Source organism: Cupressus sempervirens, chromosome 6, assembly GCF_028749045.1.
Source record: "Cupressus sempervirens isolate cs-2001-9-10 chromosome 6, ASM2874904v1, whole genome shotgun sequence".
Taxonomy (NCBI): Eukaryota; Viridiplantae; Streptophyta; class Pinopsida; order Cupressales; family Cupressaceae; genus Cupressus; species Cupressus sempervirens.
In genome coordinates this window covers 614,253,744-614,325,832 of record NC_143123.1, presented here as the reverse complement: position 1 = coordinate 614,325,832, position 72,089 = coordinate 614,253,744, and the positions used below count along the sequence as shown (strand labels likewise).

General features: G+C 35.3%; 2 protein-coding genes across 2 annotated transcripts; both read right to left on the bottom strand.

The window, feature by feature from the left end:
* Positions 1-37,603: 37,603 nt before the first annotated feature.
* On the bottom strand, positions 37,604-39,810 carry LOC149553741 (geraniol 8-hydroxylase-like). The gene is made up of 2 exons (XM_089789101.1): positions 38,841-39,810; positions 37,604-38,350 (listed from the first exon to the last, which is right to left on the bottom strand). Exons 1-2 carry the CDS (start codon positions 39,726-39,728, stop codon positions 37,718-37,720), a joined length of 1,521 nt encoding a protein of 506 aa, XP_089645227.1. The 5' UTR covers positions 39,729-39,810; the 3' UTR covers positions 37,604-37,717.
* Positions 39,811-67,101: 27,291 nt separating this feature from the next.
* LOC149553740 (geraniol 8-hydroxylase-like) lies at positions 67,102-69,259 on the bottom strand. Its single transcript, XM_089789100.1, has 2 exons — positions 68,339-69,259; positions 67,102-67,848 (listed from the first exon to the last, which is right to left on the bottom strand). The coding sequence occupies exons 1-2, from the start codon at positions 69,224-69,226 to the stop codon at positions 67,216-67,218; spliced, it is 1,521 nt and encodes a 506-aa protein (XP_089645226.1). The 5' UTR covers positions 69,227-69,259; the 3' UTR covers positions 67,102-67,215.
* Positions 69,260-72,089: the final 2,830 nt, after the last annotated feature.

Genomic DNA, 72,089 nt, shown 5'->3' with positions numbered 1-72,089 from the left:
TTAGAGCTGCAAGTTTAATGTTTAAAGTTTGAAGCCTGAAGTTTTTGAAGTTTTAAAATTTTAGGGTTATTTTAGGGTTTTCTGGTTGAAGCCGAATGCTCCCAATTTTGTAATAGTTTTGAATCTAAGTTCAATAGTAAGTAAGCAGGCATACTTGAATCCATTATTGTTCTTCTTCTATTCATTGCATTTTGGAAAGTTTATTTGAAAGTTTCAAGCTTTGGGTCTCTGGTTTTAATGGTGAAATCATTCACGTTGGAAGTCTGTCACTCGGTTTGCTCTTTAGCTTGAGTTTTTAATTTTGTAGTCATTACCGAGTTCAATCAGTGCCTTCATCTACTAGGCTCCCCTCTACAGTGTCTACTGAGTTCACTCGGTGTCTTCATCTACCGAGCTCCACTCTCCTATGGCTACCGAGTTCACTTGGTAATTGTTTTGTCTACCAAGTTCACTCGGTAATCACACCCTCTTTGGTTACCGAGTTGTGAGCTCTTCATTTACTGAGCTCACTCGGTATCCTTTGGTTACCGAGAAAAATTTATCACTCGGTAATAGTTGCTCCCGAGCAGTTTTTATGGTTAGGTTGTTTTTGTGATTAAAATTTTTAATATTTCTCACAATTTTAAGGGTTTTATTTCTGGGGCTTCAACTTTTTTATGAAGTTCTGCTCAAATTGCTAAACCTAAGCAACAGTAGGAAATGAGTCTCGTTTTCTAATTCTCTCTTTTAGGCCATCAAGGCGGATGAAACACCTATAATAGAGTATACTAAGAAGAAAATATCCATCCAAAAACTATATTAAATGGTAGGTCTCCCCACATAAATTGTGGTGGTTGGAACACGACATCGTATAGGAAGTAATCTGTTTGGCAATGGGAATACAAGTGGAATAAACATATGCATATTCTTAAAATTTTGAATTCCTTGTTTGGATGCACCAAGTCAGAATTGGAATAGGAATAAAGTTGGAATACGTATTCCAATTTTGGCCCAAAAATGAAGATTTGCTATTCCACCTAAATAGGTGGAATAGGAATACATATTCCTATTCCAATTTTTTTAATTTTAGAAAACATAAATTTTTGAGTCCGTGTATTTCGCATCAAATTCTGGGTGAACCAAACAAGAATAGGAATACATAACCCCATTTTCTAGTCGAGAACAAGTATTCTGGAATAGGTATTCCTATTCCCATTTTTATATTTTCGTAGCCAAATGGGCCCTAAATGGTGTTGGTAATAGTATAAAGTGAATATACGTGAAATCAATAAGAGAGTTTTAAATTTTGACGGCTAAGATGACTTCGATGGTCATCCAAGCGTCTCCTAATTTATGAACCATTGGATTGAAAATTCAGATCTTTCATTTCATATTTAAGGGAAGTCTTTTAGTGTAATAACTTTTTCTTTTCTTTATTTTCAATGTCGAACTTTCTGTTTTCTTTATTTTCACTAGCTTCCCAACTTGGCTCATCCCTATTCATAGAAATCTACTAAATTAGCATAATGTGTTATTCAAGCTTGACATCAATGACAACATAATGACTGGTATGACTCTTCACATTATCTCTCATATCTTCATCTTTATCAGTTGGGGCTAACAATGTATACGTTAATGTGTTCCTATGTAATCAATTATACATTGATGAAGCTTTAATAGGTTGACCTAATTAGGTGTTTGGATGTTTTCTTCTATCGTCCATGTTGCCTCTTCATTTGGGAGACCTTTCCATTTCACTAGGAACTCATTGTAAACCATGTTGTACCTATTTCTTTTGACTTCCTTGGTATCCAATATGCATTCAAGCTTCAATGATTCACTTGGAGGCAATATCTTAATCCAATCTTCAGATTTGGAATATTTGATGTGCCCTCTTATTTACCTACAATCATGCATTCTTTAAGATAATAGTGGTTGACAACCTTAAAAATTTGTGAGATAGCCACTCTAGGAGGGAGTTCTAACTCATACTTGCATTAGCCCCAAATTTGAGGACCACTCTACATGGCTCAATATTCTTCATCTACAACTTTTTTTTACTCTCCCTTGGGCAACCTTTCTTTCTTGAAGTGTGCCAAAACTCGTTCTCCTACCTTAAATTGAACATCCATTCTTCTAAAATCCACATGTTTCTTATACTTTTCACCACTCTTCTTGAGATTCTTCTAACATGTTCATTGATATCCTTCATGGCCTGTAATGCCCTACCCAGAGATCCTTGGAAACAAGGATGAAATACCAGCAAGATATTTTTTTTTAACACAAGTGTAAGTGCACATGACATCAACGTACACATCATAAAGATCATAATGGAAGATTGTCCAACAACACACCACCAATGATCTCCAAGCATCACCACTGACCAAAACATGAATAAGAAAACATAAGAGATCAACCAAGCTAAAAGACAAATGCTAACTCCTGAAAATTGGCTAAGTCTAAAATCTTGAAGCCCTGAAATTTCCTAGAATCCTTAGAGCCTATCTCAAATGAATTGTCACATTTATTAAAATATATCTTAAGTATAAGCAACTTATACTTAAATGATATATTTTAAACCCCAAAGGACTGACTACAGAAGACACACAACCGAATTCCAAAATGCAATACCAAGGGATTGAAGAACACCTAAGAGGGTGTTGGCTCCTGATTTAACAAAGTTTGAATAACCAAGTATGCAAGGCAAGAATGCATCTATGAGAAACTATCTCGAATAATGGACACAATTCACAAAGAACCTGGGCCAACTATAAGGCTACACTCCTTCTTCACTTCAAGCTGTGCAAAACCTAGGTGGGTGAACCTCTTAAGATTTGATTATGTGACCAGTACAATGAGCATAATCAGGATCTAGAATAATAGATGAAACCCCTAAATCTTCTATACTTAACCAATAAATCACAAGCATGAAATAGCTAATAGCATGACTCATGAAACTTGTAAGCTAAGTGAGGATTAGATTTTGAATAACTTTCAACATAAAGGGAAAAGATGATTTAATATGTTGATATCAGCAAGACATAGGTATTAACAACAAAACCTAATGATCCTATCTCTAATCAGTGCCTTATCTAGTGAAAAATTACATGAAATACAACCATACATCTTTTTGAAATCTTTGACATAACCCTTACATCAAGATCCCTGATCTATCTTTCACCTTGTGAATAGACATCTGCATCAAAATGAATCTCATAGTTGACCTATCCCATCATGAAATTTGCAAACCCCATGATACACATCAAGAAATTACATGGCTCTTTGTTCCATTAACAAGATACTTCAATCACATACATTCTTAAACAAAATGCAACCTAGTTTATGCTGTTTGTTCACAAACTAGAAAAGATTACAAATCCATGAACACAAGACAAGATTCAGACTGAAATTAAAACCCCTTGTTGTGTTTTATTCATTTTCCTTGAAAAAAAATACATAAAAGATGTATAAAAATGACTCACAAATCACCTAACAAATCCAAACCATCTATATTAAAACTACAACTACTGTTCACACAAGAAGAAATGCTGGGTGTGTGGCTTTCACAGCCTGAGTAGAGCTCCTAGAGTTGAAGATTGAAAACCAACCAACAACCTTTATAAAAGAGAAGAAGAAAGAATATATAGCAAGGAAGAAATTCTCGGATTTGATCAAAAGATGACAAGTGTCCCCTCATAATTCTTTCCCATGAAGCTTTATAACCTCTCTCTACCTTCTCTCATCAACTGCTAATCATATCCCTTCTATTTTGTCTTTCCAAATGTGAAATATCTCAGTAAAAGACAAAAATCTGATAACTAAACCCAGATATGTACCAATTGATCAATTTGAAGCCAAAACACAACAAAGACTCAAAAAAACTAGATACAAGAGTCACTGAACATGTTTAAGGTGTTTCACCGCTGAATTCTCTAACTGACAACTCAAAACACCTGATAAAACACACAAATCACTTTGAGAGACAAAACCTCCTGTAGCATGTACTAGTGACATCTTGTGCAAAAACCAACTTCATAATTGGATAGCTTGTCTTCTGTCGATTCCAATGGTATATTGGAGTCCATATTTTGGTGAAAAAATCTCCCAGTTATGCCCCTTTGAAAAAATAGGCTTCCACTTGCAGTTTTACATTTAAATGCAAAAAATATTTGAAAAAATTTAAAATTTCTAGAGTAATAATTATAGAAAGTCATTTTAATAATTTTCATTTTTCTCTATGGATGACCGCACATTTTGATATGAATAAAATATTAAAATTTAACATTTCATCTAAAAACCTCTATTCCTCACCGAGCCCACTGGGCGCCACTCGAGCTGCTATGTGGTAGCCCCTGATAGGCCGGCCTATGCCACATTACCCCTAGCTTGGACCCATCGAACATATCACTTGACACATGGAACCCTCTCATTTTCTCAACACCTACCACCTATTCACAACTAGCCCTATGTCATCATGCCACATCACTGTGCCACATCATTTGTCCACCTTAGTGCCATGTCAACTTGACACATGATTGCCACCTAGCTGGTCACTATGTCGCTATGCTTATCCAGTGAGAAACTTTTCTTGGTGACATAGAGACCACAGTTGGATTCGTCGCATGTGGCCATCTCGTTCCATAGAAATCCGTGCCACGTGTCGACTAGTGGTTTGTTTGGTCATCACCAACATCATCATCTTGGTCTATGTGTCTTTGTTCAAAATTTATTTTTTGGTTACCTCCAGCTGGCTTGCATCCACAGGTCCCACGATGCATAGCTTGCCTTATAAAAGGCGTTGTCTTAAAGACAACTTGTCGATTGTGTGTTTTTTTATTTAAACACTCTAAAGTACGCCTCCATGAAGAATGTGGGATTAAATTTTTTAACAAAAACCTCAACCCCTTCATCTTATGGCGCACCCATGAGCTCCTCTACCCATATATATCAGGCGACTTGTAAATGACGGCCTTATCAAAGAGAAGAGTACCCCAAGGACCTTTTGAGCCTTCTTTAACTTGATGTTCAATATCTTTTCAGAGTGCAAATTATACAACCTTGTCATAATTAAGCACTCCTGAAGTCTCAAAATACAAGGCATAGTTAGTTAATGTCAACCACCCATGCCAGCTTGTCTCTCCAATACGATGCACTACTCTTTCTGTCTTTGCAATACTACCAATGTGTAATAACCTTTCCTTTTCCCCAAGATCTAATGAAGTATTCGACTCACTCTTAAAGAACTTGATACCTTTGTGTAGTTGATTGAGATAGTTATGTATAGAGGAAAGGGAAGTCATCCTACCATAGAGGTTGTGAGAGTTTGGTATTGGAAATGAGCACTTACAACATCAGTAACTAGAGGCATCGCTAGAGCTAATCATACAAATGATGCCTCCCCCATGCTGCTCTATTTTTTTAGAACAAAGCCCCTATAAAAAAATTTACATTTGAAGTGCCATTTTATGCTTGAAAAACTCTGGGCACTACCCTGCATTGGACATCTCTTTGACTGGCGGCTTCCTCTGTGACACATGGAGCTTTCCTTTAGATTTTTTGTCACCTCCTCTATATACATGAGACCCTACTTTCATATTGAGCCCAAAATCACAAATGTAGAGAGACAGGCCCCAAAACATGCATTGAGCCATGTCTAACATTGTCTCAAGCCTACTGGTCTTTGCTTTTGAAAAAATCTCCCTCCTGCGCTAAAGACTACCTCTGCATTGGCATCCCTCTACTCTTGGCAGCTTTGAAAATTGTTGGTAATTACATTTTTCACTTAGAAAATATACGATTTGGCCTAATGGAGTGTGTGAAAAATTGATGTCTCCAATAGTTGGATAGGCCCTTGATATTCGACCTTCCTCTGCATTTAGAGGAGCAACTCCCTTGTAAGATAATTTTTTTAATTTTTCAACAAAGATGAATAGAACTTAGAAAATAAAAAGGAAACAATTGATAGCAAATGCACCACATGACTTCAATGTTTCCATAAAAACAATGTAAACTATTAATGAAAGCAATCAAGAACTACGCTTGAGAGCTATCACTGACCCAATGCTAATTCAGTGATTCACAAATACTCACACCATACCATGAAAATACTCATATCATGAATCAACACTTCAACAATTTAGATTTATAATTAGAAAGAGAACACCAAATCTACTTTCTTTTATTTCTTAGCACCAGGAATGTAATAAATGACTAATTTCAAGAATAACAATTGTACACACATTCAAAAAATTGCTTTATTATCAGAACATAAGTGTTCCCTATCTCCAAGTCCAAAAAGTTGCTTGTTACCTTGAGATTCATGAATTTATATGTCATTATAGCTTAACTAACTTTTTGGGTTCGTAACCACTCAAAATATTTGAGTTTAGAGTTTGGAATGCATTTGAAAACTGACTCTAACTTTGATTCATATGAATGAAAAATCTAGATCCTAACTCTAGTTACAATAAGTGACATGATCACTTTTACATGATAAGTAACATGATGACTAAAGATTTTGTGTAGAAAATAGAAGAGTTGATTTATGATAGGTTGCACGTTGCATCTCTTAGTACAAAGATTGTAGATTCTCCAATAACCAACCTCTTTAGAAATGTACTCTTTAATTGTATCATTATCATTATCCATTTTAATAGCATCTTACATAACCCTTTCATCAGGATCCTTTGGTCAACTTGGGTAACCTTTTACAATCTCCAAAATAATTCTGCATTGTCACCAAACAGAGATCCCCAAACAGAAATGTCAAGTTTCATTGGTATTTTGCTAATCAAACTTCGAGCCTCATTCAATTGCCTAGCACATCCAAGGAGATCAACCATGTAGCCATAACACTTCAATGCAATGTTTATTTGGTAATCCTGAGTCATGTGATCAAAATATTTACTTTCATCATCCACAAAGCCTCCATGATAGCATGTAGTCAGGATACCAAGAAAGGCGATATCATCTGGTCTCTCACCATGGCACTCCATTGCATCAAAAAGTTGGAGGGCATCATTTCCATAACCATGCATGGCATACCCTGCAAGCATCACATTCTAGACAACTATGTCACGAATATGCATTTTTTCAAACATCTTGCGTGCCTTGTCTACTCTCGCACATTTGGAATACATGTCTACAAGAGCATTGCCAACATATTTATCTTAGTGAAAACCAATCCTAATTATATGCTTGTGGACCTCCTCATCCCAGTGGAGAGATGCCAAATTTCCACAAGCTGGAAGGATACTAGCAAAAGTGTTTGAGTTTGACTCTATAATATTTAATTGCATATGTTGAAAAATTTCTAAAGCCTTTTCAAATTTCCCACTCTCTGCATAGCCTACAATCATTACATTCCAAGATACAACATTTATTAGATTATGAAGCTCCATTTCCATAGGGAGGACTGCCGAATTGGTACAAGCTGGAAGAATTCCATCAAAAGTTTCAGCATTTTCCTTCACAACTGATTTACCTACACCTTCTGATGGTTTATTTGCAATGCATGATGTCTGTCAACTTGGTAATGATCTTATAGTGGCAGATTTGAGTTGTTACATTGGTAATAATTTATTGATTCAAGTGATCACTTTATACACTGGTAACTTGCACATTCTCGAACACACCACTGCTCTGTATATTGTAGACGCATGTCACTTTAAATGAGACTACCATTTTTCCTTTGGACATTCAATCAAATAGTTGAATGCATCTCCATCTATTCAGAATCTTACATTCTGATTCTTACATTGCTGAGAGTTGGTGTTATACTTATCAAATTACACTTTCAACTAAGCAAACCAAGAATCAATGAAGATAACCATGCTATCAAAAAAAATTGAGTGTGATGCTCTATAAAATAGTTCACATGTGTTATTACTACTAATAGGGCATATGCACCGAGTTGTGGTGCCAAAAAGGTGACAAGTTTTTTTTTTTTTTTTTTTTTTTTGTATTTTCAATAGTGCGCACGCACTATAGCATGTATGCGCTATGGCTTGGGTAACCCGAGCTATATCACGTGTGCACTATTATCAAAACCAAAAAAGTATATATGATGGGCTGCACACCCGCATCCCATCATTTTCATCAGCATTTTTTGCTATTGCTATAGAGAGCACCGCGTACGCGAGTTAAAATCAACATTTTCACCATCCTTTGCCAAAATGCCTCCTTACTGATGAAATCCAAGACCACAAGTGCACCCACGATGACGCCGTAAGTGATATAAACTTAACTTTACATTGTTTGATATGTTTTTTATATTGTTTTGTAGGTTTTTTATATTGTTTTGTAGGGTTTTTACAAATTTTATTTAGATTTGTTTATTTATTTGGATTTCAATTGTTTTTTTATTAGGAAATGTCCATAATCAACTGGCAAATCCACAAGAACCTCAAAACTAAAACCCTCCTCAAGAAGAACAAATTCCACAACCCAAACCAATTGCAAGACCTCTGCCGAGCACACAAGAAAATATAATAAATGAAATAGAGAGAGGCAAAATTGAATTAGGAAGACTCATTGCTCAGTTGAAAGAATTCGGACAAACCAATCCAATGAGGGCTCAATTGACATCATCCCTTGAATCCATTAACACCCAGATAGCCTCAGTTAGTGGTCAGTTAGATACTTGGTGAGTTAAGAGGGATGACCAAAAAGATTTTATGCAAATAAATTGTCATATGAAGATGTTAAAAAAAAAGAAATACTAAAAGGTAGTATATGTGCATTATTTAGAAAACCTAGTAAGCAAAATACTGTTAGAGAGGGTACTAAATGATTCCCCATCCATTAGTGCATACACGATGCTATTAGAAATTATTTTTGGGATAGATGGTGGATGGTTTTTGATGCCCCTCCTTGCAATAATCATGAGGTCCCCATGTATTTTTTGAAGAAATTATATTGTGAGTTTGTCCTTGGGGAGATCCCTAATTATTTTTATATATTAGACTCCCAGGGTAGAGGTGGGGGGTCATCATTTGAGAGGCCGGGAGCATGTCATGACCCTAATGTAGTTAGGGCACTTGTGGTCAAGCCACAACACAAGCATGTGACTATTCCTTCAGTTGTGAAGGAAAATGTAGAGGCTAGCGCTCTAGGGACCATTAATGCTTTGATGCAGACCCTCATCCATTCTACGAGCCCATTAGTTGATGGGGAGACTTCTGTGCGTCGTGGTCACATGTGCACTTCATGCGGATCCCTATGCACATTTGACACTCATGTTAGAGATGGTGCGGATGATGGGCTTGTCAGCGATCAGTTCCTGAATGACACATTTGGCATTAACACACAGGTAATTACAATTATAATTTACTAATTTGATCACATGTCATATGTATAGTGAATGTTTAATTAATTAGCATTTATTGACATTGTTCAAAATTCAGGGTCAGAGTGTTGCTGGGCCTAGCAGCGATCCTCTAGGCCCATTTTTTGTCTCTTCCATGAGTCCAGAGGTATATATTGATTTAATCATTTTAATTAATACATAGATTTATTATGTAATCATATTAAGGATTGACAAAAAAATTTATGCATGTGCATCAGTTCTCCACAAGACCCTCAACCTTTACTACAGACTCAGAGCATAGACATCATACAAGCTTCACACAGGTACAATTGTTTCATGTTAATTTAATTCATTTGATTATATTTATTTCATGTTTCATGTTAGATGTAACGTGTATTGTATGACATGCAACTCATGATGTCGGACACACCTCCTCATTTGCGATAGTCTGTTGATAGTGGAGTGGCCCCAACTATGGCTAGCTCACATCCATTGACAGAGGTATGAAAGAATTTTCATCATTTTAGTTGTTGTTTATAATAGTTAGTCTCAAAATTTCTAATGTTATTTATAAGTGATTATATTTATTGAATTTTTCTAGGGTCTCATCACGCTTGATCATCCATGAGCATTCGAGGTGGACTTACAGAGTGACTATTTGATGGCGGTAAGAAAATAATTGATTTTGTGTGTACATATATTTTATTTCAACGTATAATAAATATTGATTCATATCTACTTTCTTTATATCAGTTGGAGTTGGAGAAGAGCCTCAACAAGAGGTCGAGTGAGCATGTTAGGAGGACCTCGTCATCTCCACCGTCTCCCTCCACATGACGGCAGAGGACGTCAAGAGACTTGTTTCCTTCCCCTCGTGGGAAGGAAAAGATATAGTTGATCTAGACATGCATATATATAGGCATCAGTGGACATATTCGATACACATTTGATGTATATGACATTCTATATTTGATGTATGACATTATTCGACTTATGACATTATTGGTTAATAAATGATATGTTTTTTCATATATGACATTATTGGTTATCATAATATATTATGTTTTTGTTAATGTACATGACATTATTGGTTATCATTTTATATTATATGTTTGTTCATGTATGACATTAAATTAGATATGTTCGTGTATGACATTAAATTAGATATGTGCATGTATGACATTAAATTAGATATGTTTATGTATGACATTAAATTCAATACCTAATCTATTCAAAACTTTGATAAAATATATTGATTAACAATAAACTTTATCACTGTTTAAGCATAAGTTAATCATTTGCAATATGTCATCGTCATATGATTTATGATCTTGTTCATGTTTAAAGTTTTCCTTCTCTATCATTTATTTATCAAGTTTAATTCAATACCTAATTAGTTTGAATTTTTGATACAATATTGATTGACAATAAACTATATCAATCAAGATCGATTATGACCTCCTAGCAATAAACTTTATTAGGAAATATTCGTGTACCTCTTGGCAATTGGTCACCTAAATTAGAACCTTGAGATTTATTAGGAACTCCATGAAAGAAATCAGTAGTTTGAAATTACTCTATCCAACAAAATTAGATCAAAATTTCTCTAAACATTTATGTTAAAAATAAGATAAAAATTTGATCACTAGTGGTCACAAAGTTTTTGTAGAAGAAAAAAACATTGTTACAAAAAGAATATAGACAAGAAGAAAAAATACAATTAGCTTGTTGAGCTTCAATACATAACCACCATTCTTTATCATCAATTAAAAAATGTCAGAGATAGTAGAGAAAAGATGGATTATTTGCAAAAAAAAGTAATTTTAAAAATCATAAATGTAACATAATCACTGATAGTTTTATGTGTTTTCATACATTAATGATTGTAGCATAATCACAAGTTCATTGGAATGTGTTGTTATTATTCTATAGTAACTAGATTAAGGTAAAAATAAAAGTTTAATAAATAGTTGTGATGTATAAGAAAGAGAGATATCTCACATGAGAGGGGGGCGAATCTAAGATGACACATAAGATACTTGTACGAGGGAGCTATACTTGTTAACGAATTTACAATGCATGTTATGGAAAATCATAGAGCATCTTTAAAAGGAAATAAAAGAGTATGACAAGTGGAAGGAACATGTTTTGTAGACTCATATTCAAATTTGGGTGTTGATTTTCTAATGAAGGATTCAAGCACTGCAATTTGGTAGTTTTGGCTCATGTTATCCTTGTATCTCACTCCATCTTGTATCTCACTCTCTCTTATTCCCCCTCCCCGTCTTTATATTTCTATTTTTTCTATATCTATGTAGCAATCTATCCTCTTCATCTCCCCCTCACTAATGCAAAGATGTTGAGCAAGAAGTGAGGTTTAAGCACTTTCTTCTTCCTAATCTACCAAACTAAACTTGTGGCCTTCCTAATATCTTACTCCTTTAGGATATCATTTTTTAGGCCTATCCAAAGTGATAGGGTCATTTGTGAACTCCTCCAAGGTGAGTACTTCTCCAATCAAGATCTTGCACCTTTTTGTTTTAGGGATACTAGCCCTCTTCCAAGCCAATAATGTTGGAAATGATTGAAAAGATCATGAGGGAGATTGTTGGAAATGATTGAAGAGATCATACAAAAAAAGTAATGGAACTAGTAAAGAATGTTCTCAATTATTGTTTTGTCATTGATGTCAAACTTGCTACTTGCAGGAATGAAAATTGCTTTAGTGATCCAAATACTATCAATTGGTTGATTGACAAGGAGGAGAAAATCAATAAGATGTAACTAGTACATGTAGAGAAAGGTTGAAGTTATGATGTTGTAATGAAGTACAAGGATCAGCTAAGCCATTGATGAAAAAGTGTATTGATGACATACTCTAAGACACAGAGAATGGGCACACTGAAACATATCAAAGATGTAAGGTTTTAGCTAAGTTATTTGTAAAGCCTAACTAAGTCTATTAGAGAGGGAGCCGAGCAAGCTAGTAAGTGCCGAACAGATTCCTAGTTGAAGTCGAGCAAGTGAACTTCAGATGCCAAGTGAACTTCAGTAAGTGCCGAGTGAACTTCAGTAAGTGATGAGTGAACATCAGTAAGTGCCGAGTGAACTTCAGATGCCGAGTGATCTTCAGGTGCCGAGCAGGATACAAGTGCTGAGTAACATAGAGGTGCTGAGCATTAGTAAACCAATAATGCCAAGTTGCTGCATTATTTCTAAGATCGAAGATTCGTCAGATCTAAGCCGAAAAGGTTGTTATCTAGAATTTTGTGAATTAAATAGAAGATAAGAGTGATGAGCTGGTGGCACAGAACACCATGTAGAACATTTTTGGAGAATACAACTGGACTCTAGATGAAGTTTCTAGATAAGAGCAAGATATGGGGTAGATACATTGTATCCTACCTAATCCATTTGAAACCCTAAAGTTGGAGAGGGAGAATCAAGCAGCAAAGGCAATCCAGATTTCTATTTAAGGAGTAAAAAGGTCACGAAGTAGAAGAGAGGAGGTCAAGCATGAAAGGATAAAGTGCTGAAGGAGGTGCTAAGGAGTAAGAGAGCATAGTTACTCTGCTTCAACAGATGACCACAGATATGGTTGCATTGGTATGATGAGTAAGAAGACTCAAGGAGATGAAGCTTGAGATGACAAGCTGTCAAAGCTGAAGTGATTAAAGCCAAGCAAAAGGACTGAACTGAAATGTGATTTGAAATCTGCAAAATATGTTGTAAGTTGTATCAGATCAAAAAGCTATTATTTTTACTCTTTAACAGTTGTAACAGATAGTTTAAATCCTATGGACTTAGGTTGGTTTAATAGCCATGTTATAAATCCTTTAATATGGTGACATTCCAAGTCAATGTTCTAAAGTCCTTTGACCAGGTCCATTCCTAACAGTATGGCGAAATCCTCTAACAAGGTCACATTTAACAGTGTGTTGTAAGCCTTTAACAGGGCATCACTTTAGAAGAGTGAAAATTAAGTAACATGTTACTGGTGGTTTTTCCCAAATTGGGTTTCCATGTAAATCACTGTGTCATGTGTTGATCTTGCATGTTTTATCCCTACATATTGATTTGCTATAATTTGCTAAAATGATTGATTTAAGTTTGGATGGATGAAAAGTTTATGGGCTCACTATAATTATAGAAAAAGTATTATTAGGGCATTTAGACCTTGAATAACTAATTCACCCCCCTCTCAGTTATTCTAAAGAATTCTAACAAATAACTGTAACTCTTCACCAATGGCTTCACCAACCCCAAGTTTCTATTGGGACACCTTCCTTATGTTGAATTGATTGAAATCAACTTTTGGTTTAACCCTCCAATTGTCATACAGTACAAAATGTTGACTATCATAGAGTTCCTTGTAGGTCTCCTAATTTGATTTTCTAGACTTAAATTCCTCTTAGGTTGAAATCTAACTATTCTATGGGTAGATTCAGACACCCTTTTGAAATTTATTTAAGACTCCAAAGCATAGATTCCCAATTCCATTCCTGTAGCACCTAACCCATGTAAAGTACATAGACCTAATAAGGTCACACTAGGTTTGGTTTTCAAAGTAATTACTAGATAATTGGTGCATGGCCTCAAACCTCCTCTACTCACCAATATTTATCATCTTCAAATTATGATGAAACACAATAATGTTTCCACTTTTTTCTATTATATATTCCCCCTTATGAAAATACTCATAGAACTAATAAACCCTTCATCTCCTTGCAACAATTCTCTACTTCATGTCTCTTCTTGACTCATATCTTAACTATAACACTTCTCTCCCTGAGTAGCATTCGCCAATAGTTCATTTCTCCCCCTTTGACTCATATCTTCTATTTTTTCATCACTACCTTTGATATAAGTCCATTCAATATTTTATCTTCATTAACAATTTATCAATGTTTTTAACTAAATTTCCAATGTTTTAAACTAAATTTCCCCTTTTTCTTAACATCTTTAAAGTTAGTCAATATTGATTATCCATTGTCACATAGGAATATATTTATATTTTGTAGAAAATATTTTATATCTACTCATACTCTTATCATCCCTAGTCATGACAAACAAGACAAAACAATGAGTTGCCTCTAGCAATTTGATGTTTTTAGTGGAGGATAGAGAGCTACAGAGTTGGTGACAATTTGGATGTGTAATGAATATTAAAAAATGAGTAAACAAGAAGCCATTAGACACATGACGTATAATGTGGTATTTTTATGCATTCATTGGGTTTCAATATTATGGCTTTTGTGAGAGCAATGTTATCATTACAAAGAGATTCACACCTTGAAGGTGAGTGCAATGTACCCTTCTCAAACATAATCAATTTGAGAATGATTAGGGTTTTTTGAGTTTTTTTGTAGACTAATTTGGTAGACAAGGAAGAACTCCAAATTGGAGAGGACAAGGTTGATTGAGAAATGATTTGTTCATGGACAATATCAACCTTGAATTTGCATAAGGTTACTATTTAAATTAAGTTTACTTTTCAGCACAAATTATTCCTAGACCTTTCTCGAAACTTGGATGGGGCTAAATAAAAATGCTAATAACTTTTTGTTGAAAGATATTGCCTAGATTTAATGTAATAAAATTTCTTGTTTTTGAAGTTGGCTTAAAAAGTTACAAGTCAATTTTGAAGGTCTTAAAGACTCCTAAACAATTCGAAAGTGTTTGTAATTAGTGTAGTGGAGAATGTTTGAGAATGCCTGAGAATGTTCGAGCATTGAAGGGGACATGATGAGGTTAGGGATAGGATTTATCTAGCCACCTGGAGCTAACATAGTAGACAGTTCGATCCCATGGCAAAAGGTGAGAGAGAATTGGCAGTTGGAAACTTTGTACTAGCCAATACTGCAAGTTTTAGCATCACCCGAGATGGCATTGTAAAATAAAAATGAAGTGTGACCGCCAAAAAGTGAGAGAGGTTATTGTAGGTCTCTGCAACACAGTCCTGTAGGAACTAGAATTGCATCCATACCTTCCACGAGCTGTGAGATATGCCCTGTCAAAGATTGCAACCCTATGGCATTTAGTGACCCTTAGGGACATTCTAGTTCGGCATGCCCGAGAACGTTCGAGGGGTGAAGGGGATAGGATGAGGTTGAGGATAGGGTTTACTTAGCCAACCAGAGCTAATGGAGCAAATAGTTTGATCCCACAATGAAAGGTGAGAGAGATTTGGCAGTTGGCAACTTTGTACTGGCCAATACTGCAAGTTTTAGCATCACCCAAGATGGCATCGTAAAATGAAAATAGAGTGTGATCTCCAAAAAGTGAGAGAGGTTATTGTAGGTCTCTACAACACGGTCCTATAGGAACTAGAATCACATCCATACCTCACACGAGCTCTGAGATATGCCCCATCAAAGATCACAACCCTATGGCATTTAGTGACCCTTAGGGACATTCTAGTTCGACATGCCTGAGAATGTTCGAGCACCGAAGAGGATAGAAAAAGGTTAGGGATAGGGTTTACCTAGCCACTCAAAGCTAATGGAGAAAATAGTTCGATCCCACGATGAAAGGTGAGAGAGATTTGGCAGTTGGAAACTTTGTATTGGCCAATATTGCAAGTTTTAGCATCACCCGAGATGGTGTCGTAAAATGAAAATAGAGTATGATCTCCAAAAAGTGAGAGAAGTTATTGTAGGTCTCTGCAAGACCATCCTGTAGGAACTAGAATTGCATCCATACCTCACACGAGCTCCAAGATATGCCTTGTCAAAGATCACAGCCCTATGGCATTTAGTGACCCTTAGGGACATTCCGATTCAGAGTGCTCGAGAACGTTCGAGCGCTGAAGGGGATAGGACGAGGTTAGGGATAGGGTATACCCTAGCACCCAGAGCTAATGAAGTAGATAGTTCGATCCCACGATGAAAGGTGAGAGATATTTGGCAGTTGGCAACTTTGTACTGGCCAATACTGCAAGTTTCAACATCACCCGAGATGACATCGTAAAATGAAAACAGAGTGTGATATCCAAAAAGTGAGAGAGGTTATTGTAGGTCTCTACAACATGGTCCTGTAGGAACTAGAATTGCATCCCTACCTCACATGAGCTCTGATATTTCACATTTTTGGGCTGTGTCTAGTTTAAAAATTCATTAAAAAAAAATACACATTATAAAATTACCGAAAAAATTTGGGATAAACTACATAGTGTTAAGTAACTTTTGACTAGAGCGATTAAAGAATTAAAAAAAAAAAAGATAAAATTTTAGGGGGGCCACACTTTGTACTGTGTTATGTTTTTTTGGAATAAACAGTACCACTTTTTGTGGCCCCCTTTTTTGAGGACCTAAAACTAAACCATTTTGAAAAAAAATTAGTAGTTTAGAAACTAGATTTAAAGGAATACGACTTTTTTTTGGTCATATCTTAAAATTTTGAGTGTAACTATCTTCAAATTCTTGTTGAAGTTCAAAATTTGCAAATTTCAGGAAAAATGTGTCCACTTATACCCCACTTTTGGCACCACAACTTGGTGCACTTACCCAATACCGGAATTATCACTATGAAACCACAAGCGTTTCATTCACAATATGCTTCATAAGACATAGGTGTACATAAAGGCTTTCTCTATTCCCTGCAGCGACTCTATTCCTGTTATTAGGATGGCAATGACATTTAGTCAAACACATCTCAGTCATTGTCATGCCTGTAGCTTTCAATGATTTAAGAATATCAAATAAAACGATTCATATGCTTTGTCTATGGTTCCATTAATGCTGCGGGTGCTTTTTTTTTTTTAATACAGAAGATCTTCAATTTTTGTTCTAAAGTGCTTAGTCAAAATCCACACATTCACATGGAAATGTGATCGGCTTGGTAATGAAATTGACTCCAAGTCAACTATTTTATGGAAGTATCATGGCATGAGCCGCCTCCCTTCTTAAGGTGTTGGTTGAAACAGATACACCTCCCTTCTTACCATGTGCAAGATGAATTTTCTCAAATGCTTGGAAGTTGCTCCTAAATTCCTTCCTCTGTGGGCTGCTCATGTGCTTTACCTTGCTTGGGAGTTGATGTACTAGAGATTTATCTTTACATTTGATCTGCTATGTGCAATATATTTGACCAATCACCCAAGTGAAAACCTCTATGCTTTTGAGCTTTCATGGAATAACTAACACTGTGGAAGTTTGGGTTAGGATTAGGTTAAAAAGTTGGAGTATGTAGTGAGAGAGTATTTTAGTACATGGATAGAGAGGGATTGTGTGGGAGAAGACAAACCCAAACCCGTACTTCTCTCTAAAAGTTTGAGTACGTAGAGAGAGGTAGTACTGGGAGAGAGAAAATTGTTTAAGAGAGAAAAGAAACTCAAACTCAAACCCCAAACTTCTTTCTAGAAGTTAGAGTACAGGGAGAGAGAAAATATTGAAATAGTGGAAAATAACTATTTTTTCCCCCTCTCTGTCTCTCCATTAATTAACTCAATTAAGTCTCTTTCTCATAAAATTATCCAAACAACTGCTAGTTCTATCTGGGGACAAGGAATGTGCAGGATGTTGAATGAACCTAGGGTTAAGAAAGAGTAATGCTTTATCACAAGGTCTATAGAGTCACCCAAAAAGGAGATAATTCCAGGAAAAAGAGACTAAGCAAAACAAAATTGGGAACACAACCAAATAGAAAAGAAAGGAAGGCACGACAAAAACCTCCTAACTAAGATATGTACAAGGTAGGTCTCCCTACTTCTAGTGACTCAAGGTATAATCATGCAAATCCATTCATTGGCTGGGGAAAATAAATACCATGGCGTGCTAACATGTGGGCACTTTTAGGTTGCTATGAACTGAAATGTAAGTTCACTCTTTGAATTCCAATTCTAAGATTCCTAACATGCTTCACATCACTTGATAAAGGAATGTATCAAAATGACCATGTCTCATCAAAAATTTCTAACTTCGGGGTCAACTTTGCTTCATGTTGTATATCACTGATGACTTCATTTGAAAGAGTTGAAGGATAAGGCTTTCAAATTTTTGAATGTATATATGATTCTTTTCTTTACTTGACAAGTCCTCTACTTGAAATTCTAGTGATTGGTCATCATGAATTCCTGAACTCTTTTCTGATATCAAACACTCTTTCCTTTCCACAGGGATGATTGTGTTTGTATTCTCTATGAAATTATTCCAATATGAATGCACATCCTTGTCACATTGGATCTTCCCATGATGCATTTCTTCCTCTTCTCCCATTAGATCACTCAAAGAAGAAACAATCATCTTTTCCATTTTGGTACGCACATCCAGTAATGAGTCTATCTGATCAGGAGAATTAAACATCAGTTGATATTGATGTAAGGGAAAATATTTTAAAAGAGCATGATCATTTATGCCTTCATCTTCACATTTTTCAATCATTAGATCACAAAAAATTTCTTCAAGGCCAGCTACTTCTCTGGTGCAAGATACCATCACAATGTTTTCTTCAATGTAGTCTCCACTCGTGAACTTTAATGCTTCAATTTCAAGTTTCATACATGAGGAAGAGTGAGAGTTTGATGTGTCATCTTCTCTTACTTGAAGCCTATCCTTAATTCCCATTTCCATTGTACCTATTATCAAATTTTCATCAATGTTTTCAAAAACTTGGTTCATTGATTCTTCTTGATGACCATCTTCACAAAATGGGAAAACTTCATATTCCACTTGCATGTAACCTTGAAAAGGATTTCTTGACAACTCATCATCTTTCTCTTGACAAAAATCTTCTACTCTTGTAATGATCATACCACTTTCTGAAAACTCCTCAACATCTTCAAGAGTAAAGACTTCAATCTCAGGAGTTAATAGAGATGTTTGCAAGATTTTACTTGAGATTTTTTCTTCATCAGTGGTAATGGTAGAAGATTGTGCAAAATATTCTAAAGAATTGATTTCAGAAATAGAGTCCTCATCATTAATGATTATGGGTGAATGAATAGGAAGGTCTTCTCCACAAAGGAAGTCATCATTTGAAGCACCGAGGCACCAAGTAGGAATAAAAGTAGTATTAAATTCACCTTGATCCACATTTCCCTCATCTTTAATCATATCTTGTGTAGTTCCTTAAGAAATATTTGATATTTCTTTCTCTTTCTCATTAGGATTGAGATGATTGAATATGTTCTCCTGGGTTTTGAAATTTTCACAATGATGCCTTGATACATTACTAAACCCTTCTTCTTCCATAAACATCATCTCTCGACCATCTCCTTGATTAGACGTAGAATCTCCATCTTCTTCTATGCATGAGGATTTAGACGAGTCCTTCCTAACATTTGGATCGAGAGGTTTTTTTTTACCAAGAAAATAATTCTTGCATGTGTCTTTTTTCTCAAGCACTCTCTGTGTTTGAAATAAAGATGGATTTTTGTTAGGATCTAGGTGTGTATTGCTGTAGAAGCTTTTTAAGAATTCAACCTAATTAGGATCAATGGAAGCATGATTTTGATGAGTAATAGGTGTAGGCATTGGGCTATTTTTCTGACCACCATTATCCATCCTTGATTCACATGAATCATTTTTATGATCAAGGTCTTCCTTATAATAGCATGTGGAACTTCTTTGTGGAAATGCTTTGGGCTTGTAAGAGAAAAACTGATTATCTTTACCCTCTTCTTCATCTATCTTTTGCAAAGTCTGGAGCAAAGATGGATGGATCTTTTCTGGATCTAGTTTCCATCCACCATAGAAAATCTTCAAGAAGCTACCTTGCTTAGGATCGATGAAAATCTAATTTTTTTGAGAGATAGGTGAATGAGAGATTCCCATTATTCTTCATTGCTGATTTAGATGAAACACATTTTTCAGCAAGGCCTTCTTTATCTTTATATGTTGAATCTTTTTCCAAGAAGAATTCTTGATCATGAAAAAGAAAACCATAATCCTTTCCATCTTCTTCTTTGATATTTCATAAAACCTGAAGTAAGTGGGGATGAACCATTTTAGGATCTATCCTCCTTCCACCATAGAAATTCTTCAAGAATTCAACTTGCAGAGGCTCATTAGGAATCTATTTCTTGGAAAAGTATTCTTCATCAATATCACTATCAGTGTCACTTTCAACTTTTCCCTTGTACCAAACCATGATTCTGAATTGACACCTTAAAATAGATTTCCCAATAATCAATGTTTAAAATAGAGTTGCCAACCTTTATTCTAGGGAAGGTACCTTTTATCAACCATGTTACTGATAATTGTTCACCTAGTCTTGGATGTGACCAAGATTTTTCTTGTTTCTTCTTGGAATAACAATTATTCTTTCAACAACCACAACATTTTGACCAATTGGAGCTCTTCACAAGATTTCACCAAATTCTTCTTCTTCTTCTAAAACCCAGTTCACTTGATGGTATTGATGAGCAGTTCGTACTCTAGGCTAACATAACATATAGACATGCCCCTGATATTGCGGAAGATAATCGAAAGATTATCAGAGAATATCATTTTTATATAAGTGATGATAGATCTCACTCTTACGAGTTTGTGCAACATTGTTTCGAGAATTATTTTGATTTCTTACAGGAGCATGCAATTGCTATGGATAGACATATCATTTGGTTAGATAACTATATAGGTCAATTTAAGAATTCTCGCATGTTTTATTGGTTGTGTAGGATGCACATAGAGAGGGAGGTGCCTCATATTTGGAGTTTTTTTGAGTCTGGCCATGCGAAAGGGAAAAATGATGGAGCAAGGGCATGTGTGAAGAGAGCTCTAGTTAAGGAGCAATTGAATATTTCAATAGCAGAGCTTCCTGATGCTCGTAACATTGTTGATTGGTGTAGTTTAGCATTATCACAAGGGGGGACTCTTGATTCAGTGGTACGCAGGTTCTTTTGGTTGGTTGAGGACAAAGTGATGGGGTTCTACAACCTCCACTGGGCTCCACGGCTGATATTAAAAGGATGAAATACTTGGACAGTCATTTTAATCTCTGTTTTTAGATTCTGTTCGACTGAAATTTATAATGGTGCGCATCTGTTAGGAGAAAAAAGATTGAAGAGATTAATTTAAAAGTCATTAGTGAAATGCATACTCATGCAAAAGTATCAATTCCCAGATAATGTAAAAATGTAACTTCTTCCTAACGAATAGGAAGGGAATGCAGCGAGGCTAACATGCTCGTTGTTTGTTGTTTCAAAACAGGGAAAATCAAATAAAGCCTAAAATACTTTCTTCAACGGGCGACAAATACAACATACAGGATGCATCTACAACAACAGTGGTGATTCATTCACAGGAATACACAACATAGTTGATTGATGTTGAACAACAACAAGTTTGTTACACCCAAAAATGATGATTAGAGCCAAACACGCGAGACCTTGCATACCCATTTTTCTCCAAATATCACAGGACTAACAGCAGTATCCAAAAACCATTTTTCTCCGAAGAGAGCATCTCTGTGGGCACCTGCTGATCTTTTTCTTGCTCTTGAGTTTAAGAATTTTCTCACAGATCCATAATTTTCAACACTTTCACGAGATATTTCCAAGATGGGTACACTTCCTTCTGGACAATCTTTTCTTGACGAACTATTGTATGTAAAATTATTCTTTGTATCCTTCTGCAACCCAAAAACCTTGGATTCTAAGATTAATCTTATATATTCATATTCTAAGATTAATCTTATATATTCACGAATTGATCAACTAAAAGAGAAGGTGAAGGATGTAAAAGCATACGCTAATATGCCCAGATTGAAGAGATATCTGATTTTCATATTTTACACAACGTATGGTCTGTCCATGTTTATTCTACAAACAAAAAACTACAGTAGAAAACAGAGGTTAGATTAAAAAAAATGGGATTTCATAACTTAATGGAAACAAATGAGTATCAAGAATTCGAATTACCAAGAAAAAGAAAGATTGACGTACAAAGATCTCAAATTAACAAGAATAGAAAATACTGATATACACTATGTAGGTTGCATTATCATACAAGGCACATAGGCATAACAATTCATAATATTACTTAACATAAAAACTTTAATTTGGTAAAATAGCGATTATGCAAGCTAAAAATTCATCATAAACTACTTTGACCCTTATTTCGTTGATCCTTATTTCTGACGTGCTAATTCAATATAAATCGGTAACCTTGGTGTGGGGATTGCCTGCAATTCTATAGCCTTTTTTAATACAATTCCAAAAGATTCACTCATGTCTACTTTCTTATTATTCATCGCTTTTGGAAGGTTCCAATTAAATGAATGGATTAATGAAGCAATTGTATAATGAACCATTTGATGAGCTAAAGGTAGTCTTAAGCATATTCTTCTTCCAGCTCCAAATGGTATTACTCAAAGTCTTGTCCCTTGTACGTCATCTTACTAATCTCACTGTTTAGAAACCTCTCTGGCATAAATTTCAAAGGTTCTTTCCAAATTTTAGGATCCCTTCTAATCGCCCACACATTCACAATCACCATGGTGTGCTTGGGTATCATATACCCTGCTACCTCAAATGAGTTATCTGTTCTATCAGATATTGCTTATGGAAATTTTGGGTGCAATCGAAAAACTCCTTTTACTATAGCATGGAGATAAGGTAGACTATCTATATCAGATTCTTCCACTTTTTGATTGAGACCAATTACCTCTTCTAATTCTTGTTGTGCCTGCTTCATTATATGAGGATTGGCAATGAGTTCCACCATAGCTCATTCTATTGTTGTAGCAGTAGTATCACTACCACCAGACAAAAGTTCCTACATGATCATTAAAAAGCCACTCATCAATCATTCTGATGACAATCATAAATAATTTAATAAGAAAAAATTACATGATCACCTCACTAAGCATCATGTAGATCTAATGAAATCAATAAATTTGACTCAAAAACTACACAATTAAATCGTGCTAGCAATATGACAACTACAATATTCAATCCAATGTTAATTGTTAATCTGTATTTTGATTAATCACAACACTTACCATAATTATAGCTTTGAGATTCTACAGAGTCAAGTCACGAGCAGTGGAATCAAGCAGAATAAGCTAGGAGGTCATTGGAATATTACAGTTGGAAAGATTCGAATCTAAGATTTGAATCAACAGCTACAGCATCAGAAGCTACTACAACATTCTCGGTCGCCGCCATAGGGACATCATTTGAAACATCAAAGACACCAACAGAATCCACCACCAAAGTGCTACATTTATATTAAAAGAGTATTTATTAGCTGTTAATATTAGTTATAACCTAATTATTATATTTTGTAATAAAGGTTAATTATGATGATGATATTTAAATAATAGACATTTATTTATTGAAATTCATTTCATTGAATCTCTCGAGATTGAGGTAGGGACTTGATTACTTTTTCAATTTGGTTTTCAAAAATAGTTTTATGATTAAAATAATTTAGAATTTGTGATGTATTAAGTATTTGGCAGTATTATTTCAATTATGGTGTGTTTACCTTTCTTCTTCTTTCTATTCCATGTGCTCATTTTCTAGGATTTCATTGAGTGTTCATATGTGAGCAATAGGCGCAAGTTGTTCTTTACTTGATTATAGTTATGGGACTGAATGAAACTTTGTTGATAATCCTCTTTAAGTGTAGTTGAATATTTCGAATATCTTGTTGTATGCCAAACAATTGCATTGAAATAATTGCAATTGTGTTGAAACCACTATAATTGTGTATCTTTTTGTGAATTTGGTAATTTTCCCTTCAGTTCCATAGCTTGCCTCATAATTGTGTTATTTGAAAAAATGGTGAAATTTTTGAGTTTGTAAGTCATTTTAAACAATTGGAGTGATTTGAAATTTCCATGTAAGATTTTGAGAAGCAAAAAGTTAGGATGTTCAATTATTAAACCCTCTATCCTAATGAATGATTTCATCATACACTTCGTCCTAAACTACAACCAAAATTATGTGAAAGGACGAGTACCTGAGTATGTTCTAATGGTGGTTAGAGTAGTCATTGACTCAATACAAATAGTAAGTTGATTTAATTTCCAATATCTTTTACACATTGCACCAATAGTTGTGACTCTAAAGTTGTTCTTGTTGATGATGACCATACCTTAGTTTTAAAAAGAAACCAACTCGATGATGCTATATCAGCTACATACATGTAAATTTTCATTTTACACTACATTTGTCTCACTTTTTCCAAAATTATTATGAAAATACTGACAAAATGTATGTTCATATAAGATTATATTGAATGCTCTAAAACCTTAGTTTAAAAAAGACACAAAAACTAAATGTGATTTGAAATTTCTATATACAATTTTTAAAAGGGAAAATTTAACTACTCAACTCCTGAATTTTCTCCAATAAATGAGAAGAAAAAAACCACAGTTTGTAAATTTTGAGGTTGTAATATTCTGCCTTCTAATTGACTAGGTAGCTCATGCATCTGCCTATTAGTCGCATTTCTAGTTCAAACCACCTGCAGTTCACTATCCATGTCTAAAAAGTTATATCCCACCAATGAATTTGTGTGTGAAGTCATCGTCCTAAGTATATTCATGCTTGTTTACTTGAATCATTTAGAAAAGAAAAATCTATGAGAGATCTCTGTAACTGGGATCATTGACTTGAATGACCACCGTGTCTACATATCCTTGAATCCTTGTGTGTTTCATCATCTCCCCATAATCTATTTGAATTGTGTGTTTCTTTTGTGCAAAATCCATTTGCCTGATGTTGTACAAAAGAACAAAGATAGGCTCTTACAAAGTTCTCCACTATAATTAGAGCTACTTTGTATACTTTCTAATCATGGAGAGGATTAAATTGATGCAATTGGGAAGGAGCTTCTTGTGACAGATCTTCATCCATTGTTTTATTGGACTTTGCTAATGTTGTTCCATTGCTCATGCCTTCCACTGTTAATGTCACTTCAACCTACCTTTTACCTCTTTCACGCATATCTACCCTTGAAAGAATTGTGGTCTCATCTAATTCCTAATTCCTTGTCTGTGTCTATACCATTTCAACTCACCTTTCTGAGAAAGCTCCATTACTTGGATCTAAGCAGTAATTCTCTTCAAGGTGAGATTCCTTCCCTAATTACCAGTCTAACCCATTTGGAAGTTCTCAAGATGAATGAGAACGGTTTCTCAGGAAGATTTCCCCAATCTATCGACAATATGGGTAGTCCAAGAATGATCTTTTTGGGTTTGAACAAACTCAGAGGCCCCATTCCAATGACTTTCATTGATAGATCTAAGAGAGCTAGAGTACCAAGATTAGGGAAACAATTTTGTAGGGTTTAAGATCTCGACGAGTTTTGGTAGGCTCAAGAAATTGAAGAATCTAATACTTTCACACAATGCCCTAAATAACAGAATTCTCGATTCTATTCAAAGATTGAAGGAATTGCAGGAGTTGAAAATGGGGGGAAATTCTCTACAAGGCTTAATTCCCCATTAGGTCAGAGACATGGAATCCTTAAGCTCATTGGGATTTAGGGAAAAACAGTCGGAGAACCCAAATTTTGGCTTTCCCGTCTTTGACTCAGTGGATACAGAGTTGAGGGTAAATTCCCGATTGGTTATCTGCCCAAATTGATCTGATTTATCTGGATCTGAAAAACAATAAGATGACTGGGTAAATTCCATTATGACTTTTGGAATTGATCAATATGAGTGCTCTCATTCTTTTGGGTAACAATCTGAGCAGTCCCCTGCTTCTGACCATGTTTCATTCTAATGGGCATTTTATCGTGGATCTGTCAAGCAATGCCCTGGAGGACAGAATCCTAGAAGATCTATCAAGCAATTCCCTAGAGGACAAAATCCTAGAAGATGTAGAAAAAGTTAGGAATGCCATGATTTTATCCCCGTTGAACAATAGATTTGGGGGCCCTATACCCAAATCAATTTCCCAGAATCGTTACCTGCTCATGCTAGATCTTTCTGTCTATAATCATAGTGGTGATTTCTTTCTGGCATTAAAAACTGAGTTTCTGGCCTAATATTACAGCAACATTTTGAATTACGCAAACTATAGGAAATCATGAGCTTCAAATGGGTGAGTTCCTTGAGTGGGTTAGTGGACGTTGAATAGGTTCGAATGCTTAGTGCGCATGATACATTGATTACAAGCTTAGTAGGGAAAGTAGTGCACTAAATATGCAGGATGAAGGCTGAGTGTGCTTACAAAAGCATGTGAAAACAATTTACTAAAATAAAAAATCGTTTATTTATACTGGTTATGTGGCGTGAGACTAATTGCGGCTGGAGGCAACTCCACAAGGAAAGTTTATCGACTAATTATAATTAAATAGATTTGTTAAGGCTTTTCCATAAAATGCAATTGATATGTTCAAATCTGGGCTCATTTCTAACCTTATTCAAATGGGAGTAGGTTATGGACAATTGTCAAAGCATAAAGGACAGAGAAATTTTGTGAGAGGTGGTTGCAACTATATTAGGATATTTATGCAAAATATAGTCAACATTCTTAGTAATTTTGATATCACAGAATATTGTGGATACATTCTAGAATATAAATTAGGGAAATTGGGTCCATTTGGTTTTTTTAATTCAACTGAAAAAATAATAATTTTTTGTTTGGTCCATCAAATTGGAATTGGGAACAGGAATGTGTATTCTCATTTTTACCTCAAAACGAGTATATGTCCATTCTGAAAAATACTTATTATTAGAATTGCTATTCCTATTCTCATTTTGACTATATCACATTTGATTAAATTTTTGAATCCTTTTTGACCTGGGGTGAACGTCGAGAGACTAAAAAACTCTCAACATTTCTTCAACAATAGACGAGATTGCAGAATGTTTAAGCCAACACAGACAACCAAATTTGGATAGGGACACAACCCCTCCGTGCAAAAGTGTGCCCACAATAGGAGAGACCCCAACGGATGCATCTGTGAATTCTCTTTCATTGTCGCTTGTAGGTACAGATTACATATATTGGTAAAGATGTTGGTTCAGTAATGTTTGCTGTAGATTTTTTTCTTAAAAAGTTTTTATACTATTAAGTATGCAATTAGGTTTGATGCATTTATTCTAATTTGAAAAGGTTTATTCTTGTTGATTTGATAGCCACAAGTCTAGTCTAGTCTCTCCTCTTCTTATCCAAGACTGGGGCAACTTTGTTGCTAAAACATCTTCTTTGTGTCATCTTCATTCAAACTTCTTTGAAATAGTGTTGTCTCAAAACTATTTCAAAGAGGGGCAAAATATAGACACCTAAATTTGATTACACTGCTTTGGTAATCTAATTTAGCCATCTCTAAAGGCATCATTAATTAAATTCTTATTTAATTAATCCTTTTCCATCCCTAGCTGATTAATTTAATTAATCATCTATAGTCCTAATTGATAAATCAAATAAACCTATTATTTATCAATTAAATCCTATTCTTCTATCTAATTCCAAAAATCCCCATTTATTAAATAAATCTATTTGATAAATAAAATCCTCAAATCCAAAAACCCCTGACCTATCCCTAATCCTCCATTTAGCCTAATCCACCCCATCCACCCATACTAAACTAGCTTAGCCACTAACTCACCCACCCTCATTAATGCCATCCACTTGCACACCTCTAACATCCCTAATCTAATCCTAAACCCAAGCCTAATCCACCCCCTAATGTTGTCACATTCCCTAAACAAGTTTAAGACTTTCCTAAACCAAACCAAAGTCTCCCCTCAAAAATCCCAACCACCAACTCATGAGTGCTCTTACAAACCATAAAAGACTCCTAGAAGCCCACTCATGAATCTTACATCCATCTTCCACACTCATTCCTCTTACATCTCTCTTACATACTCAACCCCACTCATCATGCCTTTAACCAACCCTTTACCCTACCCTCTCACACTCATCCTCCTTGTGACAAGTGTCACCTTCCCATTGGTGCTAAACAAGCACAATCCATGTGCTCCCCTTTGAGTGCATCTTATCCCTCCTTAACCATCTCCCCATCCTTGCATCTAAGCCCTCCATCCCTCTACCTCTTGGCCTATAAATTGAATCCCATCCCAAGCCATTTCATCAAAAATCTTTGAGCTAAAGTTACCATGCTATTTTGAGAACCAAAGCCATCAATCTTACCCTTATAATGCCAAATTGAGAGCTCACAAAGCTACCAATTTTCCATTACCCACCTCCATTGAAGCAGCTTTTGAGCATCTTGAGCATACATCCACATCAAAAGGACACATCTACAGAATCAAGAAAGCATGGAGTGTTTTCTCTTGTGAGGTTTGCATTTCTTGTTTGATTTCTTTGTCTAAGCTTATATGTGAATTTAGTTTTAGTTTCTGAATTTTTCTCTTATTGCTAATGTTCTTTGCATACTAGATCTTATTCTACATTTTGGCAAGCCTGGTGGGACCCTGCTATAGGTCATTTAATCATCAATTTCCATCTATATGTTGTTTTTCTAACAATCTAATGTTTCTTATTGTTTCAGTGAGTTGTAGGCTGTTTCACTTGTTTTTGTAGGTTGAAAGACACACTTAGGAAGAAGAAATACCCTCTAAAAATTTGAAAATAACAAAAAATTAAAAAAATTCTGAAAAAAATCCGCATTTTCAGCTTTTTTCGCGCAGTGTCGTCTCCGCAGTCTTGCAGCTGCACCTACAAACTTTCATCTTCGCCAGCTACTTTGTCATCTCAGCAACCAAATTTTTGTCTCCGCAGTTTGGTGTCTCCGACTTTTGTCTACGCATCCTGGACTGTCGTCTCTGCAGATCAGCGCCTCCGTCGACTACTCTGTCATCTTCGCAACCTAAACGGTCGTCTCCGCTGTCGCCAACCTAAACTGTCGTCTTTGCCGCCGCCAACCTAATCTGTCGCCTCTATCTCTCTCTGTCATCTCTGCAAATCAGCGTCTCCGTAGTTTGGCATCTGCGCCTGATGAATTGTCGTCTTCCCCTGTCTCTGTTGCGCTAACATAACATATAGATATGCCTCTGATAGTGCGAAAGATAATCGAAAGATTATCAGAGAGTGCCATTTTTATATGAGTGATGACAGATCTCACTCGTACGAGTTTGTGCAACATTGTTTTGAGAATTATTTTGATTTCTTACAGGAGCATGCAATTGCTATGGATAGACATATCATTTGGTCAGATAACTATATAGGTCAATTTAAGAATTCTCGCATGTTTTATTGGTTGTGTAGGATGCACGTAGAGAGGAAGGTGCCTCATATTTGGAGTTTTTTTGAGTTTGGCCATGGGAAAGGGGAAAATGATGGAGCAGGGGCATGTGTGAAGAGAGCTCTAGTTAAGGAGCAATTGAATATTTGAATAGCAGAGCTTCTTGATGCTCATAACATTGTTGATTGGTGTAGTTTAGCATTATCAGAAGCGGGGACTCTTGATTCAGTGGTACGCAGGTTCTTTTGGTTGGTTGAGGAAGGGTCCATAGGTGATAGATCAGATTGTGCTACAGTGAGAGACTCATAAAAAATGCATTCATTCCGGATCTTTAATTCTAGTACATGGACCATTTGGACACGACAACTAGCTTTCTTTTGTCCTAGTTGTTTTTAGTGTGATTGGGATCACTGTGAGTCAAGTGAGTGGGTGGACACATGAGCTCCACATTATCTTACTCCATTGTCTATCATACCCTCTATCAGAAATGATGTAATGGAAAGTTCACTTGAGCATAACCATCTATCAGATCTTCTTCAGCTAGGACATGTCTTTGCATTGGTTGCACCATAGGGGAATGATGAGAAATCCGATTATTGGTTAGCAAATTGTGTAAGAGGTAAAGAAAAGCTTGCACAATCAATCACAAATGATGATGGATTCACATATCCTATTGGTTTAGTGGTTATCGCTGGAACATGGCTACGAAGATACATGCTTAAAAGGAATGGAATTCTTGCATTTGAAGACTACCAGAAGCACAAATTTTTTTTCATATATTCGTATCTTATTATAGCAAAAAAATGTAAAGTTGTTGACGCGTCAAGGAAGACCAAAAGTAAAAGAAAATTTTACTATTACTAATGCTGATGATGAAGCCCTATTGGAGACCCTAGAACAGAGAGAGGACCCTACTGGAACACTTAACTAGATATATTTACTTCTTATGTTATTTTCTTCATAATGATTCAATGAACGAATAATTATCGTGGTTAATATAATAAGTTACTAATATTTTTTATGATATTGGAGTGTAGGTACATCATGAAGAGTGGTTGGGGGGGGGGGGGTGTTGGGGAGAATTCCTAAGATTTATGATGTATCATGATGTAAAATGTGAAATTTTTTTGTATATGGTTTTTGTAATAATGAAAAAGATAGCTTAAATTAGTTACATATTCTAATTTGTATTTTGGTAGGTTCTTTATAAGGAATTACAAGAGGAAGATATTGAACAAGTTCTTGCAAATCATATTTGCATGTGATACAAGGCTGTAAGGATAATTTTAAGAGCATTTATAACTATATGAGTATTGAAGCAAGGAGACAATGAAAGATAATTGCTTGCAGATATCTTATTAGAAGTCGGAGCTCGTGAGGGCTATCGATGAAAAGTCAAATTCTACAGGACGGTGATGCTAAGGCCTAACATAACCTATCTCATTTTTGAGAGATTACATTTCGTTTGGATTCCGCACAACGATCTTGCTCGATGCCAAAACTCGCAGTGTGCCTCAGTTCATAGGTGCATCACATCATAACTTTGAAACTGCTGATCTTGGCATCGAATTGTTAGTGTCATTAGCTCTGGATGGGTGGGTGAACCATAGTGACACCCTTATTCTAGCCATGGAGACCATCCATCATTCATGGCCACCCCATATTTAGGAGTCTCCAAGGTTCTCTAAGTGCATTTTGAGGTCGATCTTTCGAGGTTCATAACTTGGAGCTCGTGAGGGCTATTGATGAAATGTCAAATTCTATAGGACGGTGATGCCGAGACCTAAAATAACCTATCTCATTTCTAAGAGATCACATTTCATTTGGATTGGGCACAATGATCTTGCTTGATGTCAAAACTCGCAATGTGCCTCAGTTCATAAGTGCACCGCATCATAACTTTGAATCTGCTTATCTTGGCATCAAATTGTCAACACTATTAGCTCCAAATGGGTTGGTGAACCCTAGTGACACCCTTGTTCCATCCACATAGACCATCCATCATCTACAACCACCCCATACCGAGGACTCTCCAAGGTGCTCTAAGTGCATTTCCAGGTCGATCTTTCAAGGGTCGTAACTTGGAGCTCGTGAGGGCTATTGATGAAATGTTGAATTCTACAGGATGATGATGCCGAGGTCTAAAATAACCTATCTCATTTTTAAGAGATCACATTCTGTTTCGATTCGACACAATGATCTCGCTCAATGCCAAAACTCATAGTGTGCCTCAGTTCATAGGTGCACCACAGCGTAACTTTGAAACTGCTAATCTTGTTATCGAATCGTTAGTGCCATTAGCTTCAGATGGGTGGGTGAACCCTAGTAACACCCTTGTTTTGGCCACAAAGACCATCTATCGTCCGCGGCCACCTTGTACCGAGGAGTCTCCAAGGTGCTCTAAGTGCATTTTGAGGTCGATCTTTTGAGGGTCGTAACTCAAAGCTCGTGAGGCCTATTGATAACCCCTTACCAAGTTTGGTGAACTTCTCTAATTAAGAATTTAAAGTTATAAAAAGAATTGTTCAAAATTGCAAAAGTTGCGAAATTGCAACTTTTACAACTTTTTCTTGCAAAGTGCAAATGAGTGCAAAGAGTCAGTTAAGCATTTGAGCACGACCATACAAGGTTGGAAATACCTATATAAGGTGTGAAACAATAGCATGCATTAATGAAACCAGTTTTGTTAAGTGGATTAGTATAGTTTATGTGAACCTTGTGTAGGAGGTTAACAAGTGTGTTTATGTCATGATAGCACTTCAAATTAAACATTGCATCCAAATTTGATAATAAAGGTTGTTAAAATGTTATTTACAAATTATTACATTTGAATCGAATATAACAAACATGATCAAAATTAATGATATTCCATAAACATGAACATACACATGATCCATGATAAATTGAACAATACTAGATACTAAATTAAAATGTATATCATTGTGCACATAAATGAAAAAAATATATATCAAAGATCATGTATCCATAAACAAAGTACAAAAATATATATAAAAATACATAGATCCCATATACAAAATGTGGCTAATCATGCCATTGGAATGTGTATAATATCAATGTTTCTATAAACAATGTGGCATATGCCATCTCAAAATGTCTCATGACGCATCCTATGACAACTATACTATCCCAGGGTGCTAGTGGATGATCAAAATGCAGCCTCTTCACTACACTAGGTGGATCAGATGCCTCCTACATAAACAAAAAAGGAAAACCCAAAGTTAGACTAGTAAATTTATATGATTCTTTGTATCTAACATTGAATTACTCAAATGCATAATGATTTTTTTTTAATGAAGATTTATACTATTAAAATTTCATAATAAATACCTCTCTCGTCGACCTCCTACACCAGTTAGGAATCCTCTCGTATGCCCTAGGCAATGCTTGTACCTCACTGATTGTGGCCTGTGTATGTTCAAATATGTTCGTTAGATGAATCTAGAACTTAAAATATAACATTATAATTCATAGCATGCTAAATGTATAACATATTTAATCATGAATTCAAACTAAAACTTACTGGCGTAGGCTGCTCCTCAGGATATAGTGGTTGCATCATCAAATCTACAAAACTCTCCTGTCAAACCTGGTGTGCACTGGGAGTTTCCTATGAGATACAAAATAGTAGTTGTTAATATCATGGAATTCAGTTTTGAATTTATTTATGAAGATAAGGAAAATGAAAAATAAATGATACTTATACATACAAAGGGGCTCTCGGTGTGAATGAAAATGCCTGAGCATCTACGACGTGGAATCTGAATGGGCTCATCGCCAGTAGCCATGCCCTATATACAATAAAGACTGTAATTAAATTAAATTACCATAAACATTTTACAAGAATGCACCGATATTTAATCAAATAGAAAACACTTAATTACCTTTCCTTTGTCAATGGGTGCTGGCTCATCCACTGCACTTTGTCACCCAGGGATAGGTGGTACCTGCAAAATAAAAGAAAGATTAGAAACCATATATGCTACAATATCAAATAGAAAAAATAATGAGAACACAACATAATGTAATGTAGATGTCTCAAGGCCAAATGAAATGGCCGAGAGCGTGGTATCATCAACCTTTCTCAGCTCCTCCTTGGTCATCAACTAAACATGAATGAAGATCACATACATGTATAAGTCAGTATGGCTTAAAATTTAAAATTAGCTTAAAAATTAAAATTACTCTATTATAAAAATTAACTTTAAATCGCATATATCATAACAAAAAAATGTATACATGTACCGACACAGAAGGAGTCCATGCCCCTGCATTCCCATCCTCTCTCGCATCAGGGTATGTAGCCTCTGCACGTGCATCTAGTGTATCATTGTCTAATACAAAATGATACTCAAGAAGATCACCTATGGGACACAGGAAAATATTCTTACATGTAATGCAAGTGTAAGGCACACAAATGTGTGATGAGCTAGCCAATGATGAACTGGCGCTTGCATTATCAACATGGGGAGGTAGGACTAACCTAGCTTGAGATATCAATAGGCTACTTAGTCTATGAATGGCTCTAATGGTTTGCGAGCTAACCTTTTCTATAATATAGGGGGGAAACATTAGTAGGGGGGACAAAAGTGCCAACTTTCTTCCACTAGGAAGAGGGTCTGGTCTAAGGAGCTCCTAAACCTACACCCATGTTGGGCATCATGCTCCAATAGTTCACCTTGAGGCCCATCACAAATTCTGCATACAATTTTCCGAGGAAATAAAATGGAACCTCTAAATTGCTATGTGGAGGGATATCAAAAACTATCCACCAACGATCCCAAAAGCTTGCATGTATGGTGTCATTTGTCCACCATTTAATCGATAGTTTGGTTTTTTTTTTTGTTGACTGGTAAACTAGTTTTTGGGTTCACAAAAAGGGCAGAAAAATCATCTTTGGTTATATTGAGGGCCGCAACCTCATCATAGTCCAAGCCATCATCAAACATCTTATGCATTTCGTCATGCCAAAGAAGAGCAACATTTTGTTCATTGGTAAGGGTTTCAATGTTATCTATCCACTATGGTGTTTAACGTGGATAACACAGGAGCCAATGCGGGTACATTATTATATGTTCTTCACAAACCCCTCAATTTAGTGAGATTTTCATTTATCAAATCCTCGATTCGAGGAGGGTTTTGGGGAGGGGGGTAAAGGATCATTTGGTGGACGATTTTGGAGGGGCATTGGATCGTTTGGTGGGGGGTTACAAGGAATAGTATTCCTTGCCTCAGTGTCATCATTTTGATAAGCCATTCCTATTAATTTGCAAAACATAATTTATATTTAAAAAAACCTTAATTTAAAAAATTTCTATAAAAAAAGGACCTAAATTCAACTAAAAATAATAAATTCATAATAAAATTTATTAAATTTATATTGAAATTTATAAAAAAACAAAAAATACTTATCTTATATCGAATACACCATATCAAACCTGATACTCGAAACCTTGCACACGAAAATCTCACTATGATAACAACCTGCGGGTTGTCTTTTTTATTTATAAATACTGACAGATATCGGGTATCTGATATTATATCGAATATCCGATACAATATCAGATATGTAATATTATATCGGATATCCAATACAATATGAGATATCTGATATTTGCCACATCAACCCCACGTGGAACAACCAACCTGCGGGTTGTCTTTTTTGAAACAACCCGCGGGTTTGCTTCTTTTCTTTTTTTAATAACAATGGTGATATTGGGTATCCGATAAGGGTTGGGCCTTACTTTCTAGGTTTGGTATCTGGATAGGCGAAAAAAAGTTAGATCGGATTTTGAAATGCTTTTAGGTGTTTTCAAACTATTTTTTTAATATCGCCACTTTTTGGCACACTGTGATCTTGCAAATACCCCACTGCAATATGGTTTATTTAGATCCCTATTTCATTTTTTGCCTCTTTCTTTTCAATTGCCTCATGCTTCTTCTTCCAATATTAGTTAAAAATAACCACCATATATATTCTTAAGATAAAACTTGATTGATACCTATTCCTAAACAACACAAGTTTTTGTGCCTAAATCATATCAAAAAATTGTTTAGACTAATTGAACCACAAAAAAAAACTTCAAAATTAAAATATGAGAAAGCCTGATAAAATATTAGCTTAGTCATAATGTTTTGACAAACTAAGTCGCATAACATGCCTTTGTTGGTCCTGATCGGTACTAAGAGGGGGGTGAATCAGTACACACACTTTTACTAAATCTATTAGTTAATGCACCAAGCTTTATAGCACAATTTGTTATGCCCATTTAACTATTAAGGACATGATATATGCTATGCAATAAAACCTTACACTATCCCATATAGAAGCATACAACAATGACATAGACATTTTTACATGGAAGCCCTTAGTGTGAGGGTGAAAACTATAGTTGGTGCAATATACCCACTAGCCTTTCCTTTCAAGAAAAAAGGTGCCCTATTAAAGGCTTACATATGTTCCTTCTAAGAACACATTCTATTAAGAATTCTAGTAACCTGTTAGGATTAAAACAACCGGTTAAGGCTACCTTGTTAGAGGATTTAGATCTCTTTTTGAGAAATACCTTGTTAGATGATTTCAAAGACTTATTACAAGTATGCCCTTTTAAAGGCTTACAATGCATGCTATGGTTAGAAAGAAAACTAAAGTTCTGGATCTAAATATCTAGTACACCTTTTCTAGTAGATCCTCTGCTGCATTTTCTTGAGGATGCTCCAATCTTCCACTATTATTTTGTCTTGGGTGAGATTCCTCTGCTCTCTACCCTTCTTCCTCTCATGCACTTTACACTTCTCTATTGTTGCACTATGTTCACAACTAGCCTTGTTTAGTTAAGATTTCTGGTTCACACAGTTACAACAACAACATCCTTGGCACTTCATCCGAGTATCAAACTCCTCTCTTTTTTGGCTAACGTCTCTCAATAAGTAACAAGTGATCATTAAATTGTGTTCTCTGATTACAGATGGAAATCCCAGAGTTATCCTACTCAATCTATTATTTAAATTATTAAATGCACAGTGAGCATAGTCACAAGACACCCATGACTACCTATCCATAGATGCCTATGCTTATAGGCCAATTTGTCTGTCTGGAAGTCTACAACTAGACCTTGGACTTTGCATGCTTCAGTCACATTCCACCACTTTTCTCTGATGCTTGTCTTGTTGTATTCATACCTCCTCTTGGATCATCATATCAATGGTGATTGAATTTTAGCCATTCTTCTTTCACGCCTTCCTTCATTCTTCTGTCATGACCTATATGCCAGTCTACTGGTGGTTGCAAGGCTTTGTAACTTCTTGTTAACTTGTTGCCAATCAATGACAACACATCCTAGTAATTCAATTCTTGAGTTCTTTGCTCACCACTTTCCCGGTTGATGTAACATGTTCCAACAACCTCAAACCTTTCTTCTTCATCATGCTACCATCTTTCTACTGCCACTAAAAAGAAAAAACAAGAGTGCTACTAGAGAAAAAGAAATGGTAGAAGATTATAAAAAAATAGTTTTTCCAAGAATAAGTAGGGATATAAATGGAAACAAATCAAGAAAACTCATTAAAGTAAGAAGGAAAAAAACTCAAAGTTGTTTCCATAGTCGAGAAACTAAAACTCAAGGCAAAGGGATGATAATTATCCAAGAAAACAAAACAAATTTCTGAGAGAAAAACTCCCACACAAAACCTGTCATCTTAAAGATGCTCGTGGTCTTCTTTGCATCAACATTTCTGATCACACTCTTGCATTCTTGAGTGAAAAAGTTAAGGGATAGAGATATATATAGTTAAAGATGGAGGAATATAGAAAAGGATACATAGTATGACAATATGAAGCATAATGAATAAGTATGACATCCATACCATAAGAAATTCACCCACACAATGTATATACATGCATTTCACATTTTTCATAATATTTTTATTTCACGATTCATCCTAACACTAGAAATTTATAAACTTACACAAAATTTGTTAGCCACTTGCTAAGAAGTTGCTAAGTTTTCTTACAATCAAATGGCGATTATGATAATATGTACATCTCATATTCTACAATCAAACATCATAGTGTCCATGTAAAATACCAATGATAAATTCTATTGAGAACATTAAAAAAAATCATGAATACGTATGGCATCAATAGGAAAGAAACTCAAATGCACGATGTATAGACATGCATTACACATTTTCATAATATTTGTATTTCATGATTCATTGTACCTCTAAAGTCATAAAATTACAACAAACTTGGTTAAAAAAAGTTAGCAAGTAATATGTTTAGAACCTCTAACATATATTTTTAATACAGATGATGTGGTAATCTTGGTGTCGGAATTGCATGCAATTCTATAGCCTTCTTTAATACTATTCCTAAGGTGTCACTCATGTCTATTTTCTCATAATCCATTCCTTTCGGAAGGGTCCAATTAAATGAATGGATTAAGGAAGCTATGGAAAAATGAATCATTTGATGAGCCAAAGGAAGTCCTAAGCATATTCTTCTTCCAGCACCAAATGGTATTAGCTCAAAATCTTGTCCCTTATATGTCATCTTACTATTGTCACTATTAAGAAACCTCTCTGGCATAAATTTCAAAGGTTCCTTCCAAATTTTAGGATCTCTTCCAATTGCCCACACATTCACAATCACCATGGTGTGCTTGGGTATCATATACCCTGCCACCTCACATGAGTTATATGCTCTATGAGGCACTGCCAGAGGAAGTGGCGGGTGCAATCGAAAAACTTCTTTCACTACAGCATGGAGATAAGGTAGACGATCTATATAAGATTCTTCCACCTTTTGATCAAGACCAATTATCTCTTCTAATTCTCTTTGTACCTGTTTCATTAGATGTGGATTGGCAATAAGTTCTACCATAGCCCATTCTATTGTTGTCGTAGTAGTGTCACTGCCAGCAGTCAATAGTTCCTACAAAATCATAGAGAAAAAGAGGGTCATCAATATCATAAATCCATGTTTTGAAAATGAAAACATTTAAGTTGAAATAGCTATTGAATAGTGATCAATTCATATTGTTAAACAAAATGTCATTTTTCTTCATTTTGAAAAATAGAAGACTCATATTATTTAACCACATAAAAATCTTAGTTATCTTCGACTGTAAACATCACATACTAATAACTCATTTCTAGACTAAACGTATCAACTAATAAAAGTTAACTTACTTTTTTTAACATTATTTTTCCCTTAATATATGATGTTTAAGCTTTTAAACATAACATACTAAGACTTGATTTCTAAACGTAAAATGTTAAATAATCAAGATTGAGAATAGTGGCGACTGGATCAGAAACTTCATGCTATAAAAACTTACAGAAACTTCATGTAATGAAAAGCTATAGAAACTTACATAATCTAAATGAAAGTCATTCAAAATGAAATTTTTAATGTCACTAACCAAAATTAGAGCCCTGATATTCTTCAGTGTCAATTCATGGGGAGCACAGTCGAGCAGAATATCCAGAAAGTCCTTTTCTTTGTGAAGATCAACGCCGTTCCTCCTCTCTGCCAGCCGATCTTGTATGAATCCGTCCAAGTAGTCATGTAGCCGCTTATGAATCACGGCTGAATCACGGCGCAGCCCCTGAAGATCCAGGGATCTCAGAAACGGATAAAAATCTGCCAAGTTTGGTTTTCCGGCCAAATTCATGGCATCCCTAAAAGTGTTCCCCAATTCCACAGACTCCGAACTGTTGGGATCGACCGAGTTCTTGCTGAAGATGACGTTGCTCATGAGATTCAGACCCTCGTGATACACAAGCTGTTCAACCTTCAAACTCTTTCCCCTCTTCTCAAACACCATTCTCAACGTCTCGGAGATCTGATCTCTTCTCAGGTATTGCAGGGCTTGGAGTCTGGTGGGAGTGAAGAGTTGTGTGGTAGCAATTCGCCTCATTTTTCGCCAGTAATCTCCATACTGAGCAAACACGATGGATGATTCGTGGTGGGAAAGAGCCGTTGCTGCTTCCATCAGCGTCCGCCCTGCAAAATTCTGGTCGTGGGTTTTGAAGACCTCCTTTGCCATTTCAGAGGAGGAAACCACAACAGCAGTTTTCATGCCGAGGGAGAGAGTCATGAGAGGGCCGTATTTCTGAGAAAGAGCCCACATTGATTCGTGGGGTTTTTCCCCCAGCTGCAGAAGGTTTCCCACGATGGGCCATCCAGGAGGTCCAGGGGGCAGATTTGCTCTGCTCTTCTTCATTCTCTTCCGCATGAAATCTAACAAGAAATAGGCCGTCACACTGGTTAGTAGAGCAGAAAGCCAAAACAGCCATTGTTTTTCCATTGAATGGATTTCTGATCCCAATGATTTCGTTTCTTTAAGATGGATTTGTATAAAATGTTAGTATCTTTTATCCAAAGATACCAAGCACAGCGCTCATGGAAGATGACAAAAAACGTCCGCATCTTTGGCGAGAAACGTGGGCCGGCTTAAACAATACATTCGAAGCATTGAGTTTTAAATGTGCCGTTCAGTGGGGATCAGGTTTAACCAGCTGATTATTTGCAGGATAGATGGATAAATGATTTTTTAACTGTATGTTAGAGTTTGCAGTTTAGATAAATAGATGGGTTTGTAACGTTCCAGAAACTAAATATACCTTATAAAATAGAGGTAGAAAGCATATAAACTTTTTGTGATAATTAACGCTGCAGTCACTGATTATTAATTTCCTATCTTAAACGATTATTAAATTGCTTAAAACAAATTCAGAGCTAATATAAAAAATAACACAATTGCAACCTCACCAATAAAATGCGAAAAGAAATTCACAACCCAAAGAACATAATATTTTTGGACAAATTGTCTGTGGAAAAACTCCTAAGGGAAAACTAGTTCTGCAAATGGAAAATATATGAACTTTAATAAATCAAGAGATAAAAATTTCCTTACCTCTCATTCGCAAAATTTAGAAAACGTCCTAATTTTTTCGGCTGATATTCCCCATTACTATCCCCAATGCTATCACTATGCCCTTGCTAACATTGCAAGACTGTTTGCTATCACTACAAACTCATTTACTAACACTACAAATGCTTCTACAATTTCTTGTTTTCTTTTGTTCACCAAATGTCTCCCTTGACCCCCCTTTTATACTACCTAACTAAGAGGTTTCTAGTTGCTTCTTGATCAAGACAACCTAACTAAGAAGTTTCTAGTTGCTTCTTGAAGGAGTCAATTAATTAACACATATTTGCTAATTAATCACATATGGATGAACAGTTGTCCAAGCTACCTAAAACTAACACTATTTGGTAGAATGCCTTCAAGAAATATGATGGAACATGCTGACCATAGCATATAGTTCAATAGATTTATTGAGGCTTTGACATAAAATGCAATTGATATGTTCAAATTTGGACTCATTCCTAACCTTATTCAAATGGGAGTAGGTCATGGATGACTGTCAAAAGCATAAAGGATGGAAATTTTTTGTTAGAGGTGGTTGCACCTATACTAGATCATTTATGCAAAATATAGACACACATTCTTAATAATTTTGATATCATAGTATATTTTAGATACATTCTAGCATACAAATTAGTGAAGAATATTTAAAGGAGTATTTTTTCAAGTTGAAACAAGTTTAATTATTATTTTGTGGATGTATATAATGTATGCAAAACTTGTGATGATATTTACTTATGATGACTTATGTCCAAGCTAATGTTTTTTTTTTAAAACAAGGCTAGAGATACTCATATCTATATTAGTTTGCTATTAATATTCCTTGTATCATTCCTCATGATCTTCATTTAACAACTCTCTATTAATAGAATAAGTTTTCCTTTAATTACAATTTCATTACCTCTTATCTCTTATTATTTTTAGACATCCTTCATTCTACACATGCTTCTCATACCACTACTACACGTGCTTCTAAACCCTTAATGCACAAGTCAAATAGTTTGGTCAAGTCAAGAATAGAATTGCAATTCTATCTCTATTATTGCTAATCTTTTAAATATGAAATTGCTCCACACTTATTGCCCATTGAATTTGTTATAGCTATTTTTGAGTAATATTGTGGCAGTTATTGACACATAAACCATTAACTATTATATATAGATGATTAACTATTGATATATGTATAATTATTAAAATAAATAATTGCTTAAAAAAGATCTATAAGCATAAAATTTACAATTTGATAATTGCATTTGAAAGTCAAATCATCCATTGACTAGACTTCATATCTGCTTTGATCTGTCAAAAAATGTCATTTCTCCTCATAGCAATTGTATATATGAATCTTTTTCCGTAAATGATTTCGTAGATACCTAGCACATTAGTCATGAAATGTAATAATATTGTTCTCCCTAGCAAGCGAAGTGCTTATTCAGTTATGGCCATTTTCATTTTGCATGTATTATAATGAATATAAAACTAGCAATAGCATATGCATTTGAACTATCACTGATACTTGCACCCAAAGGAGGTGCAAGGGGTACGTCAATAGGTTTTTTATTTGAAAGTATAAAGGAAATGTATAAAAATAACATTATATGAATATGTTGAACTGTAGAAGTGAGTCATGTACACAGTAGTAACCTTTAAGGAAGAACTCAAAATCTACTACTAAAATATAATTTATGTATGACATCTGAAGTGGACTATTGGTTTGAAATGGAGGAGAAGACCAAAAAATCGCTATATGTGTAAATATAATTGTTATTTGAATTCTCTTCGTGGCCAACTAGTGTCAACTTGTAGAAGAAGAAAATTTTGATTAATTGATAAGCAAAACAAGATTTGATTAAATGGCAGAATTTTTTTGAATTGTTGAAATTAAATAGTCATTGAATACATAAATTCAAATACCTGGGTTTTGTGTGTTAACAACTAAACTTTTTGCGCACCTTCTTCATACTCAACAAGTGTAAGCCTATAGAATAGAGTAATCAATTACTTATGAAGTCAAGAAAAATTGTAATAAATGAGGAAAGGAAGAAAATTGTAATGTAGTACTTTAAATTTTGCGTACAACAAGCTTCACAAACCTGAGTTGTATGCAAGATCAAGTACAAGCGAGCTTCTTCATTCTTCCTGATAATGTTGCATCGATTCTTTTGCATTTTGTAAAAATGCTTGAAAGAGAAGGCAAACTCTATATGAAGTCCTTGGAGGTTTTTGGAGGGTTTTGACTTTAGACATTGTTGTGAAGGTGAAGCCTTGTCTTTTAGCTCCCCCTATATCAATTGTAATTGTACCTAGGGTCATACTTTATGATTTGTGTATAATGATAGTTCAAATTGTGACTAATGGTATTCTGCACGATTGTCTCATGCTATAGCCTATATTGGAATAGTTTTGGGGTTCCTTGGATCCCAATGTGAACCAATGTGACTTTGACTTCTACTATATGAAGGAAACAATTCTTTACTACAAAGTCGTGTTCTCGGAAATTCCTCACTACTTAGAATAAATTCCTCATTACTTCAAATATGTCCATGAACTTTCTTCACATCTTATCCATGTAGTTCTTGCAAAAGAAAATGTCAGAGGAGATCTCCTTTTTATCATTTCTGTCATTTGTGAACAGATTATGTATTGATTAGTCTATGACCTTGAATCCCAATTATAGAGATATCGTAAAGAATGCATATAAATTAAAAACTAATAAAGATAGTGTTTTTCCAAATCAATTTAGAGGCAGAGTAATCGTGCAAATTTTGGGTTTTGCAACAACTGCAACACACTCCTGTTATGATCTGCACAATTGGGGCTGACTATAACAGAAAATCTTCATATATATATGAGAAATGATCTTTTGGACTCACCACAACTTTGTAGGTGAAGATGTTGATTTAGAGATTTAGATCTGGAACGCTACTATTATCTAGTTAGAAATTTTACTGCTGAGAAATAGGCTTTCCTAGTCCAATTTCTAGTAATTTGCATCAATATCATCTGATTTTAGGGTTTTACAGTGTACGTAAAATAGTCCATAGGCATTCAATGTGCTATCTATTCAATCTTGTACACAATGAGAACGCCTTTTTATCAATCCAATGCCTCCTGTCGACAAAGTGATGGGGTTCTACAACCTCCACTGGGCTCCACGGCTTATATTAAAAGGATGAAATACTTGGACAATCATTTTAATCTTTGTTTTTAGATTGTGTTCGACTGAAATTTATAATGGTGCGCATCTGTTAGGAGAAAAAAGATTGAAGAGATTAATTTAAAAGTCATTAGTGAAATGCATACTCATGCAAAAGTATGAATTCCCAGATAATGTAAAAATGTAACTTCTTCCTAACGAATAGGAAGGGAATGCAGCGAGGCTAACATGCTCGTTGTTTGTTGTTTCAAAACAGGGAAAATCAAATAAAGCCTAAAATACTTTCTTCAACGGGAGACAAATACAACATACAGGATGCATCTACAACAACAGTGGTGATTCATTCACAGGAATACAAAACATAGTTGATTGATTTTGAACAACAAGAAGTTTGTTACACCCAAAAATGATGATCAGAGCCAAACACGCGAGACCTTGCATACCCATTTTTCTCCAAATATCACAGGACTAACAGCAGTATCCAAAAACCATATCGATTTGAAACTTTGGGGTAATATAGCTCATTTGCAAAGGGGAGATGATGAGGCAAATATAGACTCAAATCCTCAAATCCTATTTAATTTCAAACTATCGACTAAACAATAACCGAAATCCAAACTATGAAGTATGTAGAAACCAAAATGCAATATAGCAAGATTGTGATTCAACAGATGACGATCAGATTGATCAAGAATTCGAATTACCAAGAAAAAGAAAGATTGACGTACAAAGATCTCAAATTAACAAGAATAGAAAATACTGATATACACTATGTAGGTTGCATTATCATACAAGGCACATAGGCATAACAATTCATAATATTACTTAATATAAAAACTTTAATTTGGTAAAATAGCGATTATGTAAGCTAAAAATTCATCATAAACTACTTTGACCCTTATTTCGTTGATCCCTATTTCTGACGTACTAATTCAATATAAATCGGTAACCTTGGTGTGGGGATTGCGTGCAATTCTATAGCCTTTTTTAATACAATTCCAAAAGATTCACTAATGTCTACTTTCTTATTATTCATCGCTTTTGGAACCTTATAATTCATCGCTTTTGGAAGGTTCCAATTAAATGAATGGATTAATGAAGCAATTGTATAATGAACCATTTGATGAGCTAAAGGTAGTCTTAAGCATATTCTTCTTCCAGCTCCAAATGGTATTACTCAATGTCTTGTCCCTTGTACGTCATCTTGCTAATCTCACTGTTTAGAAACCTCTCTGGCATAAATTTCAAAGGTTCTTCCCAAATTTTAGGATCCCTTCTAATTGCCCACACTTTCACAATCACCATGGTGTGCTTGGGTATCATATACCCTGCTACCTCACATGAGTTATCTGTTCTATGAGATACTGCTTATGGAAATTTTGGGTGCAATCGAAAAACTTCTTTTACTATAGCATGGAGATAAGGTAGACTATCTATATCAGATTCTTCCACTTTTTGATTGAGACCAATTACCTCTTCTAATTCTTGTTGTGCCTGCTTCATTATATGAGGATTGGCAATGAGTTCCACCATAGCTCATTCTATTGTTGTAGCAGTAGTATCACTACCACCAGACAAAAGTTCCTACATGCTCATTAAAAAGCCACTCATCAATCATTCCGATGACAATCATAAATAATTTAATAAGAAAAAATTACATGATCACCTCACTAAGCATCACGTAGATCTAATGAAATCAATAAATTTGACTCAAAAACTACACAATTAAATCGTGCTAGCAATATGACAATTACAATATTCAATCCAATGTTAATTGTTAATCTGTATTTTGATTAATCACAACACTTACCGTAATTATAGCTCTGAGATTCTACAGAGTCAAGTCACGAGCAGTGGAATCAAGTAGAATAAGCTAGGAGGTCATTGGAATATTACAGTTGGAAAGATTCGAATCTAAGATTTGAATCAACAACTACAGCATCCAAAGCTACTACAACATTCTCGGTCGCTGCCGTACGGACATCATTTGAAACATCAAAGACACCAACAGAATCCACCACCAAAGTGCTACATTTATATTAAAAGAGTATTTATTAGCTGTTAATATTAGTTATAACCTAATTATTATATTTTGTAATAAAGGTTAATTATGATGATGATATTTAAATAATAGACATTTATTTATTGAAATTCATTTCATTGAATCTCTCGAGATTGAGGTAGGGACTTGATTACTTTTTCAATTTGGTTTTCAAAAATAGTTTTATGATTAAAATAATTTAGAATTTGTGATGTATTAAGTATTTAGCAGTATTATTTCAATTATGGTGTGTTTACCTTTCTTCTTCTTTCTATTCCATGTGCTCATTTTTTAGGATTTCATTGAGTGTTCATATGTGAGCAATAGGCGCAAGTGGTTCTTTACTTGATTATAGTTATGGGACTGAATGAAACTTTGTTGATAATCCTATATAAGTGTAGTTGAATATTTCGAATATCTTGTTGTATGCCAAACAACTGCATTGAAATGGTTGCAATTGTGTTGAAACCACTATAATTGTGTATCTTTTTGTGAATTGGGTAATTTTCCCTTCAGTTCCATAGCTTGGCTCATAATTGTGTTATTTGAAAAAATGGTGAAATTTTTGAGTTTGTAAGTCATTTTAAACAATTGGAGTGATTTGAAATTTCCATGTAAGATATTGAGAAGCAAAAGGTTAGGATGTTCAATTATTAAACCCTCTATCCTAATGAATGATTTCATCATACACTTCGTCCTAAACTACAACCAAAATTATGTGAAAGGACGAGTACCTGAGTATGTTCTAATGGTGGTTAGAGTAGTCATTGACTCAATACAAATAGTAAGTTGATTTAATTTCCAATATCTTTTACACATTGCACCAATAGTTGTGAGTCTAAAGTTGTTCTTGTTGATGATGACAATACCTTAGTTTTAAAAAGAAACCAACTCGGTGATGCTATATCAGCTACATACATGTAAATTTTCATTTTACACTACATTTGTCTCACTTTTTCCAAAATTATTATGAAAATACTGACAAAATGTATGTTCATATAAGATTATATTGAATGCTCTAAAACCTTAGTTTAAAAAAGACACAAAAACTAAATGTGATTTGAAATTTCTATATACAATTTTTAAAAGGGAAAATTTAACTACTCAACACCTAAATTTTCTCCCATAAATGAGAAGAAAAAACCCACAGTTTGTAAATTTTGAGGTTGTAATATTCTGCCTTCTAATTGACTAGGTAGTTCATGCATCTGCCTATTAGTCACATTTCTAGTTCAAACCACCTGCAATTCACTATCCATGTCTAAAAAATTATATCCCACCAATGAATTTGTGTGTGAAGTCATCGTCCTAAGTATATTCATGCTTGTTTACTTGAATCATTTAGAAAAGGAAAATCTATGAGAGATCTCTGTAACTGGGATCATTGACTTGAATGACCACCGTGTCTACATATGCTTGAATCCTTGTGTGTTTCATCATCTCCCCATAATCTATTTGAATTGTGTGTTTCTTTTGTGCAAAATCCATTTGCCTGGTGTTGTACAAAAGAACAAAGATAGGCTCTTACAAAGTTCTCCACTATAATTAGAGCTACTTTGTATACTTTCTAATCATGGAGAGGATTAAATTGATGCAACTGGGAAGGAGTTTCTTGTGACAGATCTTCATCCATTGTTTTATTGGACTTTGCTAATGTTGTTCCATTGCTCATGCCTTCCACTGTTAATGTCACTTCAACCTACCTTTTACCTCTTTCACGCATATCTACCCTTGAAAGAATTGTGGTCTCATCTAATTCCTAATTCCTTGCCTATGTCTATACTATTTCAACTCACCTTTCTAAGAAAGCTCCATTACTTGGATCTGAGCAGTAATTCTCTTCAAGGTGAGATTCCTTCCCTAATTACCAGCCTAACCCATTTGGAAGTTCTCAAGATGAATGAGAACGGTTTCTCAGGAAGATTTCCCCAATCTATCGATAATATGAGCAGTCCGAGAATGATCTTTTTGGGTCTGAACAAACTCAGAGGCCCCATTCTAACGACTTTCATTGATAGATCTAAGGGAGATAGAGTACCAAGATTAGGGAAACAATTTTGTAGGGTCTGAGATCTCGACGAGTTTTGGTAGGCTCAAGAAATTGAAGAATCTAATACTTTCACACAATGCCCTAAATAACAGCATTCTCGATTCTATTCAAAGATTGAAGGAATTGCAGGAGTTGAAAATGGGGGGAAATTCTCTGCAAGGCTTAATTCCCCATTAGGTCAGAGACATGGAATCCTTAAGCCCATTGGGATTTAGGGAAAAATAGTCGGAGAACCCAAATTCTGGCTTTCCCGTCTTTAACTGAGTGGATACAGAATTGAGGGTAAATTCCCGATTGGTTATCTGCCCAAATTGATCTTATTTATCTGGATCTAAAAAACAATAAGATGACTGGGTAAATTCCATTATGACTTCTGGAATTGATCAATATGAGTGCTCTCATTCTTTTGGGTAACAATCTGAGCGGTCCCCTCCTTCTGACCATGTTTCATTCTCATGGGCATTTTATCGTGGATCTGTCAAGCAATGCCCTGGAGGACAGAATCCTAGAAGATCTATCAAGCAATTCCCTAGAGGACAAAATCCTAGAAGATGTAGAAAAAGTTAGGGATGTCATGAGTTTATCCCCGTTGAACAATAGATTTGGGGGCCCTATACCCAAATCAATTTCCCAGAATCGTTACCTGCTCATGCTAGATCTTTCTGTCAATAATCATAGTGGTGATTTCTTTTTGGCATTAAAAACTGAGTTTCTGGCCTAATTTTATAGCAACATTTTGAATTACGCAAACTATAGGAAATCATGAGCTTCAGATGGGTGAGTGCCTTGAGTGGGTTAGTGGACGTTGAATAGGTTCGAATGCTTAGTGGGCATGATACATTGATTACAAGCTTAGTAGGGAAAGTAGTGCACTAAGTATGCAGGATGAAGGCTGAGTGTGCTTACAAAAGCATGTGAAAACAATTTACTAATTGGAAATCGTTTATTGATACTGGTTATGTGGCGTGAGACTAATTGCGGCTGGAGGCAACTCCACAAGGAAAGTTTATCGACTAATTATAATTAAATAGATTTGTTAAGGCTTTTCCATAAAATGCAATTGATATGTTCAAATCTGGGCTCATTTCTAACCTTATTCAAATGGGAGTAGGTTATGGACAACCGTCAAAGCATAAAGGACAGAGAAGATTTGTGAGAGGTGGTTGCAACTATATTAGGATATTTAGGCAAAATATAGTCAACATTCTTAGTAATTTTGATATCAGAGAATATTGTGGATACATTCTAGCATATAAATTAGGGAAAATGGGTCCATTTGGTTTTTGGAATTCAATTGAAAAAATAATAATTTTTTGTTTGGTACATCAAATTGGAATTGGGAATAGGAATGTGTATTCTCATTTTTACCTCAAAATGAGTATATGTCCATTCTAAAAAATACTTATTATTAGAATTGCTATTCCTATTTTCATTTTGACTTATATCACATTTGATTAAATTTTTGAATCCTTTTTGACCTAGGGTGAACGTCGAGAGACTAAAAAACTCTCAACATTTCTTCAAAAATAGATGAGATTGCAGAATGTTTAAGCCAACACAGACAACCAAATTTGGATAGGGACACAACCCCTCCGTGCATAAGTGTGCCCACAATAGGAGAGACCCCAACGGATGCATCTGTGAACTGTCTTTCATTGTCGCTTGTAGGTACAGATTACATATATTGGTAAAGATGTTGGATTAGTAATGTTTGGTGTAGATTTTTTTCTTAAAAGTTTTTATACTATTAAGTATGCAATTAGGTTTGATGCATTTATTCTAATTTGAAAAGGTTTATTCTTGTGGATTTGATAGCCACAAGTCTAGTCTAGTCTCTCCTCTTCTTATCCAAGACTGGGGCAAATTTGTTGCTAAAACATCTTCTTCGTGTCATCTTCATTCGAACTTCTTTGAAATTGTGTTGTCTCAACACTATGTCAAAGAGGGGCAAAATGTAGACACCTAAATTTGATTACACCGCTTTGGTAATCTAATTTAGCCATCTCTAAAGGCATCATTAATTAAATTCTTATTTAATTAATCCTTTGCCATCCCTAGCTGATTAATTTAATTAATCATCTATAGTCCTAATTGATAAATCAAATAAACCTATTATTTATCAATTAAATCCTATTCTTCTATCTAATTCCAAAAATCCCCATTTATTAAATAAATCTATTTGATAAATAAAATCCTCAAATCCAAAAACCCCTAACCTATCCCTAATCCTCCATTTAGCCTAATCCACCCCATCCACCCATACTAAACTAGCTTAGCCACTAACTCACCCACCCTCATTAATGCCATCCACTTGCACATCTCTAACATCCCTAATCTAATCCTAAACCCAAGCCTAATTCACCCCCTAATGTTGTTACATTCCCTAAACAAGTTTAAGACTTTCTTAAACCAAACCAAAGTCTCTCCTCAAAAATCCCAACCACCAAGTCATGAGTGCTCTTACAAATCATAAAAGACTCTTACAAGCCCACTCATGACTCTTACATCCATCTTCCACACTCTTCCCTCTTCCACACTCATTCCTCTTACATCTCTCTTACATACTCAACCCCACTCATCATGCCTTTAACCAAATCTTTACCCTACCCTCTCACACTCATCCTCCTTGTGACAAGTGTCACCTTCCTATTGGTGCTAAACAAGCACAATCCATGTGCTCCCCTTTGAGTGCATCTTAGCCCTCCTTAACCATCTCCCCATCCTTGCATCTAAGCCCTCCATCCCTCTACCCCTTGGCCTATAAATTGAATCCCATCCCAAGCCCTATAAATTGAATCCCATCCCAAGCCATTTCATCAACAATCTTTGAGCTAAAGTTACCATGCTATTTTGAGAACCAAAGCCATCAATCTTACCCTTATAATGCCAAATTGAGAGCTCACAAAGCTACCAATTTTCCATTACCCACCTCCATTGAAGCAGATTTTGAGCATCTTGAGCATACATCCACATCAAAAGGACACATCTACAGAATCAAGAAAGCATGGAGTGTTTTCTCTTGTGAGGTTTGCATTTCTTGTTTGTTTTCTTTGTCTAAGCTTATATGTGAATTTAGTTTTAGTTTGTGAATGTTTCTCTTATTGCTAATGTTCTTTGCATACTAGATCTTGTTCTACATTTTGGCACGCCCGGTGGGACCCTGCTATTGGTCATTTAATCATCAATTTCCATCTATATGTTGTTTTTCTAACAATCTAATGTTTCTTGTTGTTTGAGTGAGTTGTAGGGTGTTTCACTTGTTTTTGCAGGTTGAAAGGCACACTTAGGAAGAAGAAATACCCTCTAAAAATCTGAAAATAACAAATAATTTTAAAAATTCTTGAAAAAATCTGCATTTTTAGCTTTTTTCACGCAGTGTCGTCTTCGCAGTTTGGCATCTGCGCCTGCAAACTATCGTCTTCGGCAGCTACTCTATCGTCTCCACAGTTTTGCGTCTCTGACTTTCTTCTACACATCCTGGACTGTTGTCTCTGTAGATCAGCACCTTTGCCGACTACTCTGTCGTCTCCGCAACCTGAATGGTCGTCTTCGCGACTGCCAACCTAAATTGTCGTCTTTGCCGCCGCCAACCCAATCTGTCACCTCTGTCTCTCTCTGTGTCGTCTCCACAAATTAGCGTCTCCGTAGATCAGTGTCTCTGTAGTTTGGCGTCTGCGCCTGATGAACTGTCGTCTTCGCCTGTCTCTGTTGCACTAACATAACATATAGACATGCCTCTGATAGTGCGGAAGATAATCGAAAGATTATCAGAGAGTGTCATTTTTATATGAGTGATGATAGATCTCACTCTTACGAGTTTGTGCAACATTGTTTCGAGAATTATTTTGATTTCTTATAGGAGCATGCAATTGCTATGGATAGACATATCATTTGGTCAGATAACTATATAGGTCAATTTAAGAATTCTCACATGTTTTATTGGTTGTGTAGGATGCACGTAGAGAGGAAGTTGCCTCATATTTGGAGTTTTTTTGAGTTTGGCCATGGGAAAGGGGAAAATGATGGAGCAGGGGCATGTGTGAAGAGAGCTCTAGTTAAGGAGCAATTGAATATTTGAATAGCAGAGCTTCTTGATGCTCGTAACATTGTTGATTGGTGTAGTTTAGCATTATCACAAGGGGGGACTCTTGATTCAGTGGTACGCAGGTTCTTTTGGTTGGTTGAGGAAGGGTCCATAGGTGATAGATCAGATTGTGCTACAGTGAGAGACTCATAAAAAATGCATTCATTTTGGAGCTTTAATTCTAGTACATGGACCATTTGGACACGACAACTAGCTTTCTTTTGTCCTAGTTGTTTTTAGTGTGATTGGGGTCACTGTGAGTCAAGTGAGTGGGTGGACACATGAGCTCCACATTATCTTACTCCATTGTCTATCATACCCTCTATCAGAAATGATGACATGGAAAGTTCACTTGAGCATAACCATCTATCAGATCTTCTTCAGCTAGGACATGTCTTTGCATTGGTTGCACCATAGGGGAATGATGAGAAATCCGATTATTGGTTAGCACATTGTGTAAGAGGTAAACAAAAGCTTTCACAATCAATCACAAATGATGATGGATTCACATATCCTATTGGTTTAGTGGTTATCGCTGGAACATGGCTACAAAGATACATGCTTAAAAGGAATGGAATTCTTGCATTTGAAGACTATCAGAAGAACAACTTTTTTTTCATATATTCGTATCTTATTATAGCAAAAAATGTAAAGTTGTTGAAGCATCAAGGAAGACCAAAAGTAAAAGAACATTTTACTATTACTAATGCTGATGATGAAGCCCTGTTGGAGACCCTAGAACAGAGAGAGGACCCTACTGGAACACTCAACTAGATATATTTACTTCTTATGTTATTTTTTTCATAATGATTCAATGAACCAATGATTATCTTGGTTAATATAATAAGTTACCAATATTTTTTATGATATTGGAATGTAGGTACATCATGAAGAGTGGGGGGGGGGGGGGGGGGTGTTGGGGAGAATTCCTAAGATTTATGATGTATCATGATGTAAAATGTGAAATTTTTTTGTATATGGTTTTTGTAATAATGAAAAAGATAGCTTAAATTAATTACATATTCTAATTTTTATTTTGGTAGGTTCTTTGTAAGGAATTACAAGAGGAAGATATTGAACAAGTTCTTGCAAATCATATTTGCATGTGATACAAGGCTGTAAGGATAATTTTAAGAGCATTTATAACTATATGAGTATTGAAGCAAGGAGACAATGAAAGATAATTGCTTGCAGATATCTTGTTAGAAGTCGGAGCTCGTGAGGGCTATCGATGAAAAGTCAAATTCTACAGGATGGTGATGCTAAGGCCTAACATAACCTATCTCATTTTTGAGAGATTACATTTCGTTTGGATTCAACACAACGATCTCGCTCGATGCCAAAACTCGCAGTGTGCCTCAGTTCATAGGTGCATCACATCATAAATTTGAAACCGCTGATCTTGGCATCGAATCGTTAGTGTCATTAGCTCTGGATGGGTGGGTGAACCATAGTGACACCCTTATTCTAGCCATGGAGACCATCCATCATTCGTGGCCACCCCATATTTAGGAGTCTCCAAGGTTCTCTAAGTGCATTTTGAGGTTGATCTTTTGAGGGTCATAACTCGGAGCTCGTGAGGGCTATTGATGAAATGTCAAATTTGGCAGGACGGTGATGCTGAGGCCTAAAATAACCTATCTCATTTCTAAAAGATCACATTTCATTTGGATTCAGCACAACGATCTTGCTTGATGCCAAAACTCGCAATGTGCCTCAATTCATAAGTGCACCGCATCATAACTTTGAATTTGCTGATCTTGGCATCAAATTGTCAACACTATTAGCTCCAAATGGGTGGGTGAACCCTAGTGACACCCTTGTTCCAGCCACATAGACCATCCATCATCTACAACCACCCCATACCGAGGACACTCCAAGGTGCTCTAAGTGCATTTCCAGGTCGATCTTTCAAGGGTCGTAACTTGGAGCTCGTGAGGGCTATCGATGAAATGTTGAATTCTACAGGATGATGATGACGAGGTCTAAAATAACCTATCTCATTTTTAAAAGATCACATTATGTTTCGATTTGACACAATGATCTCGCTCAATGCCAAAACTCATAGCACTAATACATTAGGGGTCAATTTGCGATGACAAGAAAAGATAATGTGGTTTTGGCTTTTTTTTTTTTCAATTTTAGCTCGATGGCATCGCAATTGTGATGCCAGCAGGATATAAGAGAAAAAAAAGAGCCAAAAACCCTCATTTGAATGAAATTGCGCAACACAGGGTTCTTCTGAAAGGCGTGCGCGGGAGAATATCAAGCATCCTTAAAACTAGTTCCATGGAGTTCATTTTTTTAATGCAATGACCCATTCTATTCTCTATGTTTGGGTGGCAACTTGAGATCTCCATTCACAGGTGAGTCCCAATGACTCAAAAAGATTTTAAGGCACCGGCATTTTGCGCACTTTGGGGCTGCATTTTTTCAAGGCAGGGCACCGTTTGCAACCTACGTGGATGTTTTATCAAATGGGAGCACCTGGTTGAAGGAAGGGTGATTAGCAGGAAGAAGGATCTCACCGTCAATGTCTGGTATGTACATTTAAATGTGATAAATTTGTTTATTATTTCTATTTTTTTTGGATTACTGATTATACAATCTCCTTTAATCTGTCCTAGAGACCTGATTGGCAGCCTAGTAGCCCAAAAACCTTTGTATGACTATTTTGGGCCAACACCAACATATTTCTATGGCAGATTGTCTATTTTAATTGCATAAATTCACCAGATTAAAAAAGGAACTATATGTAAGACACTTCCTAACACCTTCAACTCTTGGAAATTTCCTACTTATACTATCAAATGGTCAATTCCAATAGGAATTAGCCCCAAGAATTCTGCAACACCCGAATCCCCAAATCTGGACTCCAAACCCCTATTTTAGGGCCTCCTTGATCTCTTGCCTGCACATACTCTTGTAACCAATTAAAGATGGGTTCACCATCTACTGGACATCACATAATATTCCCAATCACCACCTATCTCCTTTGCTTGGCAGATTAGCCGTTGCTACACTTTGTCACACCTTTACAACACATGGTCGGACTGTTCTCAACAATGATCACCTCTGTCCCAATGAATTCTGCATATGCATGGTCAATATTATATAATAAATGTTAAATTGATTCATTCCATGAATATCAGGCCTACATATTCATGGAATGATCACCATTTCTCTTAAAACCCGATTGTGGTAAAAAAACGGTTAAAGAAAATTACTGTTACTTCAACAGGCGTCGCAACAGTGAATTCAAAACAATATGGAATTCATCAACTAGTAACTGCAATAGTTAAAGAAACTCTTTTCAAATCCTATGAACTCCAATGAATCAATAAAGACTTCCAAAAACCAAAGAATAGTAGAAATCTCAGAGTTTTTTTATTCACCAATGTGACAAACCCGCACACCAGTCTCATTCACTGTCGCATAACAGAGACTCCACAAGATTAAATAAGTTAAGAAACTATCTCAACCAACTTGTCATTGAATTGAGAATAATTCATTAAACAAAGCACAACTAAACTTTAACTTCACCCTAATCCCAAACTAGCCATTTATGTTTAAATATTTGAATATTTAACTAACAAAAGGTTTTATTTGAATATTCACCCTTAATTTTAATGTCTTGGGATTACCTCCTACCCAACCTAGACTTATCAAACATTATTAAAGATTACATCCCAATACTTAGTCCTTTGTGGACATGACCAACATTACACAATGAAGAGTACTCCTTTAAGGACCTTGTAAATATGCCAATGTAGTGTACTACTTGAAGGTCATGATCGATGCTAGGTTCTTCCAACTGATCCTTGGACTCCACTTATACATTCCACACCTCTGATTTTCTTGGAGAGTTTTGAAGGTCTTCATGATCCTTAAGCCTGACTTGAGTGTTTGAGGTGCTCTTGCACCAGTATATTTATTATTTCCACATATATATTAAATATACAAATATATATTCAAACTCATATCCATTCCAAATAATAACCAATATAGTTCATATAGAATTCAAGATTAATTCTATATTAATCCATTACTAATCTGACTGAAACTATAACACTGACAGCAATATCATAGATTCATGAATTCAAATACAATTGGCCACAAACAATACAGGCTTATAGAACATACAGGTATATACCTATGCTCCACAGTATAATGGCCCGCCTAGGGCAAGACATGAAAAATAGCAAACTGCATTTTTTCAACCCAAAAAAGATATAATACACTATACATTGAATGCCCTCAAAAGGCCGTGAAACACTGTGGGAGTTCAAGAAAATGGCATGTTTATTCAAGAAACCCTAGTTCTGGCAGTGAACAGGCCAGTGGGTTTGGAATTTTATTACACTGTGCCAAACTATTCACAAAGATCTACCAAAACATATAGAGCAAGGAATCAAAGCAAACTAACTAAGAATAACAAGAAATTGTGAATTTCAATTCATATTAAGGTAGTTTCTCGAGTTGCAAGCCAAACTGTGACAAAATTGCAGTGTAAATGTTATTGCTTGCTATTAAGGTTTGAGAAAAACCTCAACCAATACATACACTAGGCCTTGGATGACCTTATATATCTCCATATGCCATGTTCCAACTATTGGAACTGACCCATAACCACCTTTGGAGATTTTGTAAAATCTTTCCCAAATGTTGAAATTAAAATGACAACTTTACAACTTTTTAGCATCTTGACTCCTACCAACCTACCATCACCTCAAATCGATGTAGAATGCCTTCCTCAGCTACATGAACCATGTCTCCATCCTTTTCAAAAAATTATGCTAAAAGTGTTAGATGATACTCATCAATGGCAAGTTAAAGCAATGTAAAGTTCTTCTTTGCCTGCAACACATATAACAACAATGTAAACTTATCTTGAAACTTCTTCTTTTCCTGCAACACATATAACATCAATTATAAGTGCTTGCAAGGTATATAGTCACTTTTTTTCTTCAGGATACCTTTAGGGGAAGAGTATGTGAATGCCCCCTCGTGTCTGGAGTCCAGTTTAGAGGAGATGGCTATTTACACTGCTAAGGTTTGTTGAATCTAATTCTGAATAACATTGCTTGCTATTGTATCATGACAGAAATGAAAGCAAATGATTTAAGAGTTAAAAGAACAAAATGGATTTTTTGAAAAGGCTTTAGAAAATTTCAAGTAAATACTATTGCTAATGATTTATTGTTGCTCTATTTTGGTATTTGATGATTTTCCATGCTTAAACATTTAATGTCATTATGGTTATATGAATGGATTCTTTGCCTTAGAACACTATCATCTTCAAAATCCCATATGAAATCTATATGACCATATCATTTCTTCAATATGCCCTATGGATGTCCCTATCTAACTTTATATCTTTTAATTTCATATAATAACTAATTTATGTGCTTTTTCATGACTATGTTTGACTCATATAATTGTGATCTCTCTAGCACTATGTTGTCATTTAATATTTCTTGCTAAAGCTTGTAAATTTTGTTCCTTTTTCCATGTCATGTAATATGTCTTGCCTTGTAGCTTATATGTTTTGAAATTTTTGTTAGGCCTTGTAGCTTGTATGATTTGATTGCTGGAGAGCTTCTACAACTAAGCAAGAAGGTCATTGCACGAGTTATAGCCGTGCGTTCGGGTATGAAAATTTTATATTTTTTAATCTAATGTATATTTTAACTAGACTTGTAGCTTATATGTTTTGAAATTGTTGTTAGGCCTTGTAGCTTGTATAATTTGATTACTGGAGAGCTTCTATAGCTAATAAAGAAGGCTATTGCACGAGTTATAGCCGCGCGCTCGGGTATGAAAATTGTTTTTTTTAAATTCTAATGTATATTTTAACTAGACTTTTAGCTTATATGTTTTGAAATTGCTTTTAGTGGCTTAATGTTGTAAGGTCTCTTGAAATAAGACCTTCAGGCCGTTGGTCAAAGTTTTACAAATAATCTTAGGAATAAAGTTAAAGAAAGTATTTTTAAAATATTAAAGTATTTAGCTAGGTCTGAGAAGATTTGTGTACTTTCGACAGTTTTGCTTAGTTTTTGAAAGTTGTAGTAGACCGAAGTTTTCATAGCCCAATTTTTTCTTCTTGCAAAGAACGATCATGTCAGATAATATAAGTGAAGAACAAAACAGGGAGACAATCGCTAGATTGTGGTCTAACTTGAAAAGAAAAGGTGATGGAAAATGTTATTGTCCTTGCAATATTTGTAAGGGCTTAAACCGTAGAAGACTGCTAATCAAAACAGTTAAGAGACATTGCAGGGAGAATGGTCACATTGAAGGGGGGCATGACTATCATCCACTGGTAAGTCATTCATTATATCATTTTAACAATTTATATACATATGAAATCACTTGATGATGAGTTGATGATCATGGTTTATTTATGTTAATCAATTTTATATAGGTTGATCTTCCCTGAACCACAACAATCCGAAGAATATGGTTTTCGAAGTGGAGGAACATGGAGGTGCAAATATCGAAGGTGAAGATAATGATCCCATGGAAGATGATGATCATGCACCAGAAAACACAATTGAAGAGGATGGTATAAATACATTGATCCATGACACATCTAGTCCAAGCGTATCTGATCATGATGATGATGATAGCCTCGATGTACCTCTACTTGAGAAGGCATATGAGCCCCTATACAAAGACTCCCAAACAACTCTTCTCTCTGTTGTATTGTTGTTGTTGAACTTGAAGGTTATGAATGGTTTATCCAACATAACAATGTCACATATGTTAAGGTATGTCATATATGTCTTTATAGTTAACAAATGGTGAATAATGTCCTAGGAAGAGTTATGGGTGGATGGTAGTGTTTACATGATGTAGTAGGCTATTAAAGCCCCTAAATGATGTAAAATGCACTCAAAGTGCAAGATCCGTTATTTCTCGCTCCTTCCCCAATATCAAATTCTTTAATTTTGATCTCCCTGAAGTCATGTTGGAGGCTCCCAATTACACCGATACATGGATGCAAGAACACTGGCAACAACCTCATGTGTTAATAGGATATGGCATAAAGCTGCACAAGATAGATATTTTTGTTCTCAATAAGATATCACAGATAGACTTGAGACTTGATACATATTCCAAATTGAAATAAGTCACCATCTTTTCCTGAAGTAACCAAATTGCGTAAATATGTTACCTTGGATATTTTAGTCTTACAATTTATGTACATATTATTTTATAGTATGATTAAGTATTGTTAACTGCGTATATTTACTATTTAGTTGTATAGGATACTTAATGAAATAAATTAATGTAACTTTTTTGTTTTTTTTTTTTTTGTATGGAGTTACCCAGCCCCAAAAAACATTGTTGTATTGGTATGTTGTATGCAACTACCCATTCCCAATTATGATTCCAATTTGGCAACTAAGGAGTTGTGAGAGCAGTTCAAATCACTCACTGGGGAAGATGGTTCATAATCATTTCCCCACTTGCTTCCTTGTATTGTCATAATTGGAACATAGGCATCTCTCTCTAATTAATGCTTACCTCTGATTTATTAACCGTATTGTTACTATGGATATAACACAATTAAATTTAAATCTCTTGATATCTGGATCATCAATCCAAGCATGGCTGTAGAGAATCGTAGCTGTGTAGACACCAAATTTGAACAGTCCACTTACAATTGAGAAATAGATTATTGGTAGTGTCCTCATCTACTTGATAGATTGAGCATGCATAAGCTTGGTAGGTGCCTCAAACCTAGCCCTAGTTTCATTGGCAACCATAAATTTGGTGTATTTGGTGTATACACGAAAGCTGTTTTGATCTTGTGAGCATTGAATATCAGGATCTCCATTTGACTTCTCGTTATTAATGCCTTGACTCACTACTGCTGGATAAACAACCTAGTTGAAGTCCAGTGCAAAGAGGTTGCTAACTACCAAAGATTTGATAAGTGTTACGAAAATATTCACTATAACAATCTCCTTCTAAATTGAACTCCCGATGAATATTAATCTAGAATTCTTTTGGCACCATCTTTTTAATTTTTTTTTTAATATTCTAAATTCCTACTCTAGCCTCATTGCTCTATTTTTGTTTTTATTCTATTTAATTATATATGTAATATTACAATGTGAAATTCAATGTTCAGATGTTTGTGGATGAAGTAATGGAACTTGTGGAGCTCACTTCTTTGAGAGGTGCCTTGGTTGGGCTTCCTGGACTGAATGGCCTATCTACTAAATAGCGTAAGCGGTTAACAATAGCAGTAGAGCTTGTGGCTAATCCTTCAATTATATTCATGGATGAGCCAACTTCAAGCTTGGATGCTCGGGTAGCAGCTATAATTATGAGAACAATAAGAAATATAGTTGACATGGGGAGAACTATTGTTTGCATAATCCATCAGCCTAGTATTGATATCTTCGAGGTATTTGATGAGGTAAAGATTTGGTTTTCTTAAAATAGCTTTGTGAAGCATTTGAAATTGGCATCTTCTTAAAGCTAAATGAAATATGCTACAGCTATTCTTAATGAAGCGAGGAGGTCAGCTTATCTATGTAGGTCCACTTGGTCACAATTCTAACAAACTTATAGAATATTTTTCGGTAAGATGCCATCCACTACAGATTTATTCTGTTGAGAGATTTAGATCTAAATTTGGTACCTTTTGATGAGCAGTTTGAATTTTGGAGTTGTAAGTAGTCATAGTTTATTGTACTAGAACCAATAGGAAGTTGATTTTATATACAAGGAATTGGTCATGCCGGATAGTGTTGACCACTAAGCTTTTAGCAAACATTCTCAATACGTTGAGCTTAAGAGTCAAGCACTAGCTACAATCATCATATATGTTTCAGCTAATTGAAAATGATTCATGTAGGCCATTGAGGGGGTTCCACAGATCAAGGAAGGTTATAATCCAGCTATGTGGATGCTGGAAGTAACTTCTATGTCAGAAGAGCACCATCTAGGTGTCAACTTTAGTGAAATCTATAAATCATCAGACCAGCTTAAAGCACGATTTTTATTTTATTTTTTATTTTGTTTTACTCCTACCGTCGCAATTGTGAAGACGTTTCTGTCGCACCTACAGTAACCCCATCGCAATTGGAGGGGTTGGCGTTGCAATTGCGACAGAAAACACGCGAATTGTGATGCGGTTGCCATCACACCTACCCTCCAATTGTGATGGGGTAGCTGTAGGTGCGACAGAAATCCCGTCGCAATTGTGACGAAAAACAAAAGAATTGCGACGACAATGACGGGACAACATGGTGGCTGCATAGCGATGGATAGGCGTCGCAATTGCGACGGTGAGGGTAGACGTCGTAAATTGTGAGTAAATAACTACGACGTCTATGTCTGTCGCAGTGGCGACACATTGCTGTCGTAATTGCGACACATAGCCGTCGCAAATCGATGCCAAATCTATTAGTGTAGTGTGCCAACGTTCATAGGTGCACCATAGCGTAACTTTGAAATTGCTAATCTTGGTATCGAATTGTTAGTGCCATTAGCTTCAGATGGGCGGGTGAACCCTAGTAACAACCTTGTTTTGGCCACAGAGACCATCTATCGTCCGCGGCCACCTTGTACCAAGGACTCTCCAAGGTGCTCTAAGTGCATTTTGAGGTCGATCTTTTGAGGGTTGTAACTCAAAGCTCGTGAGGCCTATCGATAACCCCTTACCAAGTTTGGTGAACTTCTCTAATTAAGAATTTAAAGTTATAACAAAAATTGTTCAAACTTGCAAAAGTTGCAAACTTGCAACTTTTGCAACTTTTTCTTGCAAAGTGCAAATGAGTGCAAAGAGTCAGTTAAGAGTTTGAGCATGACCATACAAGGTTGGAAATACCTATATAAGGTGTGAAACAATAGCATGCATTAATGAAGCCAGTTTTGTTAAGTGGATTAGTATAGTTTATGTGAACCTTGTGTAGGAGGTTAACAAGTGTGTTTATGTCATGATAGCACTTCAAATTAAACATTGCATCCAAATTTGAAAATAAAGGTTGTTAAAATGTTGTTTACAAATTATTACATTTGAATCGAATATAACAAACATGATCAAAATTAATGATATTCCATAAACATGAACATACACATGATCCACGATAAATTGAACAATACCAGATACTAAATTAAAATGTATATCATTGTGCACATAAATGACAAAAATATATATCAAAGATCATGTATCCATGAAGAAAGTATAAAATATATATATCAAAATACATAGATCCTATATACAAAATGTGGCTAATCATGCCATTGGAATGTGTATAATATCAATGTTTTTATAAACAATGTGGCATATGCCATCTCAAAATGTCTCATGACGCATCCTATGACAACTATACTATCCCAGGGTGCTAGTGGATGATCAAAATGCAGCCTCTTCACTACACTAGTTGGATCAGATGCCTCCTACATAAACAAAAAAGGAAAACCCAAAGTTAGACTAGTAAATTTATATGATTCTTTGTATCTAACATTGAATTACTCAAATGCATAATGATTTTTTTTTAATGAAGATTTATACTATTAAAATTTCATAATAAATACCTCTCTCGTCGACCTCCTACACCAGTTAGGAATCCTCTCGTATGCCCTAGGCAATGCTTGTACCTCACTGATTGTGGCCTGTGTATGTTCAAATATGTTCGTCAGATGAATCTAGAACTTAAAATATAACATTATAATTCATAGCATGCTAAATGTATAACATATTTAATCATGAATTCAAACTAAAACTTACTAGTGTATGTTGCTCCTCAGGATACAATGGTTGCATCATCAAATCTACAAAACTCTCTTGTCAAACCTGGTGTGCACTGGGAGTTTCCTATGAGATATAAAATAGTAGTTGTTAATATCATGGAATTCAGTTTTGAATTTATTTATGAAGATAAGGAAAATGAAAAATAAATGATACTTATACATACAAAGGGGCTCTCGGTGTGAATGAAAATGCCTGAGCATCTACGACATGGAATCTGAATGGGTTCATCGCTAGTAGCCATGCCCTATATACAATAAAGAATGTAATTAAATTTCATTACCATAAACATTTTACAAGAATGCATCGATATTTAATAAAATAGAAAACACTTAATTACCTTTCCTTTGTCAATGGGTGCTGGCTCATCCCCTGCACTTTGTCACCTAGGGATAGGTGGTACCTGCAAGATAAAAGAAAGATTAGAAACTATATATGCTACAATATCAAATAGAAAAAACAATTAGAACACAACATAATGTAATGTAGATGTCTCAAGGCCAAATGAAATGGCCGAGAGCGTGGTATCATCAACCTTTCTCAGCTCCTCCTTGGTCATCAACTAAACATGAATGAAGATCACATACATGTATAAGTCAATATGGCTTAAAAATTAAAATTAGCTTAAAAATTAAAATTACTCTATTATAAAAATTAACTTTAAATCGCATATATCATAACAGAAAAATGTATACATGTACCGACACAGAAGGAGTCCATGCCCGTGCATTCCCATCCTCTCTCGTATCAGGGTATGTAGCCTCTGCACGTGCATCTAGTGTATCATTGTCTAATACAAAATGATACTCAAGAAGATCACCTATGGGACACAAGAAAATATTCTTACATGTAATGCAAGTGTAAGGCACACAAATGTGTGATGAGCTAGCCAATGATGAACTCGCGCTTGCATCATCAACATGGGGAGGTAGGACTGACCTAGCTTGAGATATCAATAGGCTGCTTAGTCTATGAATGGCTCTAATGGTTTGCGAGCTAACCTTTGCTATAATATAGGGGGGAAACATTAGTAGGGGGGACAAAAGTGCCAACTTTCTTCCACTAGGAAGAGGGTCTAGTCTAAGGAGCTCCTAACCCTACACCCATGTTGGGCATCATGCTCCAATAGTTCACCTTGAGGCCCATCACAAATTCTGCATACAATTTTCCGAGGAAATAAAATGGCACCTCTAAATTGCTATGTGGAGGGATATCAAAATCCATCCACCAACGATCCCAAAAGTTTGCACGTATGGTGTCATTTGTGCACCATTTAATCGATAGTTTGGTTTTTTTTTTTTGTTGACTGGTAAACTAGTTTTTGGGTTCACAAAAAGGGTAGACAAATCATCTTTGGTTATATTGAGGGTCGCAACTTCATCATAGTCCAAGCCATCATCAAACATCTCATGCATTTCGTCCTGCCAACAAAGAGCAACATTTTGTTCATTAGTAAGGGTTTCAATGTTATCTATCCACTATGGTGTTTAACGTGGATAACACAGGAGCCAATGTGGGTACATTATTATATGTTCTTCGCAAACCCCTCAATTTAGTGAGATTTTCATTTATCAAATCCTCGATTCGAGGAGGGTTTTGGGGAGGGGGGTAACAGATCATTTGGTGGATGATTTTGGAGGGGCATTGGATCGTTTGGTGGGGGGTTACAAGGAATAGTATTCCTTGCCTCAGTGTCATCATTTTGATCAGCCATTCCTATTAATTTGCAAAACATAATTTATATTTAAAAAAACCTTAATTTTAACAATTTCTATAAAAAAAAAACCTAAATTCAACTAAAAATAACAAATTCATGATAAAATTTATTAAATTTATATTGAAATTTATAAAAAATCTAAAAAAACTTATCTTATATCGAATACACGATATCAAACCTGATACCCGAGACCTTGCACACGAAAATCTCACTATGATAACAACTTGCGGGTTGTATTTTTCATTTATAAATACTGACAAATATCGGGTATCTGATATTATATCGAATATTTGATACAGTATCAGATATCTAATATTATATTGGATATCCGATACAATATCAGATATCTGATATTTGCCACATCAACCCCACGTGGAACAACCAACCTGCGGGTTGTCTTTTTTGAAACAACCCGCGGGTTTGTTTTTTTTCTTTTTTTAATAACAGTGGTGATATTGGGTATCCGATAAGGGTTGGGCCTTACTTTCTAGGTTTGGTATCTGGATAGGTGAAAAAAAGTTAGATCAGAATTTGAAATTCTTTTAGATGTTTTCAAACTATTTTTTTAATATCACCACTTTTTGGCACACTGTGATCTTGCAAATACCCAACTACAATATGGTTTATTTAGATCTCTATTTCATTTTTTGCCTCTTTCTTTTCAATTGCCTCATGCTTCTTCTTCCAATATTAGTTAAAAATAACCACCATATATATTCTTAAGATAAAACCTTCATTGATACCTATTCCTAAACAACACAAGTTTTTGTGCCTAAATCATATCAAAAAATTGTTTAGACTAATTGAACCACAAAAAAAAACTTCAAAATTAAAATATGAGAAAGCCTGATAAAATATTAGCTTAGTCATAATGTTTTGACAAACTAAGTCGCATAACATGCCTTTTTTGGTCCTGATCGGTACTAAGAGGGGGGTGAATCAATACACACACTTTTACTAAATCTATTAGTTAATGCACCAAGCTTTATAGCACAATTCGTTATGCCCATTTAACTATTAAGGACATGATATATTCTATGCAATAAAACCTTACACTATCCCATATAGAAGCATACAACAATAACATAGACATTTTTACATGGAAGCCCTTAGTGTGAGGGTGAAAACTATAGTTGGTGCAATATACCCACTAGCCTTTCCTTTCAAGAAAAAAGGTGCCCTATTAAAGGATTACATATGTTCCTTCTCAGAACACATTCTATTAAGAATTCTAGTAACCTGTTAGGATTAAAACAACCGGTTAAGGCTACCTTGTTAGAGGATTTAGATCTCTTTTTGAGAAATACCTTGTTAGATGATTTCAAAGACTTATTACAAGTATGCCCTTTTAAAGGCTTACAATGGATGCTATGGTTAGAAAGAAAACTAAAGTTCTGGATCTAAATATCTAGTACACCTTTTCTAGTAGATCCTCTGCTGCATTTTCTTGAGGATGCTCCAATCTTCCACTATTATTTTGTCTTGGGTGAGATTCCTCTGCTCTCTACCCTTCTTCCTCTCATGCACTTTACACCTGTCTATTGTTGCACTATGTTCACAACTAACCTTGTTTAGTTAAGATTTCTAGTTCACACAATTACAACAACAACATCCTTGGCACTTCATCTGAGTATCAAACTCCTCTCTTTTTTGGCTAACGTCTCTCAACACGTAACAAGTGATCATTAAATTGTGTTCTCTGATTACAGATGGAAATCCCAGAGTTATCCTACTCAATCTATTATTTAAATTATTAAATGCACAGTGAGCATAGTCACAAGACACCCATGACTACCTATCCATAGATGCCTATGCTTATAGGCCAACTTGCCTATCTGGAAGTCTGCAACTAGACCTTGGACTTTGCATGCTTCAGTCACATTCTAATACTTTTCTCTGATGCTTGTCTTGTTGTATTCATACCTCCTCTTGTATCATCATATCAATGGTGATTGAATTTTAGCCATTCTTCTTTCACGCCTTTCTTCATTCTTCTGTCATGACCTATATGCCAGTCTACTGGTGGTTGCAAGGCTTTGTAACTTCTTGTTAACTTGTTGTCAATCAATGACAACACATCCTACTAATTCAATTCTTATGTTCTTTGCTCACCACTTTCCCGGTTGATGTAACATGGTCCAACAACCTCAAACCTTTCTTCTTCATCATGCCACCATCTTTCTACTGCCACTAAAAAGAACAAACAAGAGTGCTACTAGAGAAAAAGAAATGGTAGAAGATTATAAAAAAATAGTTTTTCCAAGAATAAGTAGGGATAAGAATGGAAACAAATCAAGAAAACTCATTAAAGTAAGAAGGAAAAAAACTCAAAGTTGTTTCCATAGTCGAGAAACTAAAACTCAAGGAAAAGGGATGATAATTATCCAAGAAAACAAAAGAAATTTCTGAGAGAAAAACTCCCACACAAAACCTGTCATCTTAAAGATGCTCGTGATCTTCTCTGCATCAACATTTCTGATCACACTCTTGCGTTCTTGATTGATAAAGTTAAGGGATAGAGATATATATAGTTAAAGATGGAGGAATATAGAAAAGGATACATAGTATGACAATATGAAGCATAATGAATAAGTATGACATCCATACCATAAGAAATTCACCCACACAATGTATATACATGCATTTCACATTTTTCATAATATTTTTATTTCACGATTCATCCTAACACTAGAAATTTATAAACTTACACAAAATTTGTTAGCCACTTGCTAAGAAGTTGCTAAGTTTTCTTACAATCAAATGGCGATTATGATAATATGTACATCTCATATTCTACAATCAAACATCATAGTGTCCATGTAAAATACCAATGATAAATTCTATTGAGAACATTAAAAAAAATCATGAATACGTATGGCATCAATAGGAAAGAAACTCAAATGCACGATGTATAGACATGCATTACACATTTTCATAATATTTGTATTTCATGATTCATTGTACCTCTAAAGTCATAAAATTACAACAAACTTGGTTAAAAAAAGTTAGCAAGTAATATGTTTAGAACCTCTAACATATATTTTTAATACAGATGATGTGGTAATCTTGGTGTCGGAATTGCATGCAATTCTATAGCCTTCTTTAATACTATTCCTAAGGTGTCACTCATGTCTATTTTCTCATAATCCATTCCTTTCGGAAGGGTCCAATTAAATGAATGGATTAAGGAAGCTATGGCAAAATGAATCATTTGATGAGCCAAAGGAAGTCCTAAGCATATTCTTCTTCCAGCACCAAATGGTATTAGCTCAAAATCTTGTCCCTTATATGTCATCTTACTATTGTCACTATTAAGAAACCTCTCTGGCATAAATTTCAAAGGTTCCTTCCAAATTTTAGGATCTCTTCCAATTGCCCACACATTCACAATCACCATGGTGTGCTTGGGTATCATATACCCTGCCACCTCACATGAGTTATATGCTCTATGAGGCACTGCCAGAGGAAGTGGCGGGTGCAATCGAAAAACTTCTTTCACTACAGCATGGAGATAAGGTAGACGATCTATATAAGATTCTTCCACCTTTCGATCAAGACCAATTATCTCTTCTAATTCTCTTTGTACCTGTTTCATTAGATGTGGATTGGCAATAAGTTCTACCATAGCCCATTCTATTGTTGTCGTAGTAGTGTCACTGCCAGCAGTCAATAGTTCCTACAAAATCATAGAGAAAAAGAGGGTCATCAATATCATAAATCCATGTTTTGAAAATGAAAACATTTAAGTTGAAATAGCTATTGAATAGTGATCAATTCATATTGTTAAACAAAATGTCATTTTTCTTCATTTTGAAAAATAGAAGACTCATATTATTTAACCACATAAAAATCTTAGTTATCTTCGACTGTAAACATCACACACTAATAACTCATTTCTAGACTAAACGTATCAACTAATAAAAGTTAACTTACTTTTTTTAACATTATTTTTTCCTTAATATATGATGTTTAAGCTTTTAAACATAACATACTAAGACTTGATTTCTAAACGTAAAATGTTAAATAATCAAGATTGAGAATAGTGGCGACTGGATCAGAAACTTCATGCTATAAAAACTTACAGAAACTTCATGTAATGAAAAGCTATAGAAACTTACATAATCTAAATGAAAGTCATTCAAAATGAAATTTTTAATGTCACTAACCAAAATTAGAGCCCTGATATTCTTCAGTGTCAATTCATGGGGAGCACAGTCGAGCAGAATATCCAGAAAGTCCTTTTCTTTGTGAAGATCAACGCCGTTCCTCCTCTCTGCCAGCCGATCTTGTATGAATCCGTCCAAGTAGTCATGTAGCCGCTTATGAATCACGGCTGAATCACGGCGCAGCCCCTGAAGATCCAGGGATCTCAGAAACGGATAAAAATCTGCCAAGTTTGGTTTTCCGGCCAAATTCATGGCATCCCTAAAAGTGTTCCCCAATTCCACAGACTCCGAACTGTTGGGATCGACCGAGTTCTTGCTGAAGATGACGTTGCTCATGAGATTCAGACCCTCGTGATACACAAGCTGTTCAACCTTCAAACTCTTTCCCCTCTTCTCAAACACCATTCTCAACGTCTCGGAGATCTGATCTCTTCTCAGGTATTGCAGGGCTTGGAGTCTGGTGGGAGTGAAGAGTTGTGTGGTAGCAATTCGCCTCATTTTTCGCCAGTAATCTCCATACTGAGCAAACACGATGGATGATTCGTGGTGGGAAAGAGCCGTTGCTGCTTCCATCAGCGTCCGCCCTGCAAAATTCTGGTCGTGGGTTTTGAAGACCTCCTTTGCCATTTCAGAGGAGGAAACCACAACAGCAGTTTTCATGCCGAGGGAGAGAGTCATGAGAGGGCCGTATTTCTGAGAAAGAGCCCACATTGATTCGTGGGGTTTTTCCCCCAGCTGCAGAAGGTTTCCCACGATGGGCCATCCAGGAGGTCCAGGGGGCAGATTTGCTCTGCTCTTCTTCATTCTCTTCCGCATGAAATCTAACAAGAAATAGGCCGTCACACTGGTTAGTAGAGCAGAAAGCCAAAACAGCCATTGTTTTTCCATTGAATGGATTTCTGATCCCAATGATTTCGTTTCTTTAAGATGGATTTGTATAAAATGTTAGTATCTTTTATCCAAAGATACCAAGCACAGCGCTCATGGAAGATGACAAAAAACGTCCGCATCTTTGGCGAGAAACGTGGGCCGGCTTAAACAATACATTCGAAGCATTGAGTTTTAAATGTGCCGTTCAGTGGGGATCAGGTTTAACCAGCTGATTATTTGCAGGATAGATGGATAAATGATTTTTTAACTGTATGTTAGAGTTTGCAGGTTAGATAGATAGATGGGTTTGTAACGTTCCAGAAACTAAATATACCTTATAAAATAGAGGTAGAAAGCATATAAATTTTTTGTGAAAATTAACGCTGCAGTCACGGATTATTAATTTCCTATCGTAAACGATTATTAAATTGCTTAAAACAAATTCAGAGCTAATATCAAAAATAACACAATTGCAACTTCACCAATAAAATACGAAAAGAAATTCACAACCCAAAGAACACAATATTTTTGGACAAATTGTCTTTGGAAAAACTCCTAAAGCCCCGTTTGGTTGGGGAAGATGATTTTTTGACATAACTAGGTTATCTTATAACCAGGTTTTCGAAAACCTGGTTTTGTGGTTTGGAAAGCCAATGGTCCGTTTGGTTGACACGGAAGATGAATATACTGTGGACCCCACAATATTATTAAAAAAACTGTCATAAAATTCAAAACCTGGTTTTAATTTCGAATTCCACCTTTTTGTTGGAAGAAACTTCTTCCAATTTTTGACCAAAATTGGAAGATGAAATTGAAAACCAGGTTATAATTTTAACCAACCAAACACCAAAGTTTTTTTGCAAAACCTGGTTTTGCCTCTGATAACCCGGTTTTGGCCCTCATCTTCCAGAAACCAAACGGGGCCTAAGGGAAAACTAGTTCTGCAGATGGAAAATATATGAACTTTAATAAATCAAGAGATAAAAATTTCCTTGCCTCTCATTCGCAGAATTTAGAAAACGTCCTAATTTTTTCGGCTGATATTCCCCACTACTATCCCCAATGCTATCACTACGCCCTTGCTAACATTGCAAGATTGTTTGCTATCACTACAAACTCATTTACTAACACTACAAATGCTTCTACAATTTCTTGTTCTCTTTTGTTCACCAAATGTCTCCCTTGACCCCCCTTTTATACTACCTAACCAAGAGGTTTCTAGTTGCTTCTTGATCAAGACAACCTAACTAAGAAGTTTCTAGTTGCTTCTTGAAGGAGTCAATTAATTAACACATATTTGCTGATTAATCACATATGGACGAACAGTTGTCCAAGCTACCTAAAACTAACACTATTTGGTAGAATGGCTTCAAGAAATATGATGGAACATGCTGACCATAGTATATAGTTAAATAGATTTATTGAGGCTTTGACATAAAATGCAATTGATATGTTCAAATTTGGACTCATTCCTAACCTTATTCAAATGGGAGTAGGTCATGGATGACCGTCAAAAGCATAAAGGATGGAAATTTTTTGTTAGAGGTGGTTGCACCTATACTAGAACATTTATGCAAAATATAGTCACACATTCTTAATAATTTTGATATCATAGTATATTTTAGATACATTCTAGCATACAAATTAGTGAAGAATATTTAAAGGAGTATTTGTTCAAGTTGAAACAAGTTTAATTATTATTTTGTGGATGTATATAATGTATGCAAAACTTGTGATGATATTTACTTATGATGACTTATGTCCAAGCTAATGTTTTTTTTTTAAAACAAGGCTAGAGATACTCATATCTATATTAGTTTGCTATTAATATTCCTTGTATCATTCCTCATGATCTTCATTTAACAACTCTCTATTAATAGAATAAGTTTTCCTTTAATTACAATTTCATTACCTCTTATCTCTTATTATTTTTAGACATCCTTCATTCTACACATGCTTCTCATACCACTACTACACGTGCTTCTAAACCCTTAATGCACAAGTCAAATAGTTTGGTCAAGTCGAGAATAGAATTGCAATTCTATCTCTATTATTGCTAATCTTTTAAATATGAAATCGCTCCACACTTATTGCCCATTGACTTTATTATAGCTATTTTTGAGTAATATTGTGGCAGTTATTGACACATGAACCATTAACTATTATACATAGATGATTAACTATTGATATATGTATAATTATTAAAATAAATAATTGCTTAAAAAAGATCTATAAGCATAAAATTTACAATTTGATAATTGCATTTGAAAGTCAAATCATCCATTGACTAGACATCATATCTGCTTTGATCTGTCAAAAAATGTCATTTTCCCTCATAGCAATTGTATATATGAATCTTTTTCCGTAAATGATTTCGTAGATACCAAGCACATTAGTCATGAAATGTAACAATATTGTTCTCCCTAGCAAGCGAAGTGCTTATTCAGTTATGGTCATTTTCATTTTGCATGTATTATAATGAATATAAAACTAGCAATAGCATATGCATTTGAACTATCACTGATACTTGCACCCAAAGGAGGTGCAAGGGGTACGTCAATAGGTTTTTTATTTGAAAGTATAAAGGAAATTCATAAAAATAACATTATATGAATATGTTGAACTGTAGAAGTGAGTCATGTACACAGTAGTAACCTTTAAGGAAGAACTCAAAATCTACTACTAAAATATAATTTATGTATGACATCTGAAGTGGAATATTGGTTTGAAATGTAGGAGAAGACCAAAAAATAGCTATATGTGTAAATATAATTGTTATTTGAATTCTCTTCGTGGCCAACTAGTGTCAACTTGTAGAAGAAGAAAATTTTGATTAATTGATAAGCAAAACAAGATTTGATTAAATGGCAGAATTTTTTTG

Excerpts from the sequence above, each read along its gene's own strand:
- LOC149553740 (XM_089789100.1), bottom strand. The coding sequence starts at position 69,226 with ATGGAAAAACAATGGCTGTTTTGGCTTTCTGCTCTACTAACCAGTGTG. Across the intron at positions 67,849-68,338 it reads ATATCAGGGCTCTAATTTTG|GAACTATTGACTGCTGGCAG; the intron begins GTTAGTGACATT and ends ATGATTTTGTAG.
- LOC149553741 (XM_089789101.1), bottom strand. The coding sequence starts at position 39,728 with ATGGAAAAACAATGGCTGTTTTGGCTTTCTGCTCTACTAACCAGTGTG. Across the intron at positions 38,351-38,840 it reads ATATCAGGGCTCTAATTTTG|GAACTATTGACTGCTGGCAG; the intron begins GTTAGTGACATT and ends ATGATTTTGTAG.